The 72089-nt window shown below is 41.6% G+C and overlaps 2 protein-coding genes across 3 annotated transcripts; one reads left to right on the plus strand and one right to left on the minus strand.

The window, feature by feature from the left end:
* The first annotated feature begins 19009 nt into the window (after nt 1–19009).
* Nucleotides 19010–48575, plus strand: SLC2A12 (solute carrier family 2 member 12). The gene is made up of 5 exons (XM_057408061.1): nt 19010–19345; nt 26962–28284; nt 45311–45433; nt 46971–47103; nt 48296–48575. Exons 1-5 carry the CDS (start codon nt 19180–19182, stop codon nt 48390–48392), a joined length of 1842 nt encoding a protein of 613 aa, XP_057264044.1. The 5' UTR covers nt 19010–19179; the 3' UTR covers nt 48393–48575.
* Nucleotides 48576–54241: 5666 nt separating this feature from the next.
* TBPL1 (TATA-box binding protein like 1) lies at nt 54242–67401 on the minus strand. 2 transcript variants are annotated; one of them, XM_057408078.1, is made up of 7 exons: nt 67187–67401; nt 59921–60107; nt 59203–59285; nt 58524–58587; nt 56909–57012; nt 56714–56808; nt 54242–55502 (listed from the first exon to the last, which is right to left on the minus strand). In XM_057408078.1, exons 2-7 carry the CDS (start codon nt 60053–60055, stop codon nt 55432–55434), a joined length of 552 nt encoding a protein of 183 aa, XP_057264061.1. In that variant the 5' UTR covers nt 60056–60107; nt 67187–67401; the 3' UTR covers nt 54242–55431. The 2 variants fall into 2 exon arrangements, with proteins under 2 accessions (XP_057264061.1, XP_057264054.1); XM_057408071.1 differs by lacking the exon at nt 67187–67401 and adding an exon at nt 66633–66878.
* Between the last annotated feature and the right edge of the window lie 4688 nt (nt 67402–72089).

Below are 72089 nucleotides of genomic sequence, written 5' to 3' on the forward strand. Positions count from 1 at the left end.
CCTGTGAACCCCTCTATTTATCAGTCCTTTCTCACACTCCTGTCTGTGCCCCTGTCGAATTCAGACAAGAGTATTTTCTCTGTAACCAGGAAATTTCACATCTTCTCTTTCCCCTTCATAGACAGTATCTTAATTTCCTATACAAGGCACTGAAGTGCACCTTTGACAGCTTTCTTCTTGAGTCTTTTGATCCAGATTCTGCACTGATCATGGCATAGCAAGCCCCAACAGTCCGACCCAAATTTTTTAAACTGTAGACATCCCTAAGTTGTCTAGACTAAGATGTCTAAGACTAAGACTTCTTAGTCTTTACTAAGAAGTAAAGACTTGCACATCTCAGCTTTTCCTGAATCTATCATCCACTTTTTATTTCCAGGAAAGCTTTTAACTACCTGTTGAAGAATAATTATGTTCTGGAGGCTTTAAATCCAGACAGGAATTTATTCTCATTTGAAAGGCTGCAAACTTTGTTTCAGTCCTTTTTAAACTGGCCAGTTTTCAAAAAGTGTAACATTTAAAATAATAATAATTAAAGGAATGGAGGAAATCTGCTGTTATTTATGGCAACAGAAGTTTCAGTAAGGCCAGAGAGTCATATGTGTTTTCGTACATACAGCTGAAAGCAGAATTTGGCCATCATGGTTATTACTATTAAATAAGCAAGTCCTGCTAAAGAGCTAAATAACCTGACAGTAATCAGTTCCCATGATGCTATCCATTTTCCTTTTTAGATTTAAGTAGAGTACTTTTTATTACCCTTCCTAAATTTAGACTGTCTTTACAGGTTTAGATTCTCCTCTTATGTTCACTATAAATCAGGAGTCTTTTGCAAAAGCCCTAAATATGGTAGGGTGCAAATGTCAATTATTTGTTGGGTAAGGTCAAAAATACCCTGAGTACAACATCAGGATATTCAAAGGATGTTAAGAAGCTTCTGAGTTCAGATGTGAGATTTCCAGGAAGCTAAATTCTGTATAAATGTGCCATTTTTTTAAATTGTTATTATTGAAATCCTCACTATGAAAAGGCAGTTGGAAACTCACCATTACTAAAATAAAGAGTCAATAGAGAAGTTAGCTGGTTACATCAAATACAAAACCTACACCCCTTCCTGCCTTTGAATATAGTTTCAGCTTGCGAATATGTTCCAGAGCTAGGGTTACAGATCTTTCATGCTATAAGTTCTTCATTAGAAAAGCATTTTAATTCCACTTGTTTAAAATATTCTGTACTGATTTTTACCAAAATAGGCTAATTAATGATATCTCCTTAATGACTTGAATGACAAGCTAATTTACACTCTGAATATAACAAAGGAGAATTTTCAGACACAAACTCAAACACTGATAGCAGGTGCATCTTGAAATTAGCAGAGGTATACAGTGGTATTTTCTCACTCTACATATGCTACTTCTGTCTTCAGCCTTTTTACCTCTACAGCATTGAGAGCACAACAGGATAGGTTTTCTTCCTTCCAGGTAAGTGATATAAGAATCTTTTCCCATTTCAATTAATCTAAAACCACATGACATGTACCAGTTTGCCATGCTGCCAATTTAGAAGGAGGCATGGTATTGTATCTCAGCAGTAAGAAATCCTGTTTCCTAAACTGTTGTTCCAATCTTCCCCTGGGAGGACATACGCCGTGCAACCAGAGCATGCCTGCATGAATGCATGGGCATCCTGGAACTAGATTTAAGATACCTGTTGACTGCTCTCCCAAAGGAGTCAATGTGAACATCCCCAGGCCTACGTAGGTTGCTAGCAGGGAGCTTGGCTGATAAAACATGTATTGTACTTCTTAGCTGGGTTTGACAATCTGCATTTAGTTCTGCCACAGGGACATCGTTAGCTTGATCGATGGTTATCCTAGTTAACTCTGACAGAAGCAGCAAGCAAGTCGTGACATCCAGGCTTCCAGTCTAGGCTCGGCAGACCCACAGGTGACATACGGTGTTTACTTCAGCAGCAAACTTGTGCAGCAACCACACAAATGTGATGTTCTTCATTACCACTTGTATTCAGACTCACCAGATTAAGTTTCAACTAAGTGCATTTCTCTGTCCTGTCATCACATCTCCTGGTGACAATAGACTTTCCACCTTTCCTGATATGAAGAAGAGTGTCAGGTCATGCACCACAGGTCATGTCTTGACTATCAGTTCCTGCTGTGGGAGGACAACACTGGTGCTTGAATATAGCCACAGACTATCTCTTCTCCCAGGTCTGTCTTCTATCATCTCTCTTCTTGATAACTTAGAATTATTGTATTAAGAGGATGTTGAATGATTAGTCCCTTTTCAATCTCTCCATGCTACCTGTGATTTATAAGATAGTGAGCTAGAGGAGAGTAAAAGTAATTATTAAAGGGGTGAGCATCCACGATTTAGTGAAAGGCCAATTTTATTCCATCTCAGAGTCTTACTCAAGCTATTCACATTGGTTTTTGACCCTCAGCATGAAAGGGCAAAAGTGATGCTGGCAAGGGCTGAGGGGAGAACTGGAGGAGCATTATGCTCTTCCTACAGACTTCATTGCAGTGATAATCTTGCTGAGAGGCACTAGATGCCATGGATCAAAGACAACTGATGCTTGTCAAGTGCTGTGAGGAATAAAATTGTTCACATATACAGCAGCTTAGTTGCTCCTTCCAAAATCATGGTGTGTGTAGTAGAACACTAGTAAGAGTCTGCTTCAGTCCCTTCTTTAGCTGTCCCAGATATGAGCGGCCCATAAGCAGGTGGGGTTTTTGCTGTCTCTGATACCTCTAAACCACTACTTGCTGCCAGAAACATTTGGAAGTTTTGCAGGCACCTTTTCTAGCTCTCTGCCATGCTCCCCTGACAGCTGGGCATCGCAAGGAGTGACATTTGGTGCAAACATTCAGATTGCCCAGCATCAATATAGCCGACACATTTGGTGACCTGTCATGAACGGCTGACTGCCTGAGGCCTCACAGGCAGAAGCTGAATTGCTCCATAGCTGACAGAGACTGAGGCAGCTCTGAGTTTATTTCTTGTCTCCTGACCTCCTTTGGTGGAGCAGGGTAATGCCCATAGAGGGAGTGAGGCTAGGAAGGTGGGTAGATCCAAAAGTGGGTAGAAAACAAGGAGATAACTGGGGAAAGGCTTTGCAAAGAGTTGGGGCCAGAGCACAGAAGAGGAAAATATCTGCAAAGGTGCATATAAACTCATTAAATGGTTTATGTAAGCCGTTGGTTATGGAGCTGCACAGTGTTTGGCAGCTGCATTTGATGTTGATTCATGAACAATGCATGACTTTCTGGGAAGAGACTCTTTCTGTTTTCCATTGCCTGAGTCCTGACCTGCTCAGTCAGCAAAGGTGAAGTTCTGAAGTTCGGGGTGGTGTGCTAGGCGGCTGTGCACCACAGCTCTGGGCTATTGTGTGCCCTTATCTCCTGGAGCAGCAGGATGTGTGATAGCCCTACTCCCCTCTGCAAAAGCACACTGAGGCCTGCAATTGCATTATTCATGGAAAAATACAACCTTCCATCGACTGAACGAATATAACATAGCCTGTGGCTGTGCTACGCGGCCTGATCCTTTTAAAGGATGAGGTGGCAAGGCCATGTTCAGTCCCTGGGATAACAGGTTAACTAAGGCTTCAATCTGACACTTCTGCAACAGCATGGAGAGAGAGAAATACACAATGCAGCTCTGGAGGAAGAAAGTGGGTTGCAACTTTGCTGTGGGGAAACAAAAGGTAAACAGAGAAACCTCAAACTGCTGCAGCACAAAGGCAATTTCGGTGCTCTCTTTGGGATACTTTGGTTGCTAGATGCATGAGAGGCATTGGGCCAGTTTAACAACTGCTGCTGCCAGCCCTGGCTCTGATTATGTATATGTTGCATAGCACATCACAACAAATGTGATATTAGCCAGCTGTAAAACCACTCACAATCGAGGTGTGACAACCACTTGCTAAGCACAGCCTCTAAGCCACACAGAAGAGGCAGGGTAATTGAGGTCACAGCATTGCAGGAAAAGTAGTGCCTGGCTGATTCTGTGCCTAATAAGTTAATTTGTTGTTATGACCACAGACTAGATCCTCACACTGTTGAGTGAGGAGGCAGCAGAATCAGGCAAGGGTATCTGTCAGCATATTGCCAAGTGTTAAGGGCAGCCACAGGGCTGGTTACAAGTCAGGGCTAATGTATCTTGCCACAAAACATCATCTCTGGTCTTCATTTACTGAACTAGACACAGGAAAGTAGGGGCAGAAAATCTAATTTTAACTCCTGATTTTAATATGCTCTCTTATTAGTGAATATCCCACTTTTTAATAGTGGCCTGACCACTTAAAAAATAACTGCTTGATGTACTTATTTTTGTATGATGTAGCTTTTTTAAGCTATCGTTTATGGGGTGAACTATGTAGTACAGAATTAAAGAGATTTTTTTTTTTTTTTCCCAGAAAAAGGATCTGCTCCCAAAACAAAAATCTGTGTGAGAAGTTTCTCCAAAGTACTCTGGTACAAACAGTTATTCCAGAATGATTGGCTGCCCAAATTAATCACAGTTAAATCCCAAGTGAACTTCTTGAACTGAAATCCTGAATTTCCTGTCTTTGTAAAAATGTCGCGCTGGTGACCTCTAGTGGAATAAAACCGGGCATCTCAGTCTTTTAAGATGGCTCCCCGGCCCCGAAAAGACATTAAAAGCAGTGGACTTTTTTTGCCCAAACTGTATTAATCTGAACCCCATAAAACAGGAGGCTATTTTACTTGTCTATGCTCAAGAAACCCAGATCATCAATTCAACTGAGTTCATAATTCTGATGGATTTATGTAATGGCGAATATTATGACGTTATTGTTAATGTAGAGGAGGTACGTGACATCAGTGTAGTACATGGAGTCCAAGCAAAGGCGAAGAGCCCATAACGGATGATTGCCTCCATGACTCCTTGAATTCCACCCAATCCCACTCTGATTCTGCTGATGTTCTTCTCTGTCACCAGAGGGTGGAGAAAGTGAGGGCAGTTGGTCTCTCAAAGGTAAGACCCTCAACGGACACCCAGTAAGTGGCACTAGATAGTCATATGTTTCCGTGGTGCTTGTTGTCTTACTAACTTCAAAGGCTTTGATTGAATTAAAGGGGGAAAAAGTAAACAAGCTGTCCTGAGGTGAATGTCACTAGCTGCTGCAAGCACCCATGCTGTAGCTGGCTACAGGCAGGGCTTCTGATGACTAAACACACTCCAACCTGGTTAATATACTTTACAGAACAGTTAGATGTTGCCTTTTCCCTTCCATTGTAAGTGTATGAGGTAATCTGAGTAGTCGTCCATGGCTATAAAAATGTGCTACTTGACTAAAACTGTACAACCTCACCTTGGTTTTTTGAGGTACTTCAAGTTCTGACTAATTCCTTCTGTCTTTCCTTCTAGTTGAGCATCCCATCCTGGGCTCTCTGATTGCCTGCCTAGGTCCTTTTCATGTTTCTGGACAGAATGGCAGCCTGGTACAACACCCAACTTGCCAAGTCCCTGCCCTCTCTTTGCCCTTTTAACCTCACTTCAGCCACAACCATTGTAATCAGCAGGTCCACTGCATTTAAGATATGATTGCAGCAAAACTCAGTAGAAACAGTATTCTTTTCAGAAACAATGCTAGGAGGAAAATGTGCTTTTGCCAGCACCCAAAAACATATTTACTTTCAAAAACATTACTGCTGTAATTACTCGCCCATTCTGCCTCTTACCAATAGCTTAAAACTTAGCAACCTTTGTGCCAGGAATGTATGCTTTCCTCTTCCTGCAGAAAAAAAAACTGCATAGGTTTTGTTAAATCAGGGGTTGGGACATGTACAGGCATGCTAGAGCTTAAAAGCTGAAGTTTCTAAAGGTACTATGTTCAGTAACATGTCCTTCCAGTTCCTGGTGCCCAAGAGGTTGCAGTTTGACCTGCTTTCTCTTTAGGAGTAGAAAGTTGCCCCCATCCAGACACTCCAGGCAACTCTGAACTGAACAGGGGCTAAAAATGTGCCCCATGGTGGAGGTGGATGAAAGTTGAGCTCCAAACCCAGCCTGTGACACAGAGCTGGTACTTGATGAGGGGGAAATCATTTACACCAGACTTTCTATGGTAGTTTGTTCATTTGTAGATGCCTTGTTTGGAAAATAATAACAGTAGGAACTCAACTTTTATTCATTTCAAACATTTAACAAATACGTTTCAAATTGGAAGAAAATCTGCTGTCACTTCCACACTGGTCTGTCTGTCCTGGGTGTGCTTCTCTTTTGCTCTTTCTGCTCCATCACTCACATCATTAGCAGGTGTGTGTATTAAATTTGTGTGGGAGACCACAAACAGCACCCAGGTTGGAGGGAAGCTGCAGACACATGAGAGGACAGAAAACTGACAAGTTAGTGTAGTGAGTTGAAAAAATGTAGGAAATAATTCTGTTAGTAAGGTCACAAAGGTCTACATTTAAGTAAGAGTAATTTATTACAGATTTATGAAATGGGACCTGGTGGGCTGGCTAATAGTTCTGCAGAAAAGGAACTGTTGTTCTAGTGTACCCCAAGTTATTCATGAGCAATAACATTGATGCTGTTATGAAGAAATGTAAGGATCACATCTGGGACATATGAGCAGGAGAAGTAACACATAAAAGACCTAAGGAATTTTTTCTGCCTTACTCGTCACCTTGCAGCCTCTGCTAGTATTTCATGTGCCATTAAGGGCAGCATTCCCCAAAGAGAGGTGCACGCCAGTGAGGACTCCGGGGGGCCAGTAGCCCCTGAAAGGTTTTCTTATGATGTCCAACATCTTCAAAAATCTGAGGAATATGCAGTTCTTCTTGTCCCCTGTGGACAAAGCAAGGAAAGATGGACTGATGCCTGTATAGAGGGTTTAGTCTAAACAGCAGTCTAACAACAAGCATAATTAAGAACTGGAAGAGTGCTGCCTCAGAAGACAGTGAAATCTCTGGGTTTAGGGATTTTTGTGAACAGATCAGACAAGAACAATTTAGCAATAGGGATACCCATGGAAGCATGAGACAGCTCACCTTTTCTTAGGGCAGGAAGATGGACTAGATGGTCTAGAGAGGATGCTGTCAGACTTATTTTTTTCTCTTTGCATGACCTGAGATCCTGAAGCTTGATTTTCAGCTGTGTTCAAGACTTGCAGGTGTGAACAAAGTCAATGGTAGCTGGTTTTATGTGTATTAAGACATCTTTAATACTAAATAATATAGGCAGATTCTAGGTTTCTCAAATTGATCATCTAAATCTAAGGGGTGTTTTTGGACTTAAAATGGTACCTCAGTTCCTCAAGACCAAACACAGAGATAATGTTCATCTTGTTGGCTTGTTGTAAAGGTAGATTAATTCAGGCTTATGATTTTTTTATATATCACAGTACTGTCTAGGTTTAAGCCCAGCCAACAACTAAGTATCACACAGCTGCTTGCTCACTCCCCCCAAGTGGGATGGGGAGGATAATTGAAGAAAATGAAAAAAGAAAAACATGGATTGAGATAAGAACAGTTTAATGATTGAAAGAAAAGAAAAATATAATAAGAATAGAAAGAGTAATAATAATAAAAGGAGAGAGAGAGAAAGGAATAAACACTACCACCCTGAGATAAAAAACAAGTGATGCACAGTACACTTGTTCACCCCTCTCTGACTGTTGCTCAACCCAACCCCAAGCAGTGATGGACTCCTCTTAGTCAGCTCCTCCCCGTTTATATACTGAGCATGACATTCTATAGCATAGAATATGCCTTTGGCTAGTTCCGGTCAGCTGTCCTGGCTGTGCTCCCTCCTGGCTCCTTGTGCCCCTCCTCGCTGGCAGGTCACGGGAAACTCAAAAGTCCTTGACACTACTTAGCAACAGCTAAAACATCAGTGTGCTATCAGCATTATTCTCAGACTGAAGCCAAAACACAGCACTGTACCAGTTACTAGGAAGAAAATTAACTCTATCCCAGACAAAACCAGGACAAGTACAGTTTAGCATTTTATTGGGAAACTGTTAACCATATGTCTGTAACAGATTATCTCCATTTCCAAGGTTAGGAGCATAGGCTGGAACAAACCAAACAAAAGCAAGACATTGAGTAGCATTTTAGGTTATAAGGGCAGCAGCACTGGCTGTGGTTTTGCAGTCTGAGCTCTGATGTAACACAGATCTCCAAATGGTTATTAAATAAACATTATCTGCACTGTGTACTGAACAAGGTGAGTGAGGGTGTACAAAAGAAACTATGCAATAAATCTGTTAAACAATGTATTGTGCATATGCATCAATGAGCTGAGTTACAGAAGTATGAATACTCTCTGTTTCTGGGGTTTCCCAACTGCCACATATCTGCCTTTGCAATAGTGTTTCTATGTGACCTCGTGCATGAGATAAACCTATGCAGTACTCAAACATGGAGAACACATATATGTAAAGAGCCATCGAGACAAATCTGTGTTGTCATCAGGAAACTCAGCTTGAACTGGAGAAGCTGTTTGCTTCCTTTCCATGCTCAGTTAAGGGGGCTGAAGAGGGGAGGCACAACACAAGCTGTTGCTGAGACAGTCATGAGCTGCTCCCACCTTTATCTTTCCCAAAACGGTGCAGCCCCGGCAGGAGCCACATTCTGGTCTCTGTCCCAGCAGGCTGCCCAGAGGTCTCTCCTCTGAAATCACAGCAACCTAGAGCAATCAAACTTCAACTTGATCCACCAGGAAACAAAGCTGGAGGGACGGAATGAGACAGGAAGCATCCAAAAGCAGCCATGCCAAATCTGAGAGTAAATTGCCACTGTTCTGCTGCGACTGCAGCCTGTGCAGCTCCAACAAGCTGCTAAGCCTTGCTCTGGGTGCAAGCTCATGCATCGCACCCAGGCAGCTGCAGTTACCATTGAGAACAATGCAATTCAGTGTAACTCCTCTACTTTTTTCTCCAGGTAGCTCCCTCCAAATCCCACTTGCTCCATGGAACCCGTTATGTGGGAAGAAGCAGGATCTAACAAAGAAGAGGATGAGATTTTGATGAGGAAAGGGTCTCTGCTCTTGTCCTGAGCTCCCCGCACCTTCAGACATAGGCAGAGATCAGCACAGGGAAACGCTATTACAGCTGTGTCCCCAAGCCATCATTTCTCTACCTTGCCACTGGCATGGGTGTCACTGGGCAGGAAGGGTTTCAGGTGAATGAAGCAGTTTCAGGTTATACTCCGGCACTCTCACTGGCAAATTGCAAACCTGACTTTCAGCAGTGTGTTGCAAAGGTACGGCACATCTGAGCGTTGTCCCTGAGCTAAGTACCCATCACTGCCCCATCCATGTAAATGGTGCAGGTGCTGGACTGTTCCAAGTATCCTGCAGTCATAATCCTTACGGATTAAATCTAGTCATACAATTACTTCTCCTCCTCAATTTTAACATCGTGTATGTTCAAGCTGAAGATGAAATGTTAAACACTTCATATACCTTTCATAAAATAAAAAGACTGGTTTAGAAAGCACGGCTTTTAAAAATAAAAAATGCTGTGTTATTTACATTCATATTCTTATTCCTGAGTTTCTATGAATGAAGATCAACTAACTCAGCCTTTCAAGTTATTAGAACCGAGAGGTTGATTTATGTAGACATGACTGCAGGAATTAGGTGCTCTAACATAATGCCTCTGATTTCAGTGGCATGTGTCCAAGAGTTCAAGAGCTGGCCCAAGTGTATTCACTTTCAGAATTGGCCGGGGAGCCAAACCCAACAACTTTAAATATGGATATATATGTCTAAACATGTTGTTAGTCACAAAACACTCTAAACCACAGGGAGAGCTGTTTCAAAGTCAGATTTCTTGAGGCAAACTGAGGCTTTCTGCAACAGGGAACAGAAGGACTGAGTTTCCTTCTTTGTTTTTTAACTGCTCTGCCCCTTAGGTGGGCTGAGGGAGGGAGAAAACATGGTCAGAGAGCCAGGAGTGAGAAAGCATACGTGTATATGTGGAAGCATGTTCACCGAGTACAATTGAAATTTCAGAGGTTTCCATTAGGAGAGGGCAGACAACCACTGCAAAAAGCCAATGTGAAGGTTCAGGAGAGACACAGACAGGAAAGAAGAGACTTTTCTTTGTGTGGTGGAGTGTATATTGGTCACTACCTGGGAAAGGGTAAGATTTCGAGAAGAAGGTGGAGCGTGAAGAAATATTCAGAGTTCCCATTTGGAAGGGGAGAAGTTGAAGGCAGTGACAAAACTCACCAGCTTCCCTGAAAGTCAGTGAGATTGGTATGAACACTCTGTGGTGAGGCTGAAGAAGAAAAATGAGTCACTTTCCCAAAGAAGCTGGGAAGAGACTAGCAAATTCCCTTGTTCTCATAAAAGTCGCTGCAACGAAGCAGCCACCCTCATGCTGCTCTGGAGTTTCTGATTACTTTCTGTGGTATGAAAATAAACCTCAGCCACATCAGTAACTCCTGCCTATTGACTCCACATGTGCAAAAAACTTTCTAGTGACTATGTCCACAGTAGGAAAATCCTTACCAAGAGCTAAATTTCGTAACAGCTAACTACAACACTGCTTTGTCCACGCTTCTTTGACAAGACTTGCTGAAGGTAAAAGCTGTAATGGAAAGCTAGAGCACTGTGTGCTCCTGTTTGCTGTGAGCCTAATCTCAGATATCCCTTCTTTGGGGGCATTCCTTCTCAGGAGCAATGTGGTGGCTCTTCAGGGGACCATGAATCTCCTACACAGCACATGCTGTACTACTGACAGTCTTTTGGCCTTTGCCAATGACTATTTAATCAGTGTGAATTTAAACAATTAATGCTTCAGCAATTAGTCTGAAACAGAGAGGTTTAAACCAAACCAGCAGCATGGAGTCTGAATCTGAATGAGAAGGGAGAGAGGAGGGTGTTTGCTGAATGAAGTTGCTCATAGGCTGGCAGTGCACGCCATGAAGAAGCCAAATGAGTGCACCAGGACTTCTGTAATCTTTATAGGGGTCCAAGTCCTGACGCTAAGGGCTCTTGTTTCACAGAAGTCAGTCAGCCAAGAAGGCATGCTGGGATGGCAGGGATCTTGGTGATGGGCTGCAGCTGCCTTCTCACAAGGCTGTGTCTGCCTATGCCAGTGGCGGGGAGGGAGGCGGCGCCAGCCCCCAAGCTGCAGTCCTCAGCAGCTCGGGGAAGACCTTCATAAAAACCATGCTGGCAAACTAAACAGGAAAGGGTTTGCTTCTCCCCTGGAAATCACTAAATCAGATCTGCCAGAGGTGATAGGTACCTTGGGCAAAGTGCCTCCTTGCTTTGCAGGCTAGTGCACTGGGTAAAGGAAACCTTGCTGGCACCTCCCTATTGAAGCACTGCCACTGTAGCATTTCTCCTACGTGAATTTAAAAAGTGGGAATTTTGGTGTATGCAGAGGCAGGGAAGGATTCTGGCACAGAAACCCTCCCAGACAACCTCTCCTGTGTTGTCCTGGGTGATATCAGACCAGTGACTCAACCTGGTGAGCTTTCAGTGTCTCAGTGCTGTGAAGGGAAATGATGGTCTGAGACTGGATTTCCCCTGGACAGCTCTGAACATATACAGTGGATGGAAGACCATCTTTGATACCCTTTAACAAGCCCAAATAACAATTTTTCTGGACAACAGATAACTTGAAGTTTTCAACGCATGTCAAGACTGTACACTGCTTATTTCTTTGTGCCCACTCAGTGAACATGAAATGACCTGTGCATTACAGGCTGGTTTCATTTCCTGCTTCCGATTTGGAAACTTTGATGAACATTAGAAAGATTTAGCCAGACATTTGGCATTAACAAGTACATGTAAAACTGCTTTCAGATTGCCAGCTGTGGTCAAAAATCAGCAAGAAGTCGAAGCACAGCATTAATGACATTTAGTTGTTTATTTTTGCAGTAAGATTTTCAGGAGAAAACAAAACACTTTCTCGATGGAAATAATTAAAACAATGAAAATGACTGCATTTCCTGTGTCACTGACATATTCCATGCAGGAGAAAACGTTTCCCAGCAAAAATTAAAAAAAAAAAAAAAAATCAGCACACATTTTTCTTAGCAATGTATATCCCTTTCCTTAATTGGAACAGGCAAGGGACTTTCAGCTTATACATTTTCAACAATTCATCACATGGGGAAACAGCAAAACCTTTTTCCACTGCGAAGTGATCCAAAGGGCTTCCATTTTTGGCACATGGTTTGGAAATTACTAAAAAGTCCCTGATTTCGGGCAGGAAGTGGCATTTATAACTGGCTGCCCCAGGACCAGCCCTTGCCCTGGGACTGTGCACTGGCAGGCACTTAACCATGTAGGTGACAACACACTTATGGTGGAAAGAAAGCAGAAAATTAGGGCCATGTGCCCACTGTTCATCCTTTTCCATCTTTCTGAGATGCTTCTTTTGACTTCATGTTTAAGCTCAGCCACTGCCAGTGAAGTAGCTGATGAAAGTGACTCTGATCACACAAAGTAGTACACTGGATACTAATAAATACATTTGAAATGTAGCTGTGATACACCTCTTACTGGTTCATACTGGATTTTCTCCACTGTTTCCAGAAAATTATGTCAAAAAAGCAGGTGAGAAAGAAATCAAGCCCATAAAAATTTCAGTTTGAGCAAAGAAACTGTTTTGCCATTTTCCACAAGGTAGTGAACTGGATAAAATTTGCACAGTGATTCGGAGAAAACTCCAGGAACAAACTCGCCAGCAGAGTTTCAAGTTGACAAGCAGGTATTCTTTATTGCAGCGCCGGGAGACACGGGGACAGCTCCTCCTAACGTGTCCCCGAATTGCTATACAGGTCATCCTTATATGGTCACTGAGCATGTTACATCATTTTCCAAAACGTTTCCGGCATACAAAATGTGGTGGTCTTTAAAGGTCTTTTACTTTTCCCAACAAGCTTAATTAACATTACAGACATAGCAATCATCCTGGCCTCCTACTTATCAGTTAGTTTAACTGCTCTCATCCTGGGCATCTGCTAGTCCGGGATACTCCCTACTTACACCAGTTTAATGGGTTTATTAACACCCCAAGCATAGCAACCATCCTGTCCTTTTACTTATCAGTTAGTTTATCTGTGCCCACCCTGGACATCTGCTAGTTCCAGATACTCCCCATCCCCAGGTCCTGTCCTTCTGTTCTGCTTTTCTCACACCTTTTGCACTGAGGTCCTGAAACTATGTCAATTACCTTCAAGCACCGCAGTTATTTTCCATTACAAAGCCATCAAACTTAACATTACTTAGAACTGATTACATTTTGTATTTTTTGCGCCTCCTTGTCTCAACAGGCATTTTACTAAAGTTTATGGCTTTCGTTTATGACTGCTTCCCCATTTTATTTCAAATGCATAACTTTATTTCAAATGTATGGGGCTGCTGTTTCTATCATTTGTTATAAAAATGTAAGTGTGAAATATCTGAAGGAAACAGTGAAGAACAGTGTATGATGGCAAACCACAGACATATCATTCAGTACCTGTTACAAGTGGCCCTTCAGGTTGTCCAGAAGCTGGAAGACCTCTCCTTTTATTTGATGAAAAGGCTACACTGCCATGAAAGTAGAGACCTGAAGTAGAATTGAGTTTTTGTTGTTTTTTTTTTCTCAGCTAAATTCTTTTTGTATTGTATTTTCCAACCCCCAGTTCTTACCTTCAGTTTGATCGTTAAGTGTTTGGCAAAACGTAACTCTTAAAGTTGCCACTCTGGCAACATAATACTTTTAAAAAGAACTTTTAAAGAAGATGGTAGCAGAAGAGCAGCAAGAATAAATAGTTGTGCAGCGAGTCAGGAGGTGTTTTCCAGACCATGGAGGGAATTGTGAAATGTAAAGAGCTCTGGATTGTATCTATTATTTTTTCTATCAAAACAGGTCAAGAACTTTTTAGAAAAAAATTCTTTAAAGATGGATAAAAATACATTGCTGTAAATCAGTGCCTTTCAAACAGTAAGAACAAAACAGAAAAAAAGAATGACTTAATAAGAAATCACAGAGTTCAGAAAGGAGAAACTTCTGTTCTCAGCTCTGTCATGAATTTTCTATATGTCATCAGATTGTACCATTTATTTACTTACTTAGTATTACCCATTTGTTCATTTGCAAAGTAACACAAAAGAATAGCTGAAATATTAATTTTATGAAATTCATCTTACATTTATATAAAACATCTTTGCAAAGCTGAATTCTAAATTACATTTCACTTGCTCCACAACAGTAATAACAATTATCTTCTCTATATTCACAGATCCTGAAGGGTTCACTTTCTTGACATAGCTCTCTTTTCTATCTAGTTCTCATTGTTCTGTGACTGCAATTTTGGCACATTTTCCCCCTTATGTGTGGTGTCAATGCATCAACACTAATGGCAAAGGCTACTCATGCTTTTTCAGATTGGTACTTTTTTTCTGGAATAAGTGGTACATTTTTCTTGGGATTTTTACTCCCTTTTATTTTTTTTTTTTTTTTTCCTCTCCATATCTCTTCCCGTCTCTCATCTCCCAGCCTCCCTTATATTGCCCCATGCTGGCTATCTTATGAACCAATTCTGCAAATGCTGAACTATTAGTTCTCAAAGCAAAGCTCAGGGCTCACGGATGCAAGCAACATAGCTTCAGTTGATATGGCAAGAAAATCCTCTTTGCAGTTTTGCTGAAAATCTTTATTTCCATATTTTAGAAAAAATAAACTGGGAGAGTTCCACTATCTTCTTTCTGAAAGTCATAAAATGTACAGGGAAACATTTTTTACTTTTTTACTCCAACGTTGATAATAATGAAAACTAAGAAAACTTACTCAGAAAGCCCTTCAGCTCTTAATTCATCCCTATTTGTTGGCTTAATGCCAACTTCCATGTCTCTCCACAGTTCCAAATATAAGTTATTAGATCGCTGGAAACACAAACAGATAACAATCATGACCCGAGATTTCAGAAGAAATGCCCACCTCAGCCTCACAGATTTTCCAGGCAGCTTATTCAGCGATCCAATGTGAGTATCTTATCTTCTTTTTCTAGCCTAATCATGCCTTTAAAGTGTTTGGTCCATTTTGAAAGCAAAAAACTGAGAAAATATCAGAAAAGATGATTTCTTGCCAACTGCACATTGACAAAACTACAGAGGAATCTCATGACTGTGTTATCCTCATACTCCTGGCTTGTCTCCTGACTTTCCCCTGCTTTAGGCTTTCCACTCTTCTTTCTGCTGAATTGTGTGACCTGCTGCTCAGCCTCAGGCAACTCAGTTGTGGAGTCTGGGATCGTACTATTTGCACTGCCATTGAGTTGTTTGCCTATGCTGGCGTTTGACATTTCTTGCTTTCTGGAACATTTCACCCCACTCCCCACGTTCAGGCATGACTCCACTCCCAGGCAGCAGTGAGAGTGTCAGAGTGGATGTGATCCTTTCCCACCTTGCACATCCTCTGGCAGCCCCTCTGCCCCTGCTCTGACTGATACTTCTTGCTCTTGGGCACATGGCATGAGCCAAGCGCTTGTTTTAACAGCATACACAGGCAAGGCAGTAACAGGAAAAGAACAGAGCATTCAAAAGTAGCAAAGCACACTCCATTTTCTTTTGTAATTTATCTAGTCCATGTCTGTTGTACTGGAGTTTTGCTTGTTTGCTTGCCTGTTTACTTCTGCTGGGAAACTGAGGGTGTATAGGGTTGTGGGACCATGACCCTGTGGCCACCAGCAAGGGTTTCACAGTCACTGCATTTCATGAGATCCCTTTACGATTGCCTTGGCTGCAGAATCAGCACAGGCTGTTTGCTTTCCCTCGCTCTGTTTGCTTCCATTGGCTGTAACCAGTTTTTTTTCCAGTTCAGTTCCTTCCTTTCCTGGTATGCCAGTTAATGCCAGTTAACACCAATAACATCAGTGCCTCAGCTTTTCAGCTGAAAACAGGTTCTCACACCTGCTGAGCTTTTCACTATCAGTTGGCTACTGATAACACTGCAAAACATCCCTCATACCAACGCCATGCTAAGCAGCAGACCTCAGGATAAAATATTTCACGTTTCCACTTACTGGGAACATTTTTCCCTGAGACCTTATCACCATGATATAGTGGTTTTGGCACAGGGTGTAACTTAAGGAGCAGGTTGAAGCCCAGGGAGCTCCCCAGTACCTCTGCAGCACTCACAGCTCAGTATGACAAGGGTGCATTGCCCTCTGGGCAGCCTAAACACAAATCCCCAGAGTAACAATGCCCCTTCATTTTTTTTATCTTGCCATTATGGTTTGTGCTGTGTACTGGCTGCTTTACCATCCATGAAAGCTGGTTACCTCCTGAGGTTACTAGAGGAGGCAAAGTTAAGACATTGCTGTGTTGCAGCTGGCATAGATACCATGAAATAAAGGCAGAACTAGGGAGGAAAAGTAGGTTGTTTGGCCTTTATTTTCAGGAGAAGATTAGCCTGCTGGATTTCTAAGTAAGCAAGTAGGTAAACATTTAAAAATCAGTCCAGGCTCTGGCTTCTGAGGATAATGTAAGTAGCACTGAATTCCAGTTTTAAACGCAGTTAAAAGAAATCTCCTTTGGTCTAAAATATCTTTTTATTTTTATTCAAAAAGAATAAAACTCATTGTTGTATTCACTTAAAATTCATCATTTCAAATCTGTTCATCAGAAGATTTGGGAACTCAATGAAAAGCAGCCTTTTTTTTTATTACTTACTCCTGGAGGTAGTATGCTTCTTGTTGAGGGAAGATGCATATCCTAGTAAGCTATATCCCAAAGTATATAGGTGCCAGCAGCTATACATAATCAGTATATTTAGTTGGAAGAATACTTTTAGTTTAGGGGTTTGAACAGAAAGGCCTGCAGTTGCATTACATCTCTTACTTCCATCAAAATTAGTAATAGCTCACAGCTGAAGGACACTCTAAGTGTGATGGTAGTGGAGGTGCCTGCCCACACTGTCTTTGTAGAGATTGGCAGAATTAGTTTTGTGTAGAACAGGGGGAATGAAGGGACAAAGAAAGGGTGCAGAAGATCTTCACAAATGCTAGAAAGGCTGATGGATACTTCCAGTCTCACCAATGTACTGCAAGCTTGTCTCAATAATTTCACACAGCAGACCCTATTTCAGCAAAGCACTCCTTTGTCAGTGGGATGGCAAAAGCTAATAGTAAAATTAAGTAGTCAATTCTTGTATATCTGATTACCTAAGGATGGGACAGATTTTCTACGTGGAACTTTCTATAACTCCACATGTGCAAACTTAACAGTTGGGAAGCTGAATAACCCTAGTGCAAAGAGGGCATAGAATGGGGGAGTCTGGCATCAGTTCATGCTGTTCAGGATGCCTCACTTCCCACTGGGCTTTCCCCCTTACAAACATCCCCCCTTTTCTGCCAGACCTCACCAGGAGCCTGGAGACCCTCTCATAAATTCTCCATGAAGCTGAACATGCCATTGAATGGCAGACTGAGCTGAGCTCTTCTTGGCTTCTCAACAGGCAGTGGAGTCACTGACTCTGGGCCAGCCCTCCACAGGCAGGAGGAGTGAACCTCAGGGCCACATGGGCTTTTCAGTTCTCTGACTTCTTTAGGGCCATTACATAGAAAGACATTTGGGAGGCGGGGACAAGCGTATAGCTGTGGAGTTAGCCCAGTTTCCAAACAGCAGGCGCTTGAGCAGTGCTGTGGGTTATATGAGGTGTGTGCTGTTAGAGGAGGTTGTTTACACACCACGTTATAGCAAAGGAATCTCATCATAGCCGATTTTAAACTTTGAAAAGATTTCAGCTCCTTCCCAGCCTAAACAGCCTCTCTTTTTTTTTTCAAAACATCTGAATAATGTCTTTAAAAGTTGACATTAATTTTTGCACATAGCCCATGTGCAAAAAATTGTTAACAGCCCTGATAGCATCCTGAGAGGTAGATATTTTGCATGGAAAATATGTTACACATGAGAGCAGAGCTAGGCTGACTTATTTAACTCCACACTGAAGGTACTGCCAATGCCAAACTTCCTGCTGGAACCAGTGCCCCTGTGGCATCCTTAGCTCTCCACCTTCTGAAGCCGACAGTGAGGCAGCTATCAGGGCAGTCGCAGTGTCTTTGTCAAATCTCCTTGTTAAGCAAACACTGATAAAGGGTGTATCATGCCTATTCTACTTAAGAAAAAAATGTTTAGGAATTCTCCTTCCTGGAAATTTTGCAAAAGCTACCAACATTCCACCTCTGCCTTCCCTCCAATGCTATCTGCAGGCATTAGTGTATTAAAACAAAAACAGCCAAGACAAAACAGCACTCGGTGAAAGAGAAGAAAAGCACAAACAAGGAGCCTGCAGCACTGCCAAATTATACAACAGTGATTCCCACCAGGGACAGCTGGGACAACTTTCCTCACTGAGGCCAGCAGGTCTGCTGAGAACACTTTGGGGATCCCACACCAGGACCAGGACTAGGATGAGTCAGGCAGCCCATGTAGGCAGCTTTCCTGCACCCATGTAGCTTTCGCTGTGGTGCAGCCTCTGGCCACTGCTTCCCCCAAAGCTAGCAGGGGTGGAGTGACTCCTAGCAGCTCTCAGAATCAAGCCTTTGACTCAATATAACTGAGACAGTTTTTCCAGAAATAATTTTCACAGGAAGAGGGTGACTTGCTCTTCATTTGCTTGTAAAACAGCATGAGCATTTACACTGTGAAAGCCATCGCAGACTGCAGAGGGCTGCCATGGCTTTTCTTTCCTCTCTGCTATTTCTCACCACAACTTGCTCAGTTTACAAGAACTAAGCAATGCTGTGTGTGTGCGCTCAGTGCCCTAACTTTAGCTGACACAGCAAAAACTTCGAAACCTCCCCTTAAGTGTGCCTTCTCTTAAAAAAACCTGTGCATATGAACACCAGAGAGAGGAGGAAAAGAGAGAGAGAGAGACACTTTAAGCTAATGGCTAAGGAATGTGCATCGAGTTGCGTGTGGATGTCTAATGTCTCCAACTATTTGTTAACAGGCAAAAGCAATACTTCCGACAAACGGCCCTCCCCTCGCCTGCAATAGGCTCCCAAGAATAGCAACAGCCTGTGTCACTGCAAAGGGCAAAGCCTTCTGAAATAGTAACAAAGTTGTTCACAAACCACTTTGTGGTTTGCATTTGGTTTCAGACAGCTTCAGAAACTTGTTGCCATGAGGAAAATAACCTGCGCCTTGCCCTCCGTCCAGGGAAGGACTGCCGCCCTGTGAAATGCTCCTGCTCCAAGGTGCAGAGGGGCTAGCAATGGTACCTGGGCAGAGCAAGGAGGACCTCAGCCAGCAGAGCCAGATGATGAAAGCAGGGGAGGATGAGGAGAGCAGCCGGGGCAGCCACCGCAGCAGCCGCCGCCACCTCCATGAGCTCCCGGCTGCAACAGGTAAAGTGGCCGGAGCTGAACGCCAGCTGTTAGCTTGTCAGCAGAGCAGCAGCGTGCCCGTGAAGCTAATGCTTGGGGCTGTGAAAGCAGCACTGCAAAGCCAAGGGGCATCCCAGGGCATGGGACTCTCTATGTCTAACAGTGAGAGAGGGGAAAACATGAGTAAGGAAGAGAAATGTCAGCTTGAAATTTGAATGAGGCTTTATGCTATACTTTTCCCAAAAGGCCTCGGTCCTACTCTCTGTGCATGTGTTGTTTGTTATGTAGAGGCCTTCCCTTTACATAGATCAGTCACCTGAAAAATTGGAAAACCCTCTGGTGCCCAAGATAGCCGTGCTCTGGCTCTTTCATGCTCGGAAGCAATCCAGCCCTTTTCACGGAAGTGGAGGGAGGCCAGTCAAGCACTGCACCTGCTCACATAGAGGGAAAGTGCAGGGTGGGGACATGGGGACTCCCTCCTCTTTTCTCCCCTAGCATTTCAGGAAGAAATAGGGTTTCTGTGCTGACACCCTGAAAAATCAACTGCAGAATTTCTTCTTTTGAGTACTGAAGCTGAATTTCGTAGCTCTTCACCTTTGCTGTCCTGCCCAGACAGTTTGTCTAAGTTACAGCACGGTTTTGCACCTTGAGTCACTTTCACTGATGATAAGGTCAAAGGGAAAATGACCCACAAACATGATATTTCTCACCCACAAGACAGCTGTATCCAAAGAGGAAAGTACAGTTGTAAGCCAGAAATTACTATGTCCCAAGCAGGTTTTGTTCACTTAAAAATGAATGAACTGACAAACCCACAAATACTGCAGGCAGAAATGCTTTGCTGGAGTATAATAGTGATCAATCTAGCAGTATCTACTGATACCTGGATGCAGAGGTCAATCAAGAACAGAAGGTCGGTTGGTGTACAGACATATTTAACATTACCTGAGGGCATGGGGGGAGCAAAGCAGGTGCATCTAGGATAACATTATCAAAGGGAAGCACAGCAATTACAATAAACAGACAGCAAAGTTACTGCAGCACAGGGGCTATGGCTAGAAGGGTACATGCAAGTTACACACTTGGCCTTACCCTCAGAAATTAAAGCAGCAACCTGAGGAATTTATAATTGCCTAGCTAGGAGTTAAAAGAACTTGTTGATTCTTACTGGAAAATAATAAAACAAAACCCATTCAATGTAATCACGTGCCAGGCTGCCTGTTGACATAATGAAAATACATGGAAGAGCACTAAGAAATGGAGAGGTGGTGAGGGTGGGTCTGCTCAAGATCTGCATTCCCTGTCTTTCCATCAGTGCCAGGGGACCTTTTTTCATGAAATTCAAATATTACACAATACTTTAATTGAGCTTATACTGTACAAAGCATACAATGCTTCCCACCATCGCAGGAATTTAGATGTGTGAAAATATACAATTCCTTCTGCCTTCTTTTTTAGTCAATTTACAAAATATTTGTTTTGGTTTTGCCTTTCACATTTGGGTGAGAGGAGTCACACTGGTGAAACGGTCATGGATCCCACAAGGCCCTGACACTATTTTTGGGTAAATTTAATATATTCTGAGATTTTCCAGCTCTGCTTGCAACATAACTTTGTCCCAAAGCTACCATTTGTTTCTTCCTATAGGGTCTTGTTGGGTAACTGATTAAGATCCCATGCCAGACTTCTAGATGGGCAGTTAGATCAGATTTATCCCAGTTAAAAGGAGAAACACAGCTATTAAATAGCTATTGGCTCTAAAGAAACCTCAGGCATTAGAATAGATCAACAGGGAACTGGATGAGACAGAGGAAGGGATTGTGACAGTGACAGTGCAGCAAAGATCATGATGGCATGAAAATAGGATAATCATCTTTTACAAGAAGCAAAACCATAATTCAATCATGCAGCAATTCCCAACACATGCCATTAAGTATTTATCCTACAAAACCATCTGATCTACGCGCTATACGCTTTAGCAAAATGCTTCTCTAGAGACAGCTTGGGGAATTGTAAACACTATTTCCCTTTAATGGCAAACTTTTTGTATGTCAGACAGCATTCACATAGAGAAGAAATATGTTGTTAAAGATAGCTTAAAATTTTCAGATAGAGATGCTGTAGTTTTATCATGGATAAATATAGGTACCTTTTTCTGTTGAAGGGATATTCCATGCTGTGGATTCATATCTATGCAATGCACTCAACTAACTCTAATTTTCTAACCTGTGCTTGTTAACCAAGGATTGACAGAGCTTGATTTCACCTTCCAAATGTCTAAATAGATCAAAGTATCCCCAAAGATTTAAAGAGCATATATTTGACCTTGCAGGAAAATAATTTCCTTCCCTCCCAAATTGAGACATTTCTCACCTCAGATTAAATCAAAGTCAACAGAAAAAAGCATCATGTTGGAAGCGACTGTCAAATCCCCTCCTATCAAAAATAGATGTATTTGCACAGGTCACGCAAAAAAAAGTAATCTCTCCACATCCCATTCCATCCCACTAGTTTTCTGTACACACACTGCTTGTTCTCTTGGGAGAAAGGAAAGAAAATGTACATAAATGAAACCTCAGTGTCTGGATTAATGTGGAGTATGGTGTGTGGTACTGTCAAGGTGAGCTGCAAAGGGCTCCCGAGCACCAATCCCATAGCTCTACTGCACATGAAGTTGGGGAAGAGAGGTGCTTCCCAGCTCAGCTTGCTTGTAGGTCTTCCCTGGCACAGATCATTTATCTGTAGTGCCCAGAAAATTTAGGCACAGGCCAAATATTTTGTGTTTGGAAGGACTCTATTTTCCCAAACATGTGCTTGAAAATAAGGTCACATCCTTATTACTTGACCCTATGCAGTCTCACCATCAGTACTCTGGGCTATACCACAGCTGTGCTTTGTCTCCTTTTCAGGAACCTAGCATGCACACTTCCAGCAAATGTTCTTAAATATGAGTTTGTTTGCCAAGTAATGCTGCTTTTGACCTGAGTAACAGTTGTGAGAAACCAGTTTGTTTACATGCAGAAACTCTAGAATAGACTTTCCAATCATTTGTCACATACCAGCCACACACTCATTACCCATGGTGTCTGTTGCAAACAGAAAGACAAATTTCTCTGGAGGATATCATTAAAATATTTTATTCCCCTGGGATGCACAGTGCCATGGAATTTTCAGGCTTCTCATGAAAATAAGAGGAATATAAATTTTAAGAACTTTTTTTAGGGGGAAAGAAAAAAAAAAAGAATGCCTAAGAACTGCCAGCAACATAATTAAAAGTGACACTTAAAAGGATTGTGAGTGCTACTGCAACATGCTTTATCTGGAAATGTTAAAGCAAAACATACACTGAAGTCAGGGGGAATTTTGACCAGAGGAGGACTGTAAAGGAAAACCAAGCAGAGATTTCAGGGCTTGACTCAGCAGGTAGCTCTGAGCAGTCAAGTCTTAGGTACACCAGTTACAACAAAACCTCATAGCTATATAAGGGTATTTCTCAGCAGAACAGGGCCTGTGAGGAACAAGAGACACCAAGTTAACTGCTGAGTTTGCTGCTGCTAACTCAGAAAGACAACATGTCTCCCTTTGCATCACATTAGAATCTGCTTTTCATTTAGGGGCCTGCTCTAGTTACAGCCCTCCTCTATTTCTATATGACTGTGTGTATCTGTCACTGGACACATGAACAACGATGCCAGTTGGTTATTCAGACATTATTCAAGCTGCTGTACTTGGAGAGACAAGAAATATATGGGCTTGAGTGCTTCCCTATCAATTTCCTAAATGTCCAAGCTTCACAACCAGTCTGTACAGCCTCCCAGATTAGAAATAAATATTCACCTTGGTTTCTCTGAGGACCACAGGCTGAGGAAAGCAGAGTCTGGATTGTAAAGAACAGTGCTGGTGCTGGACTCTGTCAAGATATTTGACTGCACTCTCTTTTTGAATCAAAAACTGGAACCATACAAAACTGGCAGTCGCACATTTAAAGAATTAAAAGCTGTGCAGGACAGACCTCAAAGTATCAATAGGAGACACTGCCCAAGCTGCTGTATTTCTGCTGGTAAGCCTTACACTCAGTTTTTGTCCCTCTGCTGCTTAACATCTTTTCTCAGTTGCTTGAAAGAAAATAATAATGTATTATTTGTGGGTGATTAATCAATGGGATATGCTACTGCCTGAATGCAGTTTGGGTGGTTTGGCCTGCTGACTGCAAGTAAAAGTACTGTCTGGGATTCCCCTCTGCTAACTTTTGGCTTCTGCATCTGGGCAAGCCACACAGACTCCTTTTATAGGCAATGGAGAGAAATAGGCATCTGACCTACTTCAAATATCTAGACATGCCTATTTTTCACAACTGGTTACAGAAGAAATGTAGAGATGCTGCAGATCTCTCACAGTTAGGTAAGTTGAAACCATTCTATGTATTTCAATACAGACATAAAGTGATTTGCATTCCTAGGGTCAAAAAAGTCAGGTCATATTTAAAAGAAAGGCAGTGCCTTGAGAAGAACCCTGTCAGAAAAGGAGTTGGTTGTCCTGTAGGGTAACCAGCAGAACATGAGCTCCTGTACATGCTGTGACAGTCTTTAGATGAGTAGAGGAGGAAAATTGTCAAGTTTCTATCTGGCATTGTGCAAACACTGCAGGAGCACTGGGTCCAGTTCATAATTTACTGAAGAAGTTGATAATCTGGATAGAATTCAGAGAAAACAGCTTTGAATACTTAAGGGACTGGTAAACTTGTAAAGCCTCACAGGCTAAGTAGCTTATCAAAGAGAGGTCTTTGGGATGACTAGATAACAGGCCATAATTTTGTACTTGGTGAACACAGCTAAATGTAGGCAAACAGGGAATGTTATATGATGGCTGGAAGATGAAGTTGCAGAAATTGAGCCTAGAAATAATTTACAGATAATTTACAGTGAAAGAAATTAGCCACTGGGAGAAATAATGACTTAAAATCATTTGCTTTCAACCACTAGCAATTTTTAAATCAAAGCTGAATATTTTAAATGGCCCAGTTCAAATAAAAATCATTTAAATGAGTCTGAAGGGTTATGCTGTGCTGTTCATAAGTGGCAAATTGGATGAACACAATGGTCTCTTTTGGCTTTATAACGTATAAATTAAGGCAAAATCCTAGGTTAAATCTACATGGCTCAATGATGTAAAATACAGAGATATCCAAGACAACATAAATACCAGCACTGAGCGGTAGTTTGGGCAGAGCACTGTGATACTGTGATCAAATTAGCAGTGTAACTTCTGGTACCCAAGCTCATTAATTCAGCACAACTCTGCCATTTCCAGCCCTGATTTGTAGCTCGGATTCATTGAAGGCTGTATTTTCCAGATCTAGTAACAGGCAGCAAGAAGGCAAGTTAAAAGTATAAAGGGGAGGGACAAATTAGGTTTTACAATTATAACATGTATATTGCATGCATGCATTGGAGGATGGAGCCCAGGAAGCACAAAACAGCTTAACTGGAGACAGTAGGATTTCCACTGCAGTACTGTTCAGTGCAGTTCTGTGTATGAAGGGAGTACAGCAGGATCTTGCCCTAACCTGACCCATTCACTAACTTCTGCTTAAAGTAAGTGCAGTGACCTTGGATACTGCAGATATGGAGGAAGAAGCTTTAGACATAATACAGACATGGATAACAACAGTATATATATAAAAAAAAAGTTCCATCACTGAAGCATTTTGTAAATTTGTTTCTGACATTTTCTTCAAGCTGTCCTACTCCATCACAAGGAATCTACTATCTACCCCCACTTTATGAAAGACTTCTCACAATATCCCATTTCCCCCATGCTGTTATGGCCCATCATGACAAAACCATGTGTTTTTTTACCATATACTATCTCTGGTTTTTCAGTCACCCAAGCCCAGAGGCAGAGTAGGCTGAGTGGAGTGCACTCAATAGCTCCTGCTGTTGCCACTTGGCTTCTGCCTCACTAAAAGGGAAGGAAGGGAGAGCCAAGTAGAGAGCTAATAGGTGGTGATACTTATCTTAATAGACTTAATGGTCTAACTAATATCCCCTGACCCTGGAGGCACAGTTTATATTCACACTGTATACTCCGCTACCCTCCAAAATGATTCAGCCTTCTGTGGAGTAGCTGTAGGGTGTGACAGCAGGCTCACACCTTGAGCTGCCTTCAGGAATTGTTAGGAGAGTAAGAGTTGGTTTGGGGCACAAACATGCCAGGGACCATGACAGCAATTTAGCAGGATATATGGCCATGTGCCAGGGTCTGGGCCTGGGCTCTGCCACTCTTTATTTTGGTAATGCATACGTACTGCTAGGGCTGCCCTTCTCCTCTCTTTTCATGATTTGCTTTAGAAATGTAATATCCTCTGTGTGCTCAAAATGTGCTCAAAAGTTATTGGCGAGGAACTCCAGGCAGTCAGTGTGATCAAAGAGCCTTAATGCCTTAGAAAAATAAGCTAAAAATAAACAAAGTATATGTATCATTTTCAATTAGACCATACACCACTTTCCAGCTTGTTGCAGGAGAATTAACTGAAAGACTGACTCAGTTATGATGCAAAAGCTACCTCTCCTCAGATACATCCTATCTCTTCAACTAACCAGAAAATTAGAAGTCAATTTTCCTACTTGTGTGGCAGCCAACATCATGATGAGAGGAAAGTCATGCTGGGAAAAAGAATAAGACCAACAATAACAAACTGATATATTTTTCAAGGTTTTGGGTGTAAAAGGCCTCACAGTTACTAGAATACAATCAGTCAAATCTATCTTGTAAAAATAAACAATGAATCATAGTTGTATAAAATTTAAAGTGGACATTCAAAAGCATATAATCTCCACTTGGTTTATGCTTTCACCATCTGTTTTTTATTCCTGACATTGTGGCCATCATAAGCTACAATTTATATACGCAAAATATTAGATCCTGATATTCTGAAGTATCTGAGATTAGTGATGAACAAAACCCAGAAAGTTCCTGAATTTGTACCTCAAAGCCAGGTTTCCCTACAATATCCCAGCTATCTGAATCAGCCTGGTGCTTGCTGGATAAGTTTTCATTTTGCAAAATAAAAACACTGGTACCAGCAGCCTTCATGGTATCCTCAGGTGAATCAAAAGAATTGGTAAGTGGTAGGAACAGTGTAACTTGTTAGTTATTCAAGTCAGGGTTGAAGCAATTTCACTTGGAAATTATTGTTTTCCTTGCACATGGTACACTAGTCAGGTAAACAAGACTTTCTCAGTTCAGTACAGCAAAAACACTGAGAACATGTCAAAGGCAAAAACTGTTTTCTTAAGAAAAGATTGTATTGTCAGCGTTGCTTTTTGTAATGTCACTCTGAGAGAGAATTTTTAATATTTAGGGCCAGATCAAAATCTTATCAACTTCTGATCAGGAAGATAAGAAACCTAAAAGCTTTAATATTAAAGAGGTGTTTATAAGAAATAATTCCCCCTGCCCCCCCCCCCCCTTCCCCCCCCCAGTATCATTTTATGTCACCTAACAGCTTCACCTAAAAATTATTAAAAGATTTTTTGGACTGGTATATCAGTCCAAATATAAAGTTATTATTAGTTGTCAGAACGTTGCAGAAGTCGCACTTCTAATTTATTGTGGTTTTTTTTCTCCAATTTCAGGCTGTGGAACATTTACCTTTTTATCTTCTGCCCTTGCTGCTGTGAGTGGACTTCTGATGGGCTATGAGATGGGCGTTATCTCTGGAGCTCTTCTTCAAATGAGCAGCATATTAGAGCTCTCTTGCAAAGAACAGGAAATCGTTGTGAGTTCCCTGCTTTTTGGGGCCTTATTCGCATCCCTTATTGGTGGATTCCTGATAGACCGATTTGGAAGGAGACTTGCTATTATTATTGCATCTTCTTTACTTGTGTTGGGGAGTTTGATTATACTGCCCTATGAATCATATGGGCTACTTATTGTGGGACGGATTGCCATAGGTATTTCCATATCATTATCATCAATTGCAACATGTGTGTATATTGCTGAGATCGCGCCAAAGCACAGAAGAGGCCTCCTAGTATCATTAAATGAACTCATGATAGTGATGGGCATTCTCTTTGCCTATATTTCAAATTATGCTTTTGCTAGTGTATCTCATGGCTGGAAGTATATGTTTGGCCTTGTGATTCCATTAGGTGTTTTGCAGGCTATTGGCATGTATTTCCTTCCTCCAAGTCCTCGGTTTCTTGTAATGAAAAACAATGATGAAGCTGCGAGAAAAGTACTGGAGAGGTTACGGGAAACATCAGATGCTACTAAAGAACTTACTGCAGTCAAGTCTTCCCTGAAAGATGAAGATCAGTATAGTTTCTTGGACCTGTTTCGTTCAAAAAACAACATGAGAGCTCGAATGTTGGTAGGACTCACCCTAGTCTTTTTTGTGCAAACAACTGGGCAACCCAACATTCTATTTTATGCATCAACTGTTTTGAAGTCAGTGGGGTTCCAGAGCAATGAAGCTGCCAGCTTGGCTTCTACTGGAGTTGGAGTAGTTAAAGTGGTCAGCACAGTCCCAGCCATAGCTTTTGTGGATCAAGTTGGAAGTAAAACTTTTCTATGTATTGGCTCTTCTGTTATGGCAGTATCTTTGGTCACAATGGGCTTAGTGAACCGTAACATAAATATGAATTTCACTAGCATCTGCAGAAGCCAGTCTCCAGAGGATTTATTTCACCAGAGACCAGGAAACCCCACTGGTGTCACCAATGGTAGCCTCAAGGACCTCTTTGCTAGTGCAGGTTTGCCAGAAAGATTGTTATTTGATGCGCAGAGAAGCCCAGATGTTGCCAAGACAGGAGAACTGAACAGTACTGCCCTTGCAGGAGGCAAAAGCACAACAGGTTTTCACGTGGAAAGTGAGGAAGTTCCTGTTGTCCTGAAATGGCTCTCGCTGGTCAGTCTGCTTGTTTATGTTGCTGCATTTTCCATAGGTCTTGGACCAAGTAAGTGTTCATTTTTCTAACTCTTTGTAATGATTTACTTGCATGTGGATTAAGTGCTGGGTTGACATGCCTGCCTTGGCATCAGGCAATTCCCAAGTTAGGCAAAGCAACATTTCCTGCTAATATGCACTGGCATTGTCAGAGACAGTCCTGGGGGGCCTGGGTGTACGTTTTAGGAAGAGGTCCTGCCCAGTAAGGCCAATGGCCTAATCTCTCTTCAATTCAATGAAGTTAAAAACTGCTCTGAGCTTTGTACAACAAAATTTGGGGGCCCATCCATATCTTTCCTTTTCCTAGTCTATTGTGTCCTTACATTAGGAAGGTTAAGATGCAGGCATTTGCTGCTGCTAACTCGTAAACCCAACATAAATCTCAGCCTAGTGTGATACCATCATATCCATGAAATGACAGCATGCCTGAGTCCTGCTGAGGATCTGGCCCCTTGACTATATAATAGTCTTCAAATATAGAAAAGACATTCAAGATATCATAGTTCATGAGCAAACTGTAGTATCATCACTACTACTGGTGCTGAACAGCACAAGTGGAAAAACACAAAGGCACATCACTAAACAATTGAGGTACTGCTGTGGCTACCATCACATTTGCACAGTTTACACTCTCTACAGACAACATGTCTGCCATTCCCAGATACTAGCAATTACATCTCTACATTTTGTTTTATTCTGTTGTGTTCCAATAGCACTAACATATTACTGTTCTTTGAAAGGGTTGATTTTTTAAGCCACACTGCAAAACCCCCATGCTCGGAGTCCATTATTCATTAACAGCCTTTATGTACTTTTTTGCCCTGGCTCAAACTTGCCCCGCAAACATAGTGTACTCCCGCTGTACTATTATGATAAAAAGCTTGACACAAGAATACAATCCAACAATTGCACTAACAGCAACTCCCCTGCAGTATTTATTTATTTTAAACATTACACACTGCGTGAGCAGCTTGAGATAAGCATTCATTGCCAGGGCAGCAAGCTTGACTGTGTTATTGCAGAATTATTCCTTTCCTTACAGATCATCCTGAGGGTGGATTCTGCTTTCAGTGACGCAGGTTCAAAACCAGGGGTGCAGCCCTGAAAAGAAAACGTTACTTGAGCTTTTACTCCTTGTTTCAAACACAAGATTTAATGACCCTCAAGGCAGGGGCACACATTCAGGCTTGGTGTCTTGTTGAAAGGTGCTTTCCTGTTGACCTGGCTGTGAATGGGTCCCCAGTCATTTGAGTTGCCTTAATGGGAAGTTAAGGATAACGACTGCTTCCTTGAGGGCTACAGAGACTGATGTATATTTGCCAGGATAATCCGAAAAATCTTTGAGGATGTTGTCTTTTTTCTGATCTCTTTTTTTGACCATGAGCACATATGCTCTCAAACAGCAAAAATGAAAGAACAGGCCCAGACTCAGCTCCACCATGTTAAAATCATGTTTGATAAAACCACATTGAGGCAATTTATGCAGACAAATATATTTGCATAGAAATGAAGGCCTGGTCAAGGAGAGATATAGGTATTTCAAGGACTCTCAAAACATTTTCATGCCTTTAAAAGTTAAAACTGACAATGTCTAGAAAATGCAGGAGCCTGAAAATCAAGAGATTGTTTGAATCTGCAAAGGATCTATTGTGGTTAAATAATCAGGGCTGGAATCCAAAGTTATGATTTGCGTCTCATATGCAGCCTTCAACATCTGCTTCTTGGAGCCCAGATCCTTGAATGTATGTTAAAAGCCTAGCTCAGTGTGCCTTTCTTAGTGTAAAGAAAAACAGTCAGAGCACTTCTGCTTATATAAACAATTTTAACATGTTTAGGTTGTTAATCTCTAAATCTGGTCTGTGGCCTGGACCAGACTGTTAGACATTGTCTACTCTGCAGAGAGGGAGGCATTAAGGCTGTACTCACTGGCTGCTGTTGCCAAGCGATGCCTGGACACCAGGGGACAGAAGCACTGTAACCCCCATACAACTGTATTTTCAGTGGGAAAATCTCATAATCGGTGTGATGTCTGCCCATCCTGCTGGCTGAGACAAGGCACTGCTGGGAATGTGTCTGCTTGTAACCTACAGATTAAATCAGCCTCTTTTGGACAAAGAGCAAAGAGAATCTTGATCTTTTCTCTCCACCCCATAAGGCTATTCCTGGAAAAAAAAAAAACAAATCACTCAGTTTATTTTGAGCCTGTGCTAAATCCTGTTCTGTGGGGATAAAGGACAGTCCATTTATTGCTGTTAGGAAAATGGTACATTCTTGATACACATGGTACACTCTCCATGCAACTTCAGATCATGCAGCCTGAGTTCTATCATCTTCTTTTTTTTAACTACTTGATGGCTTTCCCCAGCCCCCCTTCCTTCTGGGGGACCCTGGCTAAAGAACTACTTACAGTCTAGATTTGCATAGCAGATATTTATGAATGTATTTTTCCATGATTTCTCTTTTGTCTCCAAATTACATAAAGTAGATGGATTTTTTTTTTTTAATGAACTAAACATATGCTAAATATATTTACTGCCATTTATCAAAGCATCCAGGCAGCACTCAAATTGAGTGCTCATCACTCCTCATTTTGAGTGATGAGTACTCAAAAAATAGACAGAGATAAAAGCCATTTTTGCATTATAAAAGAATTCACAGACTAGCAAGCATCTACTTAGTTATGTTTTTGATTCTGGGGTGCTCTGCATTTATATCATCTGCCCTTAGGCAAGATAAAATGAGTATTTCTGCTGCTCTGTTTCAGACTAATTATGTTTGATAAACTGTGATTCAACTGTTTGTTCACACTTAATTTCACAAAATTATGAGGACGTTTTGTAGGTGCAACAGATCAGTGTTACATCACGTTGCAGAACAGCACATGCTGTCTCTCCAGAGATGTTTGTAGAGGTATTTCAAAGCAGTTATTAACTGAGGAGACTCACTTGACACCCATCTTGCCTTGAGTTACCTTTGTTTGTATATCCAAATGAGGATCAACCAGTCTCACCAGGGAAATATGCCTGCACAGCCAAAGAAAAACTGCTCTCTGGCTGCCATGTGAAGAGTGAAGAGTGTGAGAGGGGCTCTAAAAGTTCAGTGTGACCCTGGAAATTAATTTAGCACAAAGGACACTCAGAGCAAGTCTAGTCAGGGCCACGGCCATGCATGACCAGTTACTAAATGGCACAGGGTTAACTGAAATAGTTGCAGAGCATCTCCTTTGCCAGATGCCCTTTGCAAACCACTTGACAGGGAAAAAATAGTTGTCCGTTCTTATAATGAGGGTTCACCTCCTTCATTTATCACTGTTGTGTGATACAATGTATTGAGATGCAGGAGCCAGGAAAGACAAACTCCTTATCAGGCTTATTTTTCAAAATGAGGCTGTAAATGTGGAACTCTTGGAGACGGATAAAGCATGTGCAAGAGAGTTCTCATGGTTAACACCTGTAGGGCAGCTGTAGCCTTTCTGAAACAGAGTGGGTCCAACCCAGAGCCCTGCTGCTTTCCCCACAGACCTGACAAACAAAATTCAGGTGTTTTTGTCAGGTGGCACCTGTTACCAAAGGTCTCCTTCTCTGCCTTGATCATCTCCTTTGATGCCATTTGAGATCTAGGACTAAATAGGGACAACTTCTTTCCATGTGTTTCTGTATATCCCCTGAGTGACAAGGTCTCACCGGGCGATCTCACCAGTAAGTAGCCAGAAGAGAGGCAGTAGCACCACACACATTAGTAAAGGGATACAGTGTGGTCTGGAGGCAATCCTCTTCACTGAATAAAAATCAAAGGGGCTCCAACAGCCCTTGGCTGAGAAGTAGGAAATGCAAACTCAGTCTGGACACAACGGAGCATCTGTTGCATCTGTTTTCCCTGTCTGAATTGGTTCCAGTAAATAAAAAGCAAGTGAGCAAAACAGGAGTTGGGCAATACCTCTTCACGCATATTGCAGGAGTGCAGTTCAAGGGGATCCATGAACATCATGGGGATATTTTGCTGTGGACTGGAGAACACATTGAGAGGGGGATGGCAAATGTGTGCATTTGGACTGCGTGTATGGCATTGGTGCCTTGCACAAAAGATCTCTTCCTCCTCTGTCAGTCCTCTGGAGATGTTTCTGTACAACTGCAAAGGCATTTAGGCAGTTGGTCAATAAACTTTGGGATAATCTGTTGGTGCAAATCACATCAGCTCTGCTGACATTGTGACAGTTCATGGGAAAGGAATGGCTTCTCTTCTGAATTGCCTGTTGCTAAAGACTTTCCATTCAGCTTTAACCCAGATGCTTGGGTCCCAGGTTTGATGCTAGTGCTTGAAAGGGTGGCAGGCCACCAAGCTGCCCTTGGGTTTTTAGTTTCACGCTGATGAAATTCCTCTCACATGAGGGACCTGAGATTGCGGCTTCATGTGCCCCAGCATAGAGTCCCAGTGACTATGATCCCCAGCAAGCCCTGCTGTGATGCACCATATCACTGCTGTGGAAACTCTCTGTGGGCCTCAGTGGCCGTGTAAGGAACAAAACTTGTGCATGGAAGTCAATGAAGGCAAACCCCTAGTGGGGGAAAATCTTAGGAGCAATTTTTTCTGATGAAAGACTAGTTTGGGATGAGAATATCCATTTCTAATTTAAATGTGGGCAGATTTGCCATATTGAGTATATCAGCTTGAATTGATGCTTTACTACTGAGCTAATTTATTCATAAAATGGAACAGATGTTTCAACATATTTGGAAATTTAGCTGATGTAGGAGCCAGATTCGTCAGATAATTGACAAAGGGAAATATTCTCCCCACCTAAGGGGGGCTTTCAGACCCATGTTCTCTGACCTCTGCTTTGGAGCAGCCCTCTTTTCCTCACTAGCTATTGAGGAAGTTTAGGGAGACCAGGAACTTAAGCTAGACTGTGTGATACCATTTCACATATAACATGCATTAACTTTTTATCAGCCCTGAAGTAGTCACACAGTTGGTCTAGGTGAACATTGTATGTCCCTTCCAACTGAACTATTCCTACTCCCATTCTTGTTCTATTCTGTTCTGTTCTGCTCTGTTCTGCTGTGTTCTGTTCTGCTCCGTTCTGCCCTGCTCTACTCTGTTCTGCCCTGCTCTATTCTGTTCTGCTCTGTTCTGTTCTGCTGTGCTCTATTCTGTTCTACCCTGGTCTGTTCTTTTCTATTCTGTTTCCCCCCCCCGCCCTTGTTTTCTTTACATCTGATTTGAGCTGTTGAAGCATTAAATGCAGCTTTAAAACCATGCTGGGGACAGTGGGGAAGATGGAAGAAGGATCGGGCAAGAAGGATCAAGGAAGATAGATAGAAAAAAGTTCAAGGGTTCACAAGAAAAGTGAAATCCATGGAGGTGAGGAAGGAAATAAGTCCCTCTTTCAATCCATCATCGTCCTTCTTATGCCATTTTATGGGGTCTGTGGCAGTGTTTCTTTGTGTATTTTGTTGGGTTAAGCAAGCAAAAGCCCAGAGCTGGAACGTTACCCTAAAGCCCAGAGAATTTCAATAGAAATAGATTTAGTTCCCTTAATTTTGCTGCTGTGATTCTTAGATAAACTGTCTACCTGAGTTAAAGCATGAATCATTAGCACAGTTAAATGCAGAACCTTTTATGTTTCTTTCACTTCAGTCACTAAAGGCAGAAGACAGTGAACAGCCCAGGGACTCGATCACAGTGGTCATATCTCTTGCCAGAGACATATGACCCAGGCTGCATAGGACTGCTTTTTCTCTGCCCCAAAATGCTCTTGCTCTTGGCCACCAAATGTTCTGCTAGAAACTGGAAAATCCAGTGGGAAAGAGAACTGTCAGTGTGGAAATTCTGACACCATCCCCCCATGTAGTTGTTCCTGTGTTTTGAAACATCATAAGCTGTATGGCCTTGCACTAGCATGGAAAAGACAGGTAAAAGATAGGGATGTCTAGAATTCATATCAGTATCTTTGATGTTGGAGCAGCATTGCAGGCTTTTACAGAACATGATAATTGTATTAATTTATAGTGTGCATGAATTTGCTGTTAACAGGCATTCATGCTCAACATTGCCTTGCATGACACTTGTTTATAATGTTTTATTTTTGAGCTTCTACATTTTTTAGAGCAGCTGCAGCCTGGCCTTAAATTTCACAGGAATGAGCAGCATCAATTTTATGTCGTTTTGTGGTTTACACTGGGAGAAGGAGATAGTGGCGGGGATTAAATCAAGTGCTCAAAAAAAAGCAAGTGCTTAAATCTTTTGTTGGATCTGAACCAGAATAATAAACATTGGAAATGTTCATATTTCACTAAAGGTCAGTACAGAAAGTCCTATTTTAGTTAATTAGAAAATTATCTTGAATTCTTTATTTTATTACAAGATTCCTAGCACTGTTCTTTTGTACTGAATCATCTTTTTATGCATGCATCTATGTGGTTTGAATATGACACTCCTAGTATTTATCTAGTTCATTATTCCTCTGCTCTTCAAATGGTGCCTCATGTGGCCTTTATTTCACACTGTGCAGTAGGAATACAAGGCATGCCAAAATGAAATATAAAGCAAGGACTCTGAATTGCCTAGTGCTCCCCGTTTCCTTGCCCCAAACAAGGTTTATCTGAAGATCCTTGTTAACATATCAGCCAACCCAGGAATCGGTTTGCCTTTCCACAGGCTAATTAGTAGTAGTGAAGTACAAGGTAATTTAAGACATTTTTGGATAGTTGGATGCTGAATTACAGGATTTTGAATTTCAGAAAATATTCTCTAAAATACCAGCCAAATAGTTTAATCTTATCCACCTTTATAGAACATCCAAGTTTGTAAGGCTTCTTCAAGTGTGAAAAAGAACATTAAAAGGAAAAAAAGGCTTTTACGGTAATGAGATATGACCATGTCAGTGGGAGCTTCTCTTTAATTATTTTAGGACTTCATTATGCAAAAAGCAGAATAGCATTGCTCAAGCCTGAGACTGAACTTAAACTACATACAGAGGTGCACACCTGAAATGTGGAGCATCATTTTCAGTGACATCTGTGCTCCTGTTTGTAACTTTAATTTTCAGTATGTGAATGAGGACAAGTCTTGTATCAGGCCAAGCGTTTTGCCTTCTGAAAGATGGAGCCTTTGGTACTGTGAAAAGAGGAAGTGACAATATCATGCCCAAGCCAATATTCCTGTGCCTCCACTATGATGGTGTTTCAATTTGCTGTTGCTGAGCATACAATTTGTCCCTCCAAGTACCACCTAAAAAAGGTAGGGGACTACCTGTACTTTGGCATACTATGCTCCACTTAAACAGCGATTTGAGTCAATATTCCGATCTTGGTGCTCTGGATTATGTAAATATGTCTCTACTAATAATTGTATGTTTATAAACTTATTGACACAGAGACACTGCTTAAGAGCAATGGCTCCTGTGTTTGAAATTAGGCATAGTTTTTAAGTTTCACCTGGGTTAGTTAGCACCTGCTGTCCAAAATGAAGCATTTTCCCTCCAGACTCACTCTAGAGAACTAATATTGCTGTGACTGTAACTAGTAATTGGGCCTAACAATCCTGTTTTCTTCCACAAGGACATTGTCTTTTTTAAATGGATGCACTGTCAAGTGAATCTAGCATACCGTTCTGTACTAACTTCCATACAATAATAAAGGCTGCCTATCATTAGCCAGATTTGCCCTTCTTCCTTTGTAGGTTGTGTTGCATTTAAGCATTCAGTAAATAATAGCAGTCTTTGATAGCCATATCAAAGCAAATGAAAAATTTTACATTTGTTTCCTTGACCATGTTCTGGGAATGAAGATGCTTGTGACACTGAAATCTGTGAAAAAATATGTCAAGCTTCATAAAATATAGTTTCCTTTGGGAGAGAGGACTGGGAGTTTTTTAGAGGCAAGTTGATCTTAGGCCAGCTTTGTGCAGAAACTTGAACTGTGAGTAGGACTTCAGAAGCATAAACAGTATTTTTTTTCACTTGTAAAGATCATCAAAATAAAATATGTATTGTAAACTATGAAAAAATAATTATGCCAGAGAGATTAAAATGTACAATCAGGTAAATTACTGGCACTGCTGAGGACTATGTAGACTAGCAGCCAAAGTGCAGAGAGCATGGCCCAATGTTATGTGAGCACATGAAATCAGGAGATGGTTTCTCCTCATGGCATCTGAGTTTCTATGTCACACTGAGCCCGAGGAGGAAAGCCAGAAAGCTTTTCTCAGAGGTAATGGAAACACAGGGGGGTCCCAGCTTCTGTTGCCTTTGGAAATCAACCCTAAGTACAGAAACTCTTATGAAAGGAGCACTAAAAGATACTTTGTGGTGGGCAGACCTAGAGCCTTCTCATCTTCCTTCTGTCTGCCTTCCTCCAGCAGCAACCAAAGGAAAGCAGGACCAGCAGTGACAAGTGAGGGACTTAAAAAATGGGTCGCTGCAGGCCTCTCACTAAATAAATCACTGCTGTAATAGTTTATCCTTTCCACTTGGAGTTTGTAAAACATACACAAAAGTCCCCATCCCTGGGAGTGCTCAAGGTCAGGTTGGATGGGGCTTTGAGCAACCTGGTCTAGAGAGGGGCTGGAATTAGATGATTTTTAAGGTCTGCTCCAACCCAAACTGTTCTCTTATTCTATGAAATCTCTATTTTGCATGAACAAAGGCTTAAATTGCCCCCAGTTACTGTGTGCCAACTGCTCTTTTCTGGTGTGTCCCTTTACAAGGACCAACATTAGCCTTGGATACTGGAAAAACAGGTTCATTTACAGCACCCATCTGGATGATTTCTCCTTTCCATACATTTTATAAGTGAAATACGCGATAATCTGAAGTAATTCAGACACAACTTCCCAGACTGGCTTCTGCAGTCATTCCTCTGCAAATGCCTCAAAGGATTATCCTGGATTCAATATTCTGAACAAACAAACACCTACAAACAGGAAAACACATTTCAGGTTTTAATTAAAATGTGGTTTGTTTTTTGTTTTGTTTTTTTTTTGATGGCAGTATGTGGTTTATTATAATAAGCACATTCTTCCTCAAAAGCTTTATGTTTTTTTCCCCTCTCTCTTTTTCTCTTTCTGATTGCTCTGCACGTTGTTCTGTCCTCATGGGACAGTTTGAGTGTCTACATAACAAAGGATGAGAGAAAGAGAGAGAATGGCCGTGAAATTCAGTTAAAAACAGAATTGTCATCTCATACATCAATTCAAATCAACTTCTGTTAGGAGACCTGACAAAAGACTATTGCACATCTCCATACAGTAAAGCCATAATGTATCCTACTGATATATTTTGCTACTGAGTAGTATTATTGGCAGATAGGCCATGAAACACATTAACTAAGACAATTATGCCATTCCTTGATCCTTATCCATGTACCGCTTGCTGCCCAGTATCCTTTAGATAGGAATCACTGTCTCTAAGAAAGTTCTATTTGTTTGTGACCGTTCTTTCAAGCTGAAAATGGATGGTAACTGAAAATCACTGAAAATATATTAAAAAATATATTGAATAGCTTGCATGAATTAGGAAAACCCATACCAGGCATTACAGGGTTTTTTTCAAGTTCACGGGGATGAAAATTCCAACAGTAAAAACCCCCAAAAATGTTAAAATGCAGGCTCACAGTAGTGAGAAGGTTATGGGAGGAAGGATGGCTGGGGAAATCAGAGGGGAAGTACATCTCACTGCCCTCCTTGCCAAGTGGCCCAGAAAACAAGGGAAGGAGGTAACACATTGTTCTCACAGTCTCTTTCTCCGAAGCTCTTCTGCTGCTCTAATGTAAACTGGAGGAAGTGAGAGTGAGGGGTGATTCACTTGATCCCGTGCAAGGTTCCTTAAAAAAGCAAATGTTCAGCCGTCTATTAGATAGTGATGCAAATAGTACAAGCACTGTATAGAGTACATATTTTTATGTACTCTCACCCTCAGAGACTCGAGGATTAAATCCCACTTGTCCTAAAGTATGTTACTTTAAGGAGTCAGCCTAAAAGATTAGCCATTAGAAAGAGAAATGTAGTGTGCCAGAAGAAAACTAAAACAGTTTCAGATTTGCCACACCAGCTCCTTTTGGATCATCAGTGATATCATCTTGCAACCAATAGTCACAAAGCTGCTCAGAGAGAAGCACCTTGGAAGCCACAGAATGTGCTACCTATTACCTTCTCCCACAGAGATGCAGCCAAAGGTGTGAGATTAGCAGAGGCTTCTGCTGACTCCCTTATCTCTCAGCAATAGAACAATTCCATTCCTTTAAATGGGCACACACAGAGCTTGTCTTGGCCCTTTGCAGGTTGGCACTCTGCTGGCAGCTTATATGCACTCCAGAGCAATATAGCCACTCATTCATTTTGTATGTGCCACTTCAGTCTCACATTATGGGGCAGAGCCAGCCAGACAAATGTCTCTCATTGAGCAGTCACTGATTTTTAATGCTGGTCATGATAGTCTGTTTTGGCCTCTTGCACAAAAGTAAGGCCAGAGTTTCAATTCACTTTTTGTGTGCCATATCTCTTTTACCTGCTTTGGAAAAGCACAGACTCCCTCTCACCCTCTCTTCTTTCCAGTCTAAGCATCCCTTGCATTTGCCAGCCCCCCAGATTTCCTTCCCAAAGACAAAAGCCTCTGCAGGGATTGCATTGTGTGAACGCTGGGAGCAGCACTGGGACAGTGCTGGTACATTACAGCAGCAGGTACCTCCTGCCCCAAATCCCAGCTGTGCTCCCATTCTGTATGCCATCATCACCATGCACATCATGAAGGCTTGTGCCATCCCCCTTTGAAATCAAGGAGAACCAGGGCTGAAGCTGTGAGAAGTGATGGGCCATCTGGCTATTTGTGTCAATACCCAGCACAGGCAAAAAACAGTCAAATAAAAAAGCTGTGGGGTTTCATAAGCTTGGAAAAAACCCTGGTCTTGGCGAAGGCAGTCATTAGACATGTTGTTTGACTTCCTTTCCCTAATGGAAGCTAATCAGTGGCTTGCTTGCATCCTTCCCCAGTGCTGATCATTTGTTGCACATTCCTAGAAGGTCTGCCTGCATTACTGGTGGGATAATCCCTTCCTTATCTTCCCTTGGACCTCGTGTTCCTAACAACCCAATCCCCCCTTTCAAAGTCTCACATACTTTTGCCCACTTCCCTCCTAAGCTGTAAGTCCACTTAATCTTTTTCCAGAGTTTATAACTCAGAAACTTGAATTCTTTGAAGTATTGCAATGGCTGCTTTATAAATCTCACCATAAAGAACTTGATCTCACACAATACAAAGGAAAGGATCTCACACAATACGAAAGGAAAAAATGCTAAGCAGCAAATGGATACTAAGGAAATCTAAAATTTCATTAACAAGAGCTGCTGAGCAGCTTCCAATTTGCTTCTGCCTCCTGACAAGAATAAGGTCAAAACAAAGACATTCTTCATTCATGTACCTCACTTGACTGCTGAGTACCCTCGAGCTCACAGTATTGCTCAGATATTATCAGATATTATCAGATATTTCAGTTTTTCTGATGTAAGTCGATTATTTTCTAAAGACATGTTTTATTTACTGCGCAGCTGTAAAGTAAGGAAGTAAGAAAAGCATCATGAGAAGGGTTGAGACATCTCTTTGCTTATGGCCCAAATACAAAGCTCATTAAGTTTGACATGTTGACTCAAACAAAAGGGACACTCAATCAATCTCTTACCCTGCCTCCAACAATAGCCAGCAGCAGATGCTGCAGGAAAATACATCAGAAAAGGCTCATGCAGCATGCACAACGTGTCCTTCTGCTTATGTGTAATTTAGGGAACTTCAAGAAAAATGTTGGGGATTTATTTTTGCTATTGTGAGCAATAATTCCTGATGGATCTTTTTCCACACATATGGAGAAATGGTGCTTTAACACCCAGCATTTAATCATTTTATCTCACTAATATTTTTCACATCTGAAGCACCCTGTCAAAATGAGTTCCACAGTTGAAATACACTTTGTCTGAAAAAGCATGTCCTCCCTAAAGCCTCTCCTAACTGCTGTCCCTGGTAACTTCATTTGGATTCTCTTGGTTTCTGTCTTTAAAAATGCAACAAAAACCTCTCTTCATCTCCACTGCAACTCTGCTACCCTCTGCTGTATGTTATCTAAGATGAAGGGTACTTGTCTAATTGCTCTTTTCAGAGCCCCTTACGTCATCTACCTCATCTGAGTTGACCAGATCTGCATGTAATGTGACAAATACAGAGGCATAGTGTTCTCAGTACAACATTCAGTGTCCACTTCCTAATAACTGCCAAGCCTCTGTCTGCACCCATTACCTCTGCCTCACAGGAGCTGATGCTGTGTCTGGGCTGCCCATGGAGGCTCTAGCACTTCTGCCCTGAGCAATGCTGGCATGCTGGTGTGGGTACTGCTGGCTGGCTTTCTCCTGACTTCAGATGAATTGATAATGGATTTTATGGGTCTTTTTTTTTTTTTTTCCAAATTAGTCAATATTTTCAGATCCTTTTGCAATTCTTTATGCTCTTTATTTTTATTAGCCTTAATAATTTTGTACTATCAGTACTTCTTCATGTGCATTCAAACCTCACTTGAAAGTCCTGGAAATATACTGAGCAGATCCAGTAATCTTCCACTGTGAAGACTGGCCTTGTGCTTGGTTTCTTGTTATAAACAGCTACTGATCAATGTGAATACCTTCTCTTTTGCCCTTGGCACTTTACCAAAGCTCTTTGAAACTGAAAAGCACAGTGGCTCATTCGTTTGAATCCCCATGTTCCTTAACTCTTTCAAAGAGACATCATTTTCCTCAGCAAAAAAAACTAGACAACTCTTCCTCAAGACACTGTACATATCCTCCTTTCCTTCTTCCAGCTGAGATCACTCAGCTTTATCCCAGCTCCAGCCTGCAGCTTGGTACAGAATTCTGCCGGAGTGACCACTTCCTGTATTCCCAAGGAATGTTTTCTTCAGTGCTGGCAAGTGTCACATCCTCCATCCCTGGCTTCTCGTCCTTGTAGCCAGCAAACTCAAAATGCCCAAGGATGATATTGCAAGTAATTTTTCAGCAATTCTACTGTGTTTTCTTTGTCTGGATGCAGTGTACAACTTTATGAAGACACATTTCTAACAGTTTTCTTCATTCAGTTTCTTATCTCTGCTGAGCTATTTTATTTTATTTGGTTGTAGATGTATTTTAAGCCTCTAATAAGTTAATTCAAACATTCTTCATAACATCCTGATGTATTTACCCTGATGGTCCTTTTAATATCTTCATAGAAAGCAGGCTTATTCCAATATTCTTCTTTTGAAACAAAATGTGGTAGGCTCTTGGCTCTTCCACTGCTACAAGGATATTGAATTTGAAATGTTATAACCAATATAACAGAGCATCTTTGTGACAGTTAACATCTTGAACTACTTGAACCCATGCTCAGCACTGAAGCAAGATTTGCCTTTTTTTCTCTTATTAAGTATCAGGCAAATTCCTGGAAGAAACCATCATCTATGCTACCTAAAATGTAGTCCCAGCACTGTGTTCCATTATGCAATTTATTTAGCCCTAATGGAAGCAGCTGAAATCTTCCATTATTACTCTGTTTTCTGCCACTACAGCCCTTGTGACTTTGTTTAGAAGTGAATGTCACCATTCGGTCAAGAGGTTGTTTGTATACCTGAATCCTCTGCCCTTCCCACTTGAGCAAGGAATGTCCGGTCATCGAATTTCTGTGGCACTTAATGAAACAGTTCAAATCCAGTGCAATATTTTCTTCTGCATTTGCAGTAGGCAGTCTATAGCTTATACCATAATAAAAGACCATTCATCTGCACAATTTTTCTTAATTGCTGTCAACATACAAGGCACTGCAGGTCAGCAAGGGTGAGTTATTACCTGCAGCCACTGCATGAACAAATCCTGCAGTTGTTGAATCTAGCAGAGGCTGATGCTGAGCTCTTAGCCTCATCCCGTATCCACATCTCACCGGGAGAGCACCAGCTCTTTTCACATCTATCCACTAACGCTAGCTAAGGGTGACAAGAACAGACAATGAAAACTACTGTGTGTGCAATGTGGTTGCTATCACAGCAATCACATTAAATTACACATCAGATGGAGATGTGTGTGAGAAGTAGGAGGATTTGGACTGTCTTTTAAAGATAAGATGATTTCCACTGTAACATACCACTGCTTAGACTGGTGAAGGCAGAGCACATAGTTGACTCTGCAGGGACTTTGGGAGCGTACAGGTTAAATTTCTGCAGTGCTGCATGCACACAGTGCACAAGGTAGCAGCAATCATGAATGGGAGCCCAAACCTAGTTACCGGCTCCCCAAGAGAAGGCCACAACCCCTCTGTACCTACAGCAGCTGCTGTTTTTTGGCAAAAGTACAAATAGCAGAAACAATCCCAGAGAGGTGCTAAAAGCAAAGAATCGATCGTTATTGCTGCTTCAAGCTTAGGGAAAGGGATAAACAGACTGTAATAAGTGCCAGAATTTTACAACTGCTCTTTCCCTGCAGGGAATAAGCCTGTCCACTCCTTGCCAGCTAAGCCGAGGTCAGGGCTGTGCCAGAGGAAGTAGCTACCATTAGCAGAATGAAAAATAGATCAGATGTGTCAGTGGGATCTGTCTGAACTAAATAACTGGTTGAAATAAGAGCAGCTAACCACTATTGCAGCTGATGCAGCTCCTCAAGCATTTTGGTTTCTTAAGAGAAAAACAATATGTTTCAAACCCCCAGACAAGGCACTGCAGTAGTTAGTCTGAAAGAGCCAGTCTGTCCTTGGAAAAATGCATGTTACTGGAGCTGCCACAGCGCCACACATTTCAGCTGTGGCATGAGCTGTACCCCAGTGCCCTAGATGCTGATGAAGCCCATCTAGGTCAGGGCTCACCCAGCCTGGTGGGGCTGCCATGCCAGTTCATGGGACTTGGTCCTCCTCACTCGTTACCTGTCTGAGCAGCCACTGTCAGTTGCTTGAATGCAAGAAGATTCTAGAAGTAAATGCAGACTAAAGTTCCCACAGAAGAAGTTTGCTCCTGGAGGGTGGTTTATGCTGTGCAGAAAGTGGGATTGAATTATTTCAAACTTTATTGAAATCCTGCCTAACGTTACTGTGAATATCCCGTTTGCCAGTCTCAGTGTATAGCAATTTTTCCAGCCGAGCTTGGCTGCTGGCTGCCAGGCCATCCCACGGAGACAAACTCCACAGGCTTTGCACACACTGCTCAGAAGGGCTCTTTTGAATCTTGCTTGCTTGCTGCTTTACATTTCGGCTAGCACTCCCTGTCATGACATGCTGTGACTAATGATACTGGTTTCAACAGTCCTGATGCTGAGAAGGGGCAAAATACAATCCTGAGATCCCCATGCCTTGCCAGGCCTGACTGTGCTCAGGCACAGGGCTAGCCGGCCTGCAGGAAAAACAACGGGCTAGAGAAGCGAGTTCTGTTCTTTGCTCCCCCATCATGCGTAGACACTGCACAAAACATACCCAGGGCATTACTTTAGAGCAGTGTTTGTCTTGTCAGCAGCAGAATTAAACTTTACTGTGATCCAATTCAGTAAAAAAAAGAAAAACTGCTCTCTATGGCTGCTGTTGGACATGGCAGCTGCGGTATGACTGTATGCCACTTGACTATGCATAACAGCGTTAGGCTATTACACAGTGTGATACCCTGGAATAAAATAACCACTCTGCCAGGTCATGCCCACTGCAGGAGTGAAGTTCTTTGTATTTTTCTTTTTTAAAAAAAGTAAAGTCTGGGCCAGCTCCAGAAAAGGTTATTGAATTAAAATCTGTGGTGCAAAGAAACCTAGAGATTGCCCCAACCTGTTCTGATGACTCAAGGCTCAGGGCCCTTTTATTTCCCCTTTCATTTGGCACTTTCTAGTCTCTTTACACAGCACATTTTTGTTTTCTGCCTTTACCAGTACTGCCACACAGGAATGCTACAAGAGTCCAGAGGGATAGGACAGTGTGACGCAGACAGGGAACCTATTTTTAAAATATATCTTTAAGACTGCCCAATGCAAATGTCTTGAAGAAAATCCCATCTGTCATTTTACAGAAACAGTATAACAGAGGAGCAATTTATGATGTCCAAAGGTCTGAAGACACAACTCATCTACAAGTACCTCTCTGCTCTTTTGCTGGTCATCTTCTAACACACAGTCTCTTCAAGAAGCTTCCTCTTGCGAATGCATCTTCCTTATGAACAAAAAGATGATGGAGGTTTCTTCCTAGTTTTGTTTTATTTTGTTTTATTTGCTTTTCTAATAACCAGGAATAGTACAGAAATGTGCTGTCATTTTTTTCTTTTGCTATCTAGGTGGTTACACAGACAGCTCTTCATGTCTGTATTTGGTTTTGTGGGCTAGCAACACCAGCATTTAGATCACCTGCGCTATGGTGTGGTGTGATATGAAGGAGCCAAAAATCAGACCCTATCTCTTAATTTATATCACAGGAATGTCATTTATATGGAGCAGAGAGCTGGAATAGCAAACCTGCTCCAGTGTGGCCAGTTGATTTATAAGGTGGCATAAACACACAGTGCCATTCTGAGGCTGAGGATTACTTCGGTTTGCTGCCCCATTTCCATTAGCATTATGTCACTTGAGAATTATTTAGTGACAGCTCCTTTTCCCACACAGCTGTGCAGTCAGAGCTCACTTCCCTGGTTCTGTGTGCGCTGGTGCTGCCCCAGTGCCACCTGCTGCTCGCCCTGGAAAATCACCTTATTCTTTCAGGTGGCCTCACCTGAATCATAGAACCATAGAATGGTTTCGGTTGGAAGAGACCTTAAAGCTCATACAGTTCCAACACCCCCTGCCATGGGCAGGGACACCTTCTGCTAGACCAGGTTGCTCAAAGCTTCATCCAGCCTGGACTTGAACACTGCCAGGGATGGGGCAGCCACAACTTCTCTAGGCAACCTGTTCCAGTGCCTTGCCACCCTCATAGAGAATGGATTGCCTAACTGTACAGCAAGGAAAGCCACCCCTTTGAAGACAACACTTTTTGTTAGTTTGTTTGTTTGTTTGATGTTTTGCTCCTTCTGTTTCAGTGGCCTGGCTGGTCCTGAGTGAAATTTTCCCTGGTGGCATCAGAGGACGGGCCATGGCTTTGACATCTAGCATGAACTGGGGTATAAATCTCCTCATCTCCTTGACATTTTTGACTGTAACTGGTAAGATTTCCCTGTGTCCTTCCAAGTTGATATTCTCCTAGTGGGCAAAATGAATGTTTCCTATATGAACATCATTGCTAAAATTGCAGTTGTGGTGCCTCAGGAAGCAGATTCAGATTCCATTTAGTTTGTTAGTGTAATGTCACTGTTTCTAGCACACCCTTCGAAGCCTCATGGTGCTAGCCATCAGAGCACCTTGCATATCTACTCCACAGGCTGTAAACCCCAGCTCTTAAAAACACCCTTGCCTTAGCAGTAGGTTGAAAATGTATGATTTAGTCATACATCTTCTGAAGTCAATGGAAATTCTGATCAAGATCAGATCACAGCTTTTCTGATCAAATATGTTTAAAGACAATCCTGTTGAAATCATTCCTTTTTACACTAATGGCCTGGCTTTGAGAAAATTTCCTTTTGAAAAAGGTGTCTTTGTAAGGGAAAATTATTTCATGTTTTAATGCAAGAAAACAGACTACCATATAGCAACTTATAAAGTGATGATAAACAAGGGGAAGGGTTAAAATGAATTGATTCAAAATATTTTTTCCTGATTTTATTTCATAAGAAGTTTTGTAAATTTTAGGTTTCAGTCTTATTTTGAAGAAAATACATGCTGAAAATCAAAATTTATAAGGGAACAGAAATTCCAGGTTTCCTTTAACTCTACGTTACTTGCAGGCAATCAACACACAAGAAGTCGAGGTGGTTTTCATCCTGTTATATGCATTTTGAGATGGATTTGAAAATAAGCACGATCTGTGAATAAAATGTGTAAAAAAAACCTGAGTACTATCTTGGTTGACACTGTGAAAAATATGCCAGGTCAAAATCATTATGTCCATACTAGCACTAGTCAGATCAAGGGTCATCTCCAGAAGCAAATAATGCAGTTGCCCCTCCTCCCCTCACTGCATTTTGGTTTGCAGCACAGAACTGCGCTGCTGAACTACACAAGCTTTTGGACAAAAACAAGCCAGAAAATGCACAGCAGATGCACTCCAGCTGCCAACACTTGCTCAGTCCTTGGACTGGATTAGAGTTAATCCTAAGGAAATATCCCCCAAAGTAGAGAGTGCACACTTCGGGTGCTGAGCATCAACTGTTTCACCTGAAAGTCCCCTCCTGTCACGGAGCTTGACTTGTTAATGCCCGCCTAGCTGTTATTCTGGTCTCAGTTGCAATTAATGTAAAGCTGCAGTAACTCTATTGGCTTAACTGTCTCTAATCTGGATTTATGAAAGTGTAACTACATCAATTACGTGTTCCAGAATGACTGCAAGCAAAATAAATTAATAGGTTCCTGTTAATATGGATTAACAGGAACCATATATTTTCTTTCATAAGAAGTAGTAGAAAAAGCAAAACCACTCTTCTTTTCCAAATTATGGCCAGGCACAAATAAGTGAGCTAAGGATAAGAGCCTAGCTTCTAAGTTCTCTCCTGTGCATTAGGAGCTGTATCTTACAAAATGCAACAACAGAAATAAATTGTTCTATTTGAAAATTTAAAACAAAAGACATGTTTTCTTTCTTCACAGAGCTCATTGGCTTGTCCTGGGTGTGCTTCATTTACACAATCATGAGCCTAGCATCCATGGCTTTTGTGGCTGTCTTTATACCAGAGACGAAAGGATGCTCTTTGGAACAAATATCCATGGAACTAGCTGAACAGTAAGTACTAATACTGTGATCGCATCTGCCAGGTGCCAGAGGGACAAAGCCTTCCAATGCCACATGCTAACAAAAAAAAGGAAACTGCGTGGTTTGTTTTTTTTTTTTTTCTGGAGAAAACAGGTTTTCTCAAGGCTTGAGCTTGCATGAGTTGATATTAGCAGCCAAGCAGACATTTAGTTGCTGCTGAGGGACTGGCCTTAAAAGGATGGTGGTTTCTATCTAGCATCCCTGTGAGGAACACCTGCAGCCAGGCCTGGCTCCCCAGAACTTTTGCTTACTGGCATTTGTAGAGAGAAGGGCAACTGTGATCTGACATTTAGGGCTGTGTATCTCAGCCTGCAGGCAGAAAAAGGGCAGGAGAGAGACACTACTTCAAATACTTCAAGGCTCCATGTTAGTTTTAATAGCTCTTCTAGCTGGCATTTTTTGTGCATTTACTGAGCCCTGTGGCTCTGTAGACTCTATGAGCTCGTACCTATAAAAGCTTCTTCCAGTATGAGTTATGTGTCCCCACATCACCACGTAAAAAGAGAATAGCAATGAGAAGAAGAGAGTGCTGGTGACATGAATGCCATGTTCCCACTCATTTAATATGACCTATTCTGACCCTATCAGTCTTTTCTCGTTCCTTAGAAGTAGATTGGTCCTTGGAATTATATGCGTTCAACAAAAAGAGTACATCAATTTGAAGAACAGAATTAAATGGTTTGCTGATACACATGCTATTTCCTTACAACCTCCAAATGTAGATGTCATTGTCTGTAAATCGACTGGCAATTTTTGCTATCAATTTACTGCTTCCACCTTTCTTTTCAGTTGGTTTTGGCCATAAAAAATAATAGAAAAAGTAAGCAGCCCTGCTTTTTAAAATGTTGCACTCTCCTGATCTGTTCAAAGAGCTGCTTTACAGCAGCCATTTGCTTTTTTGGACTCACAACTGACTTACCAGCATAATGATTAAAAGAATAAAGAAATGATAAGGGAAACAGTTAGTTCAGTGGGCAGAATTTTTGCAAGGCTGATGCCTTAGGGTGAGAATCAGGCCTCTTTGGTGTGTGACATGCTCATACTGCCCAGGCAGAAGCATCCTGTATGTTCATCCCCACACCCAGGCTCGACAGGGCAATGCAGGGAGAGCATGTCAGCTGTATTTGATGGCAAACCTTGGTGTGTTTTTCTCCTTCTCCAGGAAATATGTGAAGACCCCATGGTGCTGGATGAGCCAGCGCAGAGAGAAACTGGTGCCGGTGGAACTTGCCACAAGAGAGAAAGAGCAGCTCTACTAGACCCAGGGCAATCAAAGCAGCCTTTACCAAAAGACTGATAAAAACACCCCTCAGTGGTGCCCACACTGATGGGACACATGGTATCTTTATTATACACATGATATTATCTCTTTAATTTCTCAGTAGAGCTTCTTTCAGTGGCAGTTTACAGCCAACATTAAAGATTGTTGTAGTTTGTAACTTACCAGAAATCTAGGCTCTGTCTCCTTTACACCACCATCCCTCACCTTCCCTCAGGTTACTCACCTCTTACCTATAGAAGATGAATGTAAATTGTAGTAATGTGCACAATTCTAGCTACACTTATTCAACAGGAGCTCAGCGTGGAAGAGGTGCAAAGAATTACTGGGGTACTAAGGTGAAGGAAGGAATCTCACAGGAGGAGCCCATCAAAGACAGGTCTGTTTAGCCCAGCAAACAAGGGACTGAGAAAGGTTAACAACTGTGTCAATGTTAGGGAAGACAACACTATAGAACAAAAACAAAAACAGAAAACTATGGCATGTAAAGGATGGTGCAGGACTACTGGGTATGAACTGTTTCTGAATTACTTTAAGCTTTGGAGTAAGAAAACTTGAAAAGGGATCTTGTTCATCAGAACTTATTTATATCACAGAGCATGCTCAGCTTATCAAAGGAACTTTCCCTACAGTTTCCTGGGAGCGACAGGATTCAGTGACCCAGGAAATACTGCTCAGAAAACAATCAAATTGTTTAATGGGGGGACATTTGCACAGTAACTTACTCTAGATCAAGGATGGCCTTACAGAAGAGGCAATAGGATTTCTTTGGCTTCTCTGTCCCAGGAAAGTTGGAAGCTGGAGGTACCAGAGTTGATGCCAAAATGGTTTTATTTCTCAACACAGGGCACACTAGACTTTGACTTTTGGATTCTGAAAGTAAGACTTGTGCAGTACAAGACAGCACAAAGGGAGTTTGGAAACCATAATCACTGCAAATCATAAATCATGTAAAATTCTTGGTTATTTCTTACCAAGTGTATCCTGAAGTACTCAACAAAACTCTATAAAGGGTTATCTATATGGGTCCCATAAAAAAATGTTTCTTAGGTTAACAGATTTTGTTAGAATGATCAGAAGATAAAAATTTATTATCAGATAAATAAATGGTTCTTTGAATTAAAAAAACATGCATTAAAAGCATGCCGCTTGTCTAAGCAGCCACACAGTGGCATTTCTTCCAGCATTTAACTGAGGAATCAAGACTGACACTGTCAGCTGGAGTGTATATACTGCTCTGAGCTAAGCACATGATCCCACCTTATTTGCTGTCTCATAGCATTAAACCCATCTGGCTGTGTCCTGCACTGAAAGAACAGTGACTTACTGATCCACGTAAAGTTTTACTTCTGAGCAGGGTAGATCAGTTCTGATCAGATTCTCACATGGTCACGCTTTTTACATTTACCGACATTGTAAATTTATAGGCACATGTCTACTCATACAGTGAGCATGTGTTTGAAACCTGAGAAGAAACTACTGAAGCCAAGGACATGATTTGCCAGAGGACTGGAAATTTAGCTACCTCAGAGTGGGAACCTACAGGCCAAATATATACCACAACTTTCCTGCATTGTAAACTTTAAACAAATATCAAGACCCTGTTGGACTTTCAGTACAAAGGTCAGGTAAGTAGTTACCACAACACAGGATTTTTAACTGTGCAGATCCCATGTCATTTAAACCAAGTGAAACTCTGAATGGGTAGCCCACTAGCTAGCTGACCAGCTTATGGCTGCCTTTTTTGTCCTGATCCTAGAGCCAGCAGACCTCACAAGATCACAGGTGCCATGAGACCAAGATGCTTTCAGGGGTGCTTATGGTAGAATGCATAAGGCTCAGAAAGATGACGGTTTTGGCATATACCACCTACCAAAAATAGAGTAAAATCACATCATAAGAGTCCGATCTTCTCATAAGGGTCCATGTGAGCAATTCTGACATAATCTATAAGGAACATGAGAGTGAGCACAGCCAGGACATGTGGACAGACTGGTGCTGTGTACCCAAGATGTAGGCGACTCAGACCAAAGGCCCCATCAGAAGCAGTAAGCTTGAAAGTCCTTTGCTCTCGTTCCCTATGGGGAATCAGCAGGTTCCATCCCAAGCTAAAATTCCACCCTGTGTCTCAGGTGCTTCCACCTTCTCCACAAACATGGAAAACTTTGGGTCCTATTACTTTGAATTTTCCAATAAAAGTTGAAGACCTGTTTAGAATGTTGTTTGAGGACTACAGTTCCGATAGTGACCACAAGAGGAGGTCCCTGTGGTGTTGCTAGAAGAGGTCCCCCTGCCCCTGCATGGGGGAGGGCCTCCTGACCTCAGCAGTTAAGAGTTTACTCTGCACTGAAGCAGTAGGAATTGGCAAAGGTAAGAGTGTTCCTGTAACTTCTGCAAATAGTCACAAAAAGGATGTAAAATGCATTAGAGCTCAGCCACATAAAAGTTTCACAGCAGTGTGAAACAGAGAGAGCTGGGGTTGAAGCAGTGGGAGAGAAGCTGTGGATGAGGAGGGCACATGAAATGGCAAGGAGGGGTAAAGTCAGAGATTGACTGATGGTGGAAGGGAAAGCGGCAGCTGAAGGCTTTAAGCATAGACACATCATGAGGTTGAATTTTTTACCTTAAATTTTTGCACTTGGAGGTGTGAGGAATTAAAGAACCAGAACGTGGCCAAAACCTACAAGATTTGGTGGGAGGTTTGTTTGTTTGTTAATGCTTAGTTAACAGCATCCTGATCTTTGCACTTCTGTTATCGGTGCGTATTGTCATAAACAGCATGAATTTATGTTTTTTTTTTAACCATAGTATGTTCAAGCATACTAAAAGAATAGTTTTTGAAAGATATTAATGCCTTCTTGCTAGAGAAAACAACATTCTATTACTGATATTAAAAGAATAATAAAATATGGGATACATGGTTGGTATCATACGTTGCCTAATGAGTATGTGTCAAGCCTGGAAGCTTGGCAAGCTCTTGAAGAAAAGCAAAAGATGTAGAAGAACTTCTCAAGTACCAGCAAAGGCTGCAGGCTGTACCTGCTAGTACTGTAAAGCTTTTTTCTTAGATCAGCAGTGATATTTTCTTTTTATAAAACCTACAAATTCCACTATCAGTTCTGAACGCACGTAAAATGATCATGTACATAATTTTTATACTAACAAGTACCTAAGATTAAATGGAGTAACATAATGCATTTTTAGTAAGACTATTGCAGGAAATGAACCCATTTCCTGATCTGTGACTTTACCAGGTAGTGGATTACCTGTGTTTCCAGAAGCATCCCCATTTGCTCTGGCTGGTACTGTTTTCTGATAACTGCCTCTAGGTAGCAGACCTGCACATGTGATCTAAGCCCATACCAGTTTATAATTTCTATTACACCACATTTAGTGAAAGGTTCTTCTATAACACCTTTCTCACCATTACAGCATCCCAAACCAACCTTTGCTGTAATACATTTTGTGAGTGTTCTTACAGAAGTAAATTTACCTCAGAAAATATCATCGAAATTGTCTCCCTACCTTACAGGTTTGGGGATAATTGTGAGCTCTTCTAAGTTTCCCACATGCACACTGATGAAGTGCAGACGCAAATAAGTAAACACACCATTTTCTGAAGAAGGCATTCTATGATTCTGTAATAGTTCCAACACCGGTTTAACTGCAGTGACCCTAACAACTTCAGATATCTCTAACAGATGATGATGCTGTAGCCAAGGTCTTTTAAAATCATTATAGTCTTAATTGTAGTCCTATATAGCCCTATAAATGCAGCCCTAATTGCACTTGTCTTATAACAAAGCCTGCACATCTGAGGACATGGCAGCCACAACCTCATCACCTACGAAAATACAAGGGAAAAAAGGGACGTGTCTTGAAAATCACATCCCCAGATTTCTGAAGCACTCCACAAAAAAATTTGTCTCAGATCTAAAATGACTCAGTATCTTCATTAGCAGACTGGATTACAGAACAGAATATGCTTATTAAATTTGCAGGCAATGTTAAACTAGGAGAGACTGGGTTGGAAGTCAGAGCTTTGCAAATCTGTGAGAAGGATCTGAATAAAGCTGACAGCCTAAGTGCAAATTTCTCGGGTAATGCTAATTGCAAGTCAGAGAATGATAAAATGGTGCTAGAAAGCGCAGGGAAAGATCTAGTGGTTATGACAACTCACAAGCTAGCAATGAGTCAGTTATCATTCCAGTCCAAAAAGGAGCCCTCAACTGGTTGTATAAATAGAACCAACCCTGCTCTCTAAGGAATACGAAACGAGTTTTTATGGTGCTGCTAGCACTATAGCTGAGCACCGTGCAGAGTTTTGCATAGAATCCATCTGAAGATTCCAGGGAGAGATGAGCTGTGCTCTAGAAAACCTGGCCATTGAGGAAGAGCTGATTGAATGACACGTAAATTTAATCCAAAGCACAGCTCCACGCACGGGAGGTGAGAACCTAGCATGCTGGGGCATGCTGCCCTGTCTGGGGTCCACACCATGGCTGCAGGAGTCAGTAGCAACAGCCTAGGTGGAGGCACCACAACAGAGTGAAGGAAACTTATGAAGATGGGGAAGGGGTGGGTGTGTATTCACATGCGTGTAGAAACATGCAGCAGCAAGGGTTATTCCAGACTGAGGCAGGGACATACTGCTTTAGAGCAGGAATGGGAAATAAAACAATATCCCCAACTGTAAGCATATGCTGCCTACTTGTCACAAATGGTTTGAGGCTCCCTTGGAGCTAGGATAGGTAAGCACGCATCTCAAGGAATCTTTTATTTGCTATTATTCTCTTTCCCAGTACTACCCTGCAAGTTTAGTAGTGTGCATTCTGGCCCCCTTACGGATTGCTACAAAGGCCTCAAACTGCTAGCATGGATCTGAGCAGCATTTCAAAAGAAACAGTTCCCATTTTAATACATAGCAGCTTGTTATTATCTTTCATTTTTGTTCTAACAGTCAGATTTCATACTACATGATGGTGCTAACAAAAAAACCACTTTCTCCACAGATAAATTTAGGAGACACATACGCTTCATAAAAGCTCCAGAATGTCACTGGTGGCACTCAAGTGCTTTGTAATTTGACCCAAAAGAAAAAAAGAGGCAAGCCTAATCTAAACCAGCTATTGTTGTTATAATGGCCAATTCCTCATTTGTCCATTTAGGGCTACATTTTTTTCCTGGAAAACCCATTACAATTTTGTTCATTGTTCAAATACCTTCTGCTTTTTCCTTTTTAAACTGTAATAATAATACACTAGTGTTCCCTAATGGTGGTTTGTCTGTTGCTCGGACTTTTCACAAAATCCACATTAGCATCAGGAGTGCTGAGGTCCACATTATCCTCTACACAGACTGGAAAGCTTGCATACAGCAAGCATCCTTTTCCCCACTCTTTACCATGAATTCTGTGACCGGCAAACTCAACTTAGTAATTTTATGGTTATAAGGCCTTTCTTTCCTACTTACACTGAGCTTAAAAGGGCTTTTATGAATATATCACTTAAGGCTTATGGCAAATTGTCGCTTCTTTTTGTTCCGAGGGGTTTGGCTGAGCATTTCCCATACCCTTTTTTCCTTTCCGTAATTTCTGCATGAAGTCACTACGGACACCCCAACTTCTATACTATCCCCTTAAACAGATGAAATACGTTATCCTAAGCCTTTGCTTCTTCATGTTATGTTCTTCCATCTTTCTTTTGCAGCTGTGACTTCTGGTACAGTAACAGCTCATGGTTTACTGTTTTTAGCACCCACTGTGTTACCTGCAGCACACAATAGCAGCATTACATTTCTCTTCAATGAGATAGGGAAAAAAGACATACATACATTTATACATATTTATTGTATCTTTTTAAAAGTAGCATTTGCAGTTACTTTTAAGCATTCACCTCTTCTGCTTCAAATGTGCACTTACTGAGAAAAACATCTACTGGCTTCCAAGTCCAAGATTAATACCAAGAATAACACATGCCAGAATCAAGCTTCATTGCTTGTTGGCAGCTTCTGTCATGAAAATACTATACAGTAAGAAGAGCGTAGAAAAGGTCTGTGTTAATCACTCAGCAATAGGCTGGGGCTGGATTAGCTCGACCACACCATCTTCTCATGCTGAAGCACACCACCACTTTCCTGAAAACCGAAGCTCACACAGAAATTCTTCCTTCTGCATCCAGTAGGTAGACAGGGCAGTTGGTTTTTCTACAGCAGCTTCTTTATTTGACAAGATTTCCTCATCTACAGGAAAACACTTGCTGTAGACCTTTATATTTAGAAATGCCTTCTTTGCATGTAATAGCAAGAAAAGTACTTGACATCTGGCATGTAGTCAAGAGAACTGGGAACAAACCAAATTTCATCCTCGGATAAACATACGTAACTACTAGAGATTTCAGTCTAACCCACGCACAAAGTTTTACACATACTACTACAAATAGAAACAGAAGGTATCAGCAAAAGACTATTCTTACATTGTTTCAAATTAACTTGCAACTATACAATTTTAACTGTAATAGAAAAAGGGAAAGGAATATAACAGAACAGCTATGAAGAGAAATATTTTCCAAACCTTTATTTGTGCACATTCATCAGGTGAAAAAGATAACTTTTACAGCTTCTTTGGTGCCCAATATTCAGCATACAAAAATGTAAAAGACTATTCACAAATAAAACACAAGCTCAAACTAAAAAAAAAAAAAAAAAAAAAAGTTTTTAAGGTAGTGCACATCGTGACAGCTTTGCTTATGAATACACAGAAATTACTGCAAAAATAAATAGAATGTCTTTTTAAAAGCAGCAATTTCATATCTTGTAAACTTCCGTTTTTACAATACAGCACTGTTAAGAGTAAAATCCAAAACAACTGGAGTTTATACTGTGGCCACGAGCAAGTAAAAGAGTCTGTATTCTTCTGCTATGGTTGGTCCAGTTTTCCTTTTTGCTTTTAGTCCAATGTGCAGCAGTCTTTAAAGGTGCTTGGTTAGGGAACCTAACCATCAAGTGGTGAGTTATAAAACTTATTTCCTGCTTTCAAACACGAATGGGTAAATCTGTTCCACAGCACTGGCAACAGCCTTTACATTTGGCCCTGAGACATATTAAAAAAGAGAAGGCAGCAGGAAGAGAAAGATCAGGGAACCAGAAGTTAAAATAACAAAAGCATCTTGAAAATAACAGTATTTTTGGCTATCACAACTTTATACTGTAGACAGAAATAATTTCTCCCAACTTAAGAAGGTGTTCCTCTGATCACTTTCATTCACAAGAAAATTGAAATCTGGTCAATGGCTAGACTACAAATAAGTAATACTGCCATTTAATTTCATAACAACTTGGGTGCTTTTCAATTTACAGTCAGCCTACAGAAGAAGGCAGAAGCTGATTAGCAGAGGTAAAAAATAATTTTCTTCTGCTAATCTTCTAGGAATCTGTATTATTCAAAGCCTAACCATTTTTATCTCTTCTTTTAAAAACCTACCAACATAAGCTACTGCTAAATAATACTGAATTTAACCCAAGGATGTTTCAAGCAAGGTATTTGAAAATTGTGGACTATTGCTTTCTAGCCTGGATTTTGCTAAGAGCTCCACCACTGATCTCAGACAAAACCTGCAAGCCAGGGAATGCTTACTGTCTCAGGATGAAGCATATGAAAGTTAGCTAACATCATCTATGAGCATTTGGGCAAAGAAAAGGAAGAATGAAGTAGCAATGCTTTCTAAAGGCACTAGACCATTTTACACAATGAATAACTAAGACTGCAAATAAGCAAGCAGTAACATGCCAGAAGAAATTCATCCTGGACAGAAGTTTGGTGATGCAGATAAATGAAAACAGCAATTTCTCACGTACTTTCTTACTGTGAACTCAGGGATCTTTTACCTCACTTCAGACTATACTATGTATCCTACAGGTTTTCATGAATCTCCAGCTTGGAAACGTGTATTTATGAAAAGGATGTTAATGCTATATGCAGTGTAGTTTACAGCACTATGAAAACAAGGAAGAAAATTCAAATATTTAAACAAGTATCTGCATTCTCAAATCATATGTCACTTTTGGTTTTATAAAGACCAGACTACATACATTCAAGGCAATTTTTCAGCCTACCAACAATAACGCTTTCTCCACAAGTCCTCTGGCACTTCCACTCAAAACCAAACCAGATGCTAGCACTGGAGAACAAAATCCCTTCAATGTATTTTTTGACTCTCTTAAATGTCTTCCTTTTCTAATCCTACTGGGCCTAAAGTTAAATATTCCCAACAAGGTAAATAATCATTTTTGACATCAAAATACCTGTAACTGTGATACTGCCTGTGGAAAAAATCTGTAAAGTAGCTCTGAGAGTTTTTATTCTGTAACACACGGCAGGATGAAGTTCTGGTTCATAACTAGAAAACAAAATAAAAAGTAAAAAAGAGAGATCTAGAGCTGAAAAATAAAAGCTTAAGTAGTACGCCAAGACTATTGTTCTAAAAAATCCTACTGTACCTCGCATGAGGTCTGTTATTCTTCGTAAATTCTGGCAATCTGATCTCAAAGGGCATGTTGCACACTGCTAAAACATTCACAACTTTAAAATCTGTGAAAATTACCTTTTCAAAAGGGAAGAAAAAAAAACACATTAGAAATTCAGTTTTCAGTGAGACAGATGAATGGGTCGCAAAAAAAAGTTACAGGATTAGTAATTAGAATATATTTATGAGAATTCAAAATTAAAACCTTGTGATTGATGCATTTCTAATAGGGATATAAACCGTACTTAATGGACTCAAATCACTTACTTTATGTTTCAGCTAAGAATAAGTAAAAAGGTGAAAATTGTTTTGTTTCAAATCTCCAGTGCCGGTTTGGCAGGCTGTTTTTCTGCTGTTACTTTCTGAAATCCTGCTCAAACTATTGGCCTTCAGTTATTCTTTACCACTGCCATTTTAGATGACAACAAAACAGCCAGCAGACAATTCCTAAAGAAACAAACGCACTGCTGAGAAGTCACTGTTGGCAGTATCACTGAAAAAACTTTTGTTCATGTCCCGAGATTGCCTAAACTTAAAATGACTATTCCTTAGTCAAAACTTTTTAGCAGGGTGCTACCAATATAAAAGGTCAATTATTAATTTAATCTTCAAAATATATTCCACTTAAACTGCTTACTTTTTATTAAAACTTGGTGCATCCATCCTTGAAGCACACACAGTTCACCTCACTGATTTAATGTTCCAGTCAAACTTTTAGAGGCTGCGTCTAACATGTATATTCGTAACAGTAGTGTGTCTAACTTCTGCTTGGGTCTGATGCAGTGTTACCTGGATAGCCTGTCACAACTGCTTTTATGCACTACAATCAAAGGGAGCCTCTCAACGCCAAAGGACGGCCATTGTGTGTATTTGTCTGCCTGTAAACTGAAACTGCAGGTAAACATCACAACTGACTGCCAGGAAATTTTAGAATACTAACCTGTGTCATTTTAAGTCACTCATATTGCTTTTCTTCAACCTTTACTATGAAATGTAAGTGGTGTTTTTGACTGGTAATCTTAACACAAACCCGGGGAAAAAAAAAGAAAAGGGGTGGGGGGGTGGGGTGGGGTGTGTGTTCATGTCCTAAATGTTTTATTTGGCTTATTTCCTCCTGTGCAACCTCATAGTGCAGAAGTGCTTTTTTGGCCCCTCCTCTTTAATAAAAGAGGCTCAAACTTCCCCTTAACAAGATGGACATGTATCTGCTATTCCACCAGAAACAAGGTAAAATTATGTTTAAATGACAGTTAGGCTTATACCCTTTGTCATTCCTTCCAAATAAATATTTCAAGATATTGTAATGCTATCCAAGAAATATCTGTGGGTGGTTCGTTCATTAAACAAATTTTGTTGTTCATTAGCTAGTGAAGAAGCACTGCTGTGAGCTGCCAAACCAAACTCAAAACCACAAAATAAAACAGCTTCTCTTTAACCAGCATCTGGAAAATATATGCCAACACAAAAGGGGCATCTGAGTGAAAACATGCTCACTGCTAAATTATAATGCTCCCTCATTTTTGTTTCTTTCTAAAAAATGAACTACCAACATTGCGTGAGTCATGCAAGTCCTTTTTCATTAGATTTACCTGAAAACCTAGTTTCTGTAGACTACGAGCTAATCGTCTGGCACCAAATTTAGCTTCTTCTTCACTACAAAGGAGAAAGAAAAGAATCTAGCATTAACAGAAATAGAGTATATATTTGTGTGCACACATACCACAACAGCTATTCAGACTACAAAATGAACTATTATACCTTACGCTTACTCCACAATGCAGACATATCTTAAAAGTAATTCAGCTGTTAGGAGTTTAGCAAGCCTCAGATACATCTGAACTGAGAGTCTGCTTTCGCTTCTTTTCACTCCCTCAACACTGTATAATTCGATTAAATTTTGGTGGGGTTTCATAAAAGAATAAGAGATACCCCTCAAAGAAGGTCATCCTTTCCCAAGTTTCAAGTCCTGGCTAAAAACATAGCTTGAAGTTCTCAAATGAGATCTCTAGGGTCTTCTTCATAAAGTATTTTGCCTGCTGCTCTCGCAGAAGGCTGAAATGATGTTGCTTAAAATTCCGACTCAGTCTGAGGCAGACACTCACATAGAAAACTTCCTTCCAGATATGTATCTTGGCAAGGATCAACACAAGATCCACTGTAAGTGAATCTTAACAGTGTCAAGTACTGCCTCTTGCTGCCATCTTCATTACAACACTATTTTAAAATGCACAAGAACTTAAGCTAGAGAAAGAATCTTCATCAACTCACCTTGTGGCTCCTGTGCAAATAACTTTTCCTGAGGACCAAATTGTGGCCGTAATCCTAGGTTTTCTAAGCTTCATCAATACCTTCTAAAAAGAAAAAGAAAAAGTGGAAGATTTTGGAATTAGTGGTAGTTCAATTCACACTGGGAAAAAAAAATTACATCAACTGTTAGAGAAATCAACAGTTACACTAATAACACTTCCTTTATTTTTGATAGCCTTGAACTGTTCCTTCACCTCTTTCAGTAACTAAAAACAACCCTGCTCCTGAGAAGAGCAAAGTAAGTGTGGAATATCTCAGCCAGTCATTCAGTGTTCACAAAACAGATTAAATGAAAGTATTTTCTTCTGAATAAAAAGCTGAAACCCACAAGCATTGTGCTTTCTTTTCTTCCTTATTACAGTGACTCCCACATTGCTGACTCCTTATCCAGATATATCTTCCTGACAAAGACACCAAATTTTGGGAGACAATTTTGGAACCCTGAAGTGCAAAAGGGCTCATCACATACCTTGCACCAAGCATTCACCTCACTAGTTTCAGTCTTCTGAGCCAATATTTACCCACTCCCCTTTTAGTGTTTGATAGACTAAATGCCTATCAAGAAATAAAACTATGCTATCTGTATTCTAGCTATGCTATTCTATCCACCATACACAAGAACGTTTAGTTTAAGGAACATTCATAAAAAAAGATAACCGAGCTATGTTGAACCTCTTACCCCAACATCACGCTTGTATATCACATTTGCTCCCTCTAATGCGATCTTCCTCAAGTTTAAATGACATCTTGTTCTAAAAACACACACTACATTTGTGATTAAAATGTCCAGTGCAACATCACTGTCCGCATCCATTGGGGTGATTTACAACTCAGTTTTCCCACCAGCTCACCATGAAGATCACATCCTGAGAAACAAAAATGATAAAATTAGAACATATCAATAAAAAACTGCCTATAAATGCTATTGTACACACCTGTCCCATAAATGAGACAAGAAGCAGAAGTGACTAAAATGACTATACTCTGGTTCATTTAACTGTGTGTGGGGAGGCAGAGTGTCTGCATCCCGTATGCTAGAAAACAGAAGGTTACTTTGGAGGTTTGAAGCCATGTTGCCAGACTCAACAGAAATAAAGTGTGTATACATATTTATAATATATTTAAACTTGCCACTTAATTATATTACAACTTTCACCAACTATATTAGGATGCAGTAAAGATTACTGAGTTTTTTTCCATAGCTCCAGTGGATAATCTTTCCCCAGCTCATTTGAGGATGTCAATAGACACCTCAGGAAAATGTACTTCTCTTGACTGCTGAAGGTGGTAATTCTCAACAGCTTGACATTTGTGTTGGAATGGATAAGCCTGCTTAATAACTCTGAACTAACATAGCTTACACAAACTGCAGCCTGTAGACAGCCTGCTACTACAGCTTTCCTATCTTCATCCAGCACTCTTGGCCTACCTCTCCCAACATAACAGCATAATGGGAACTGTACAAGACATCCTGGTAGCAGCAACAGCATGGGCTGAGTCTCAGTAGCCTCTCAGCCCCTCCTGCACTGCCCACAGGAACCATGTAGAATGGAAGTACTCCATGTGCCGAGTAAAACTGAGTGTTTCCAGGGAAAAGCATGAGTAACTGTGAAGACACAGGATGGCCACCCAGTGCACACACAGGAAGCATCCAGTCTGCTGGTGCATGCTGAAAGTGACATTCATAACAAGTACTTCAACTGAGGGAGAAGCATCATAAACAGTGAGTTTGGCTACAGGCAGCCCAGCTCCAGACTGCCCAACACCTATTCTGCAAGTATGCCAAAGCCCAGATAGCAGACCTCTCAAATCCCAGGTGAAGTATTTGGGGGAAGGAGAGAGGAAAAGAACATTCGTATATAGTGAAAAGGACTTGTATCAAAATCCTGTAGCTCATTAAGGATTTTTTCTTTGTAGAAGAATGTAAAAATCTTAGTTTTACTCCAGGAGAAGTAGCTGAAGGTAGAGCATAGTCTAACAGAGAGAGACAATATTATCTTGATCCATTAATCTAAAATTTTGGTTGTGGTTTAAGCTCAGCCGGTAACTCAACCACACAGTCACTTGCTCACTCTCTTCTTTGTTCCCCTCTCTCTCCAGGCAGGATGGGGAGGAGAATCAAAAGAATGTAAACCCCACAGGCTGCAATAAGAACAGTCAAATAACTAAAGCATAATACGAAACTACTACTATTACTACTAATAATAATAATCAGGGAAATAACAAGAGGAGAGAATATAAAACTAAAAAGAGAAGGGAATAAAAAAAAAAACAACCCCACACACAAGTGATACACAACACAATTGCTTACCACGCGCTGACAGATACTCAGCCCGACCTGAGCAGCAATGTGGGCCTTCCAGGTGACTCCCCCAGTTTATATACTGGGCGTGACATGCTGTGGTAGGGAGCAGCCCTTTGGCTAGTCTGGGTCAGGTGTCCTGTCTCTGCTTCCTCCCAGTTTCTTGTGCCCCTCCTCACTGGCAGAGCATGAGAGACTGAGAAGTCCTTGATCAGGGTAAGCGCTACTTAGCAACAACTAAAACATCGGTGTGTTATCAGCATTGTTCTCAGACTAAAGCTGAAAAACAGCACTGCACCAGCTACTAAGAAGGAGAAAAATGACTGTTACAGCTGAACCCAGGACAACATAAGGAACCCACATCTCTCTGTGTTGCCCAGGCTACGCTGCAGTGGCTATTCACAGGCGCAATCCCGCTAATGACCAGCACAGGAGCTTTGACCTGCTCCATCTCTGACCTGGGCTGGTTCAGCCCAACCCAAAATGAACACAACAGAAAACAAAGAGGAAAAACAAAGAAAAAGAGTCAGATATACAAAATGCTTTACATGGTTATTGCCATGGATGAAGCAGGAGACTATGCATCAAGAACAATACATGTAACTGGGCATGTAAGTGAGCAGCTGTGTGGTACTTAGTTGCTGTCTGGGTTTAAACCACAACAATATCAGACTGTAATAATGCACTTATATCACTTCAAATGTTTTGGCCTTATGTTCTATATTAGAAATATTCAAGATACAAAATTAGCATTATTAACAGTACTTTCATCTGACTATCACTTCCCAAACACCATGCCATAGTCTCTAATCGAGAACTCATTCAAGGTACATCTTTGACTACAACTCACAGACAATACAGAAGTAATAAACTACAGGGTAGATGTGCATAATATACTGGGTCAACTGCTGCATTGGTGGCTGCTTCTACTGGGCAGCTTGCTCCCAGCTGAAAGAATTATTCTGTACTTGTCAGCTTTTCCAACAGAAGAAAAGGCAAGATGGGTGATACCAGGAAAGAAATGCAGAAACAGCAAGAGAAAAACAGAAAAAACAGGCTACGTGTGGGGGTGAGGTGGGGGGGGGGGGAAGCAGCCAAGAGAACAAACAGTAACTAATCAGTATTCCCAGATCCCTTTTTAAGAAAATGAAAAAAATTATATGAATCCTCAAAGTTAGAAATTACTTATTCCATCTGGTTTTGATGGACTACTACAGATTGGGTTAGTAATTTATGGCACCAGATCCAAAGATAGCACATGTGCAGATTTCAAATGACACACAGGCAGGGCAAGCACAGAGCAAGGAGCCAGAATCCATGGCATCTTCAGAGAGGCATTTGGATTCACACTGGCTTTAATCCTGGTTCTTGCCAAGTTCACTTACTGGAACCCAGGAATGACTGCCATGTAAGAAAACAAGATAACTCCAGTCAGCAGAGTCTCCCAATTACCAGCAAGTTTCTATTGGCACCCTCTATCTCTACATTCTGAAAGAATACCATCATCATGCATAACATCCTTGAAAGGCTGATAACCTCTAAGCAAGCCATAATACTGTATGATAATGCCCCCATAAAAATCTGATGGCTTGTCTTAAACAGGGGGAGAAAAGTCACATGTTCGATTAGAACAAAGGAAAAAAATGGTTGAAAGAGAGGTAAATTACAATTTAAAAGGAAAAGACCTATCATTAAAGGGGGATCTATAGGAGAAAAGAACATTAAGATGCTGTGGAGCTGTCAGTAAGAATGTTTTCAGCATTATGGTGTAGCTTGTTTAGACATCCAATCCACTTGCATAGATTTTAAAGGGGAGAAAAATTACACATTAATGCGCTCCCATTTTCATTAGCCACGTTCTGAAAGTTCAAGACAACAGGTATTTATAGAGGAGCTTTTTAATTTGAAATTCAATTTGAGCTATAGCTAATATTCTAGACATGTTTTATGACATTCAGTTAAAAGGAATACAATTTGCTACAGAAGCAGTACCTGAACAAAATGTAAAAATACTGAAAACTGCCTTTATTCTCCTTTAACAGTACTTGATCTACAGAAGTATTCCTTTGTTAAGCTTTTCCCTCAAATATTGAGCTATTCAAATATTAATTACCAGGTTTTCCTCATTTGCATTAAGGAAACTCTTATTTGCTCTTGCCCCTGTTCTTTAAGAATCTGAAACTGTGTCAACAATTTTGAATACATCCATTCTCATTTAGTATACAATGTTAACCTCTTCCGTGTTTGAGAAATATCAGGTAAACCAAAATGATACTTCTGTCCAAGCAGTGAATGAGCATAACCCACTACAACCTCTGCCTTAAGCATTCATTTTAATGTCTCACATTGTACAGACAACAAAGAAAAGATTCTAGAGAAGAGGCAGCCTGCTGCCTTTCTTCGGGAAGTCTCACAGAAATCCAGATTCATAGGAGCCATGTGAACTGAAAAAAGCTAAATGTTTTCTGAAAATAGTAATACATGCACTATATAACTTCTGAAGAACATGTTTATAAAAAAGTTGTAACACTGTTACCTTAAAAAAAGGAAGTTACTCTTTATACCTATCTGCAGCAGCATGGATAGGTGGAACACAGGAGTCCTAAACAATATTCTGACCCTCCTCTTCCCCAGTTTTCTCATCTTCCCTGCTACTGATATACACTACTGTATCTCTGCTGTGTAACCCTGACCCATCACGTTATTTCCCAAAACCTGCATTTCTGTCTCTTATCTGCAAAATGGGGAAAACAATACTTTCATGCTTTTACAAATACATTTTGAGATCAAGCAACATATCAGCCTGTTACTATTCCATACTCAGGCAGTTACACTTGCAGAGTAGAGTGCAGAAGAAGAAACCAAACATCTGGTTCTTTCCTGTTCTGGATTTGCAAAAACCTAAGTTGATTTTATTGAGCTTAGGTTTTTTTGATTAATTTTGCCCAAAGGTTCACTCATCTGAACCTTAGACTTCTGGCAGCTTAAATCTCATTTCTAAAATTATGTTTTGTCATTTAATGCTCATTTAATAATAGCCTTGAAAACAACATCATTTACTTCTCTGTATGTACAGAATTTGTCTTAAATTACATACTTCACCGAGATTTCTCCAGCACAAGAAACTAGTCAACTTTGATTTTTTCTCTTGCTTCAGAGTAACACAATGGACCCCAACAGAGAAAAAAAAAAAAGCTTTAATATGTCTCTGCATAAGTTTTTATTATTGGACATTTAAAAAGACTGTTCTTTCTTTTTAACATAGACTTTGGGGATACATCTCGAATATTACCCTAATGAAAAAAAATAAAATGAGGAAGGGAAAAAAAATAAAAATGTAGATGGGTAAATCATGAACACACACACACACATACATACAAAAAAAAAACAAAACACCAACAAAAGGTGTCAAGGATACTTGACAGTGTAAAGTAACATATTCTACACAGAAACTACAGAAACTTCCCAGAATAATAAACAGGAGGAGGAATGAACACTCAAGTTCTTAAACAAAGCATTACCCATACATCCCCTGTAAGGACCATGGCCATACTATTTTAGATATTATATAAACACACATGAAGACAAACACCCTGCACCAAAATCTTGCAATCTAGAGAAAGCCAGTGCTGCCTTCAAAATGTTCCAAACCAACCCAACCACATCATCATCATCAAAGAGAGAGGAAAGGCACTTGGGATGGAGTATGTAAACAAAGTATTATTTTAAGCTCTTGGCTACCTTTGATCCAAGAACTCTTGAGCCATGAAGGTAGATGGGGGGTAACTAACAATGGTTACTTTAGTGTCAGAATGGTTTAATAAACACCTTTTCTACTAGCAGCCTGAGTATAAGCAACTTCTATTGGTTATTTTTAACTGCTCCAAAGCAGTTCAGCAACTGACCAATCCCACAAACAGTTCCAACAGTCCAGCTGAAAAGATACCTATCACCACTGTGCCAGTAGGCATTCATCAAACTAATGCTTGAAAACATTTTTAAGGAACTTCCATATGAAGTTTCCGTATCAGAACAGCGAACACACAAAAAGCCCATCAGGAATGAGGACAGTCAATTACATCATTCCACTGAAGATGCATTTTTGTATTCAGTCCCTCAGGAAACAGGTCTGTATCAAAAGCTCAAGGTGACAGACCTCTGAAATCTGCTTGAATTCCTAGATTTGATAGAGTCACGGTGGCAGATGAACCAAGAACAACACAGATACTACTATCTGTACAGAAAATACTCTGGTCCAAACAACTCTCTTATAGGCACTTAGCTAGTGGGGCACGCTTTTACTTTTCTGTTGTCTCTAATGGCAAGTTAAATTCTCTCTGAAGCAAAAGGCCATCCTGAAGCTAATGTTCTCACTTTTCAGGATTTGCAGTCATGATTATTTCCTACAGAATAAAACAAATATATTTTGGAGAGGAAGAAAATTTCCAAATACGCATAAACCCAGCATTAAAGTAGGGATTTATCCAATTAGACCAATGCATAGAATGATGACACCAGCTATGATATAAGCATGTAGGGCTCAAATGCCCAATCCCACCGCAAAAATTCTCTTGGCTAAGCCTACTTGCATCCACGTGGATCTGGGGTCTTGCAACACAAACCCCGTTGCAGGAATAAAGCCAAACAGTTCACAGAACAAGACTAGGAAGTGTGTTCATAACATTCATAACAGGCCATTTTCCTCAAATCTGTCTCATCAAAAAGGTCCGCTCATATTCAAAGCAAGATCCGCTCGACTCCAATTTTGTGTCACCTTTCCCTTATCACATTCAATAATAGTCGAATGGCAAGCATTAAGAGCGTTCCATAAGATCGGTATGACACATTGAAAATTGTCATGATCATGATGAAAGTTTGAACCGAGAGGATAAATGGCCACCCCAATCTGATAAGACATTGTAAGAAAAATAAAAATCCATTTTGCCGCTACAAAGTATTTTAACAGAACAGGTAAGCCTCTCATCCCCCTCCCAGCCCAACATTTACCGTCCGCACATCCAGACTAAGAAAACAGACGTATGCTTCCAATTCACATTGCTGGGCACCTCACTGCAAGCCCTGCATGTACCAGCGTCATGACTCAGGCTAACAATTATTTTTCTCTCCTCCAACCCCAACCGAGAACTTCTCCGGCCAGAGCAGCGGAAACAAAGCGGCGGCAGCAAGCGGCCTAGCCACGCCGCTCTCGGCAGCCTAGCAGCGCCGGGCGATTCCTCTGCGCTTCGCTACCCGGAGCAGCGCCGGCCGCGGGGCCGTTACAAAGCCCCCAGGGCCTGGCACGCTGCTTCGGGAACTCGGGCACAGGGCAGCTGGTGACCTCCGGAGAAACCTCGTCGGTTGCAGGGGAACGGGCCGTTTTCCCTGGAGGACGTTTTAACTCCTTCCCCTCCCCGACGCGGCGTCCGCCCGCCTCAGGGGGGAACCATGGTACCGCGGCGGGAGGAGCCGCCAGGGCCGGGCGGCGAAGCGTGGAACGGGGGAGGCCCACGCTGCCCCCTTCACCTCAGCCGGGAGTAAGAGAGGCCGCATCCCCTTCCCCGGGCAGGGGCGGCCAGGCCCGCCGACCCGCGGCCCCTCGAGGCGGTGGCTAGGAGGGGCCCGTCGGCGTGCGGCAGTCTTTACCGTGCGGGCGGGCGGTTGGCGGTCGGGCCGGGGAGGAGTGTGGTGCCGGCTGCTGCTAGGCGCCCCGCCGCTGGCGCCCGGCGGCGTTCCGGGTCCTGGGCCGACTCCTCACGACAATAAACATCCCCCAGCGCCGCGGGCATAGACGCGGCGACGGCTAGAGCGGCCGCCGGAAGTCACGGCGGCGGGAGGGGAGAAAGGGGGCCGCGCTAGTAGCGCACTTCCGCTTTCGTCTGCCGCCCCCTGAGCTCCTGGGGGGCAGTGGCGCCGCCTGGGGCGGTGTAGGTGGTGGGGCGGTGTAGGTGGTGGGGCGGAGGGTGGCCCCGGCGTGCCTCTCTGCGGCCTGCTCGGGAAGTCAGTGCCACGGGGCCCGTTCTCGCTTGCCGGGGTGATGGTGCTGCCTCACGCCCCAAGCCCGGCGCAGCGAGGCCGCCCTCGATAGGGCGCTGCGGAGGCCGCGCAGCGGGCGAGGAGTTTCCGGTTGTGAACCTCGCTGTGGGCCGCCCTGGGGAGCCCCTGCCCACACGGCTGTTGCCAGTGAGTCCGTGGTACGCGGCTGCTGGCCCACTGATAGTGCTTGGTCACAGCCACATTGTCTGAGGTAGCATCTTTGCCAGCAAACAGGCGGGAGATCAGATCCATTTGGCAGATTGGATGGTGTGAACGCTCATGGCGCATAGCTTGCGTTGCTGGGAGGGTACTTGCTCACAGACCTCTTCAGCTTCCTACACATACCTCGATCGCTGGCTTGCCTTTCCATGTGTGCTTGCTTACCAAACTAAGTGGTCAGTGCTGGGTCTGGCACAGCAGTCCTTAAGATTCACAGCAACAGCATGTTGCTGCTGTTGCTACTACAGCAGTATTCTGGTCACTGACTCTTATCTTAAAAATGCTTTAAAGATATTTTTTTATTTATTTGAAGCAATCTCGTTTGGTACTGAAGGGATAGTCCACACCAGTAAACTGTGGGACCTTGGTGTGTGAGCAGACTACTGACCCCAAGTGAAACAGAGATAGGAAACATACAGAACGGTTTGCCCAGAGAAGCTGTACCTGCCGCATCCCTGGCAGTGTTCAAGGCCAGGCTGGATGGGGCTTGGAGCAATCAGGTGTAATGGCAGGTGTCCCTGCCCATGGCAGGGGGTTGGAGCTTTTCTTTAAAGTCCCTTCCAAACAAACCAGTTTGTGATTCTATGAGCAGGTGACTGTGTGTGGCACACTGAGGAGGGCTGAAATGGGGCAGTAGGACACAGTGGTTGTGTTTGGAATGGTACTGGTTCTCTGTGCAGGACAGTCCTCCAAATTTGGCACTGTCCCACCTATGCTGTCTGTAGGGAGCAGAGCCTGTGCTGAACTGCCTTTCCACTACTCTTGTATTTTCTCTTGGAAGATCCATTTGTTGTGCTTCACTTGGGAAATAAAGTTGGGTTGACTTTAGGATTATGAAGACGCATCAATTTTTAGTGAAAAGTATATATTTGTATATTTATATGTATGTAGTGCAGAGTATTCATTGTATTGAAAATTTTCTGAAATCAAGGTTCTGTAATTACGTACTTCTGTGCGTGAAGTGATAGCAGAATAGCTTTCATTAGAGGAAACAATATGAAATAGAAATATGGAAGTCTTCAGAGTTAGGATGTTTTCCTCTCCCAGATTCAGTTTAATCCTTGAAATTACTAGGTTCACTTGTCAAAAATGTGTTTCAGATTTTCCAAATCGGCTCCAAGTGTACCAGTGACAGTGTTGCTTGTTAATGCCGCTTGTTAATGCTTTCCCGTTAGGAGGAGGGACCAGTGCGCGGCAGCGCTGCCACCCCGCGGCCTGTTACGGGAACGGATCCGCCACCTTCAGGTGGAGATAGTCAAAAGATGCGAGCCGCTAGAGACGGGGATTCTGAGTTTAGAGCAACTGTTACCGCAGTTCTGCAACTTTGCACGGGATCTCCAGCATTTCTATGGAGTGCCTTAAGGCTGTTTTAATTCTTTACGGGCTTCAGCCTAAAAGCTCTGAGTCATTATAATTAACACTGTCATTGTGGGATAGATCGTTGCAGTGTCTTCTTCTCCCTGACAGTTCTTTCAAGGTTCTGTATAGCTGTGTCACTACAGATTCTGATTTGGTTTTGGTTTTGTTTTTTTTTGGGGGGGTGGGGGGGGTGGGTTTTTTTGTTTTGCTTTTTTTTTCTGAATAGCTGATTGCATAGGCAAGTTATGAAGAAAAGCTTTATAAACTCTGATTTTGCTTGAATTCTAAGCTTCTATTTTTTTTTAGCACACTTATAAAGGTCTGCATGAATTGAACACAAAATGCCTTCTAGCGAATACACATCTATTTTCTGTCTCCACATGCTTGCCATTTCAGGATATAACTTTTTTCTAGCAGGTGTTCCACAGGAATGTGCAGTCATCACTGGACATTAAGAATCATGGTGGGCTTTTTTACTGATGTAGGGATGAACCCATACATACAGTTTCAAAGTTTTGGCTGCTTTTCAGCCTGAGCTTTTTCCTGTTTAGACTAGGACATGTACTGAAGATTGCATCTTTAAATATATATTTAGAAAACGTGCACATGCATGCAAGTCATTGTGATCACATTAACATGGAATGCAAATAAGGTGATTGAGCACCTGCCTCATTTGACATGTAAGAATATCAGCTGTGCCTGCAATTTTATTCTACACTTATGTATTTGCAAAACTGACTATCCTGTCCTTATGTTGTCCCCCTCCTGGTCTCCGTTCCTCCGTACAACCCTAATGTACCCCCATGGCTTCCTTCAGTAGTATGACCAAGATGCTAAGGATTTCCCATGTGCAGGAACTCTGTCTTCATCTTCCTCTTGCTATTCCTTGTTTTAACTTACCAGATGCTGTACTGACATCAAACAAGGAAGGCACAAAGACCATTTCTGACACTGCCACTTCCTTATTATGTGATTTCATTTTCCTGTGCCTCTGGTTCTCAATCCTTTGTTTAGGAAATGAAGAGGAGATGGAGATTTGGGAGGGCAGTTTCCTGTGCTGGACATTCTGCAGTATGGAATTGTGTGCTGCTTGGGACCATCAGAATACTAGCAAAGTAAAAATAAGGATCACTGAACTTTAGGACACTGCACATATTTTTGTTCTGTAATTACATCAGTGAGAGTGAGCAAAGATGCAATTTCATTATGTTGTTATTCAGCTGTAACTGCAGGTTTCTGTAAAAAAAAATAAAAATCACGCATGAAACTAAAGCAAATGCTTGGTTATCTGAATTTTTCTATTTTTACAGGATTAATTTTTTCAATCAGATAACACCCAGTGTAAGGTAGGCTATGGGAAAGTGTAAGGGGGAGAGAAAAAAGCTGGATGGCCCCTTGAAGCAGACCATGGGGAAGGCTAGGAGAGAGTTTAATACAGCTGCATTTTAAATCCTGCAGGCTCTGTGCAGAAGACTATATTGAAGTATTTGTGTTTGGCAAGGAGGTACCCCAGAGCAACCTGTATCTCACACGTTCCATAGAAGTGACACCGGGGAATGGTCGTCAGCTGTGCACATATGATACTGCAGGCTAATTACAAGACATCTCCCAAGCTGGCAGCCAGCAGCAAATGAGCTTAAACCTTTGGCAGGAGATCAGTCAGGGAGGGAATCCTTTGCTGTAGGGCTTAGTTTATCAGCTGAAAGTGTAAACTCAACTGTGCCTTCTCACACTTCTCTGATGATGTGCAGCACGGTAACTCATGCTAGCACCGTTAAAACTGTTACCTCCCTGCCACAAATGGTACTTAAGCCAGCTCCATGATACTCAGACATTCTGTATAATTTTATATATTATTTTATATATTTTTGTATAAAAATTAAAATAGTTATCATATAGTAAATATGCCATATTTTATATAGTGTAGATATATTATGTAGTGCTTGTATGTATATATTGTGTAATGCATATAGTAAGATATATTATTTAATATAATACAAGCATATGAAGAAAATGGCAGCAAAGTACCCCAGAATAAAGTCAAATGATCAGGATGAGGCATTTTTTTAGTAAAATTTACAATAATTTAACACGTCTGTAGTTTCGGCCCCTGCAGCTGAATGGTATTTACAGACTATGTGTGCTGAGCTTTGTTGGCAGTAATTGAGAGCCACAGCCAGACCCTGGCCACAGCACTGGCTGTTGGAGCCAGAGAATGGTCCATAGATTGTTTTATCAACACTAGCAAGTACAGATATAGATAGAGATGTACAGCCTGAGAGGATCCTTCCCTAAACCCTTCTCATTCCTATCTCTGTACTGCATCAAAGAGCATAGATCCCTGATGATCTCACCATACCTAGGAAATGAGTTTGTAAGTTTGTAAACCAGAAGAGCCGGTGTCCTAAGCCCATACCAAGCTCATGTGTGAACCTTCAGCCAGTCACTTACCAGCTCTGTACCTCTTTTTCTTCCCATCAGAATGACAGCAACCTCCTATGGGAAAACATTTGGCCACGAGGTGATTGCAAATGTGCCAGGGTAACTGCCATTTTCTGTTTAATTTGTGCATTGACTTAGAGGTGCCAGCTGTATGAAGTCTTACATACATCAGAGCAAAACAACATGTTACTGCTGAGGAAGAACTGTTCCCATTCTGGTCAGCTCGGCCATCAAAAAGCATCACAGGATGCCGAAGCAAGAGGCCACGCTAACACTTGGTTTGCTTGTTGCAGTCAGTGGTCTTTACCTCGTCCCTGACGGGGGAGGGACGTGCTGCTGCAGCAGTCTGGGAAGCCATCCAGCAGAACAGTTATCTGTGAGTGCATCCCTGGGAATGCTCGCTGCCTGTGCCTGCTCCTCCTCCCCTGCTGCTGCTGTGCAGGATTTCGCAGATGTTCCTCCCAGAGGAGGCAGCTGCAGCTCTCAACCTCCC

Source organism: Pezoporus wallicus, unplaced genomic scaffold, assembly GCF_028554395.1.
Source record: "Pezoporus wallicus isolate ANWC-B61680 ecotype Strahan unplaced genomic scaffold, APGP_CSIRO_Pwel_v1 contig_3817, whole genome shotgun sequence".
In the NCBI taxonomy this organism is placed as follows: domain Eukaryota; kingdom Metazoa; phylum Chordata; class Aves; order Psittaciformes; family Psittacidae; genus Pezoporus; species Pezoporus wallicus.

Excerpts from the sequence above, each read along its gene's own strand:
- TBPL1 (XM_057408078.1), bottom strand. The coding sequence starts at position 60,055 with ATGGATGCGGACAGTGATGTTGCACTGGACATTTTAATCACAAATGTA. Across the intron at positions 58,588-59,202 it reads ATTTGCACAGGAGCCACAAG|TGAAGAAGAAGCTAAATTTG; the intron begins GTGAGTTGATGA and ends TCTCCTTTGTAG. Across the intron at positions 57,013-58,523 it reads TACAGAAACTAGGTTTTCAG|GTAATTTTCACAGATTTTAA; the intron begins GTAAATCTAATG and ends CCTTTTGAAAAG.
- SLC2A12 (XM_057408061.1), top strand. The coding sequence starts at position 19,180 with ATGCTCCTGCTCCAAGGTGCAGAGGGGCTAGCAATGGTACCTGGGCAG. Across the intron at positions 28,285-45,310 it reads TTCCATAGGTCTTGGACCAA|TGGCCTGGCTGGTCCTGAGT; the intron begins GTAAGTGTTCAT and ends CTTCTGTTTCAG. Across the intron at positions 47,104-48,295 it reads TCCATGGAACTAGCTGAACA|GAAATATGTGAAGACCCCAT; the intron begins GTAAGTACTAAT and ends CTCCTTCTCCAG.